General features: G+C 34.6%; 5 protein-coding genes and 1 pseudogene across 5 annotated transcripts; 2 read left to right on the top strand and 4 right to left on the bottom strand.

Moving 5' to 3' along the window:
• Window positions 1-6,811: 6,811 nt before the first annotated feature.
• Window positions 6,812-9,144, bottom strand: LOC114075330 (annotated as a pseudogene).
• A 178-nt stretch (window positions 9,145-9,322) lies between these two features.
• On the bottom strand, window positions 9,323-10,713 carry LOC114075329. The gene is made up of 4 exons (XM_027913811.1): window positions 10,512-10,713; window positions 10,048-10,248; window positions 9,701-9,900; window positions 9,323-9,541 (listed from the first exon to the last, which is right to left on the bottom strand). Exons 1-4 carry the CDS (start codon window positions 10,711-10,713, stop codon window positions 9,323-9,325), a joined length of 822 nt encoding a protein of 273 aa, XP_027769612.1.
• Window positions 10,714-13,181: 2,468 nt separating this feature from the next.
• LOC107007470 (60S ribosomal protein L28-1-like) lies at window positions 13,182-15,806 on the top strand. The gene is made up of 4 exons (XM_015206095.2): window positions 13,182-13,313; window positions 13,400-13,551; window positions 14,452-14,615; window positions 15,457-15,806. The coding sequence occupies exons 2-4, from the start codon at window positions 13,404-13,406 to the stop codon at window positions 15,574-15,576; spliced, it is 432 nt and encodes a 143-aa protein (XP_015061581.1). The 5' UTR covers window positions 13,182-13,313; window positions 13,400-13,403; the 3' UTR covers window positions 15,577-15,806.
• Window positions 15,807-16,271: 465 nt separating this feature from the next.
• On the bottom strand, window positions 16,272-18,705 carry LOC107006435 (40S ribosomal protein S15a-5-like). The gene is made up of 3 exons (XM_027913810.1): window positions 18,627-18,705; window positions 18,058-18,218; window positions 16,272-17,143 (listed from the first exon to the last, which is right to left on the bottom strand). Exons 1-3 carry the CDS (start codon window positions 18,703-18,705, stop codon window positions 17,045-17,047), a joined length of 339 nt encoding a protein of 112 aa, XP_027769611.1. The 3' UTR covers window positions 16,272-17,044.
• Window positions 18,706-27,003: 8,298 nt separating this feature from the next.
• Window positions 27,004-39,901, top strand: LOC107007362 (ubiquitin carboxyl-terminal hydrolase 6). The gene is made up of 18 exons (XM_015205957.2): window positions 27,004-27,161; window positions 28,341-28,486; window positions 28,649-28,684; window positions 28,764-28,871; window positions 29,464-29,564; window positions 30,729-30,855; window positions 31,315-31,374; window positions 31,485-31,552; window positions 31,796-31,846; window positions 33,653-33,761; window positions 34,340-34,428; window positions 34,696-34,765; window positions 35,793-35,873; window positions 35,984-36,079; window positions 36,242-36,290; window positions 37,147-37,266; window positions 37,358-37,432; window positions 39,444-39,901. The coding sequence occupies exons 1-18, from the start codon at window positions 27,152-27,154 to the stop codon at window positions 39,497-39,499; spliced, it is 1,452 nt and encodes a 483-aa protein (XP_015061443.1). The 5' UTR covers window positions 27,004-27,151; the 3' UTR covers window positions 39,500-39,901.
• Window positions 39,902-40,710: 809 nt separating this feature from the next.
• LOC107006434 (pectate lyase 1) lies at window positions 40,711-42,486 on the bottom strand. Its single transcript, XM_027913333.1, has 4 exons — window positions 42,223-42,486; window positions 41,326-41,681; window positions 41,106-41,241; window positions 40,711-40,935 (listed from the first exon to the last, which is right to left on the bottom strand). The coding sequence occupies exons 1-4, from the start codon at window positions 42,469-42,471 to the stop codon at window positions 40,711-40,713; spliced, it is 966 nt and encodes a 321-aa protein (XP_027769134.1). The 5' UTR covers window positions 42,472-42,486.
• Between the last annotated feature and the right edge of the window lie 16,328 nt (window positions 42,487-58,814).

Here is a 58,814-nt window from a genome sequence, read left to right as displayed (position 1 = left end):
ATATAATCTTTATCACATGTTTTTTTTGTTGACTATTTTTATTAAAAAGCCCTAATTTATTTATTTTACAATATAAAAACTAAATGACAATATAGCCACGAAAAAATAATTTTAATTTTTTAAAAATATAATTAATCTTTTTCCATCTACACTTCTTTCATTTTATTTTCCTTATTTTTACACTACAGAATAAAAGAAAAAATAAAATAAGAATAAAAAACTCAACTAATAATAATCAAAGAAGTCAAAAAATAATTTATATGTGAAAAAGATCACATGATTTTTAACATAAATAAATCTATAGGAATTTTTTTTTCAATTTTGTAACAATGTTTATATGTGAGTCACTTTTGTAACGATAGGAATATATGTGAGCTATTTTTTAATGGTAAAAATATATAACGAGATATATCAGCTCAAAATAAAAGTCTAAGAGGTATATAAGCCTTTTTCCTTTTAAAAAATGTGAAAATGCACAAGTACCCCCAACATATGTCCTAAATCTTAGAGACACACTTATAATATACTAAGGTCCTATTTTCACATGACCTTATTTTATAAATAATTTTCTACTCCTTTTCGGCCTACGTGGCACTATCTTGTGGGCCCAGCACGTGTTGACATTTTTTCTAAGCTAGTGCCACGTAGGCCAAAAAGGGATAGAAAATTATTTATAAAATAAGTTCAGGGGTAATAAAATTTTAGTATAGTATAAGTGTGTCTCTGATATTTAAGTTGGAGGTACTTATGCATTTTCCCTTAAAAAATAGTAACTTTTCTTATTTCCCTAGAAAATAGTAACTTTTCTTATTTCCCTAACTATACTGGCAATAACGTAAAATTCCTAGAGAGGCCAGAGCTAACTATACTGGCAAATCCAAGCTTTTCATTTCTAAAATATATTGTTTGCTTCAGCAAAATAATCAATTGAAGCTAAGAGTAAAATGAGAAAATTCCTTAAAGATGATCTCTACTTTGTTAAAGTAAATTAATTCATCTGAACAAAGTTAATAGTAATAAGTACTTAAGGAGAGGGATCATCAGTAATTTATGTGTGTGCAATGAACTTATCGCATTCAGATTGAACTAGATATATGTGAAAGAGTTGGTTTTGGTTCTTGTGGAATCAAACTAAATGGAAGATGAATTAATATGAATATTTGGTAGGAAGATAATTAGTACAAAATACAAGTCAAAGATTGTATCTTGGTAGGTGAAAGTTAGGCAAACCATAAAATGGTTTGCTATCTTAACCTTGACAATTTTGACACATAGTGATGTCATGGATGACATCAATAGGATGAATTTATTCCTATAAATAGGTAGCTCTTAATTCATTTTCAAATCATCCTTTCACTTGCCTTCTCACCTTCTAAGGCATTGTGTTCTCTCTCTTGTAGTATTTCACTTATATTCTTTGTATAGTGAAATAAATATTGGTGCAGTTGTTCTTTGGTGGACGTAGGATCATTTTGATCCGAACCACGTTAAATATTGTTGTTCTTCCTTGTTCTTTAGTTTCACGTTTCCGCTAACAATTGGTATCAGAGCAAGGTTCTGTCTGAGTATGCTCTGTGGTTGCAGCACAGTCTGAACTTCCACATCAGAAAAGGATTACTTTGGTTTTCTGTAGTTCCAAATACATTGTAGTAGAAAAGGAAGAACAAAAAAAAAAAAAATGAGTTCCATGAAGTTTGAAATTGATAGATTTAGTGGGCGCAACAACTTCAATATCTGGAAAATCCAGATGATAGCGTTACTGCGGAGGGAAGGTTCAATCCATGCTATTGACGGAAAGTACCCCGATAAGATATCGGATTCCGACAAAGAAAAGATTGAAGGAGATGCATTGAGTGCAATCCAACTGTCCCTTGCACCTAACGTACTTTGTGAAGTGAGTACAAGTACCGAAGAGACGGCCAAAGAGTTATGGGAAAAGCTGGAAGGGCTTTACCAGGACCAGTCAGTGACAACAAGGATGTTGTTACAACGGCGTCTTCATACATTTAAGATGGATTCAGGTACTTTGTTGCAAGACCATCTAGATGCGTTCAATAAACTTGTGATGGACTTACAAACTGCTGGAATTAAAAAGGACGAGGAGACACTTGCATGTTCTTTACTATTTTCATTGACTTCAAAATATCGTGATATTGAGAATTCAATGATGTATAGCAAACAACCTATTAAACTTGAGCAAGTGCGGCAAGCACTAAACTCTTGTGATGTGCGGATGCATTTTGAAGGAGACAAAAGTGACGAAGCTAGTGGACTCTTTGTAAGAGGTCGTACTAGCCAAAAGGGAAGGAGCAAATCGAAGTACAGATCAAAGTCTCGTGTGAACAAAAAGAATGCGGAGTGTTGGGGCTGTCACAAGAAGGGGCACTTTGAACGAGATTGCCCTATGTCGAAGTCCAAAGAAAAGGCGAGTGCATCCATTGTTGAGAAAGTACATGATAATGATGATGATTATGTACTAACAACATCATGCAATAATGGAGTCTATGACAACAAATGGATCTTAGACTCTGGTTGTACTCTGCATATGACATTCCGAAAAGATTGGTTCAGCAGCTATGAAACAAGCAGAGGAACTGTATTAATGGGCAATAATGCAACTTGTAAAATAGTTGGCATTGGTTCAGTTCATGTTCGCTGCCATGATGGAATCATGAGGACTATTACAGAAGTCCGTCATGTTCCTGATCTAAAGAAGAATTTGATCTCCCTGGGTACTTTAGATAAACAAGGCTATAAGTACATGAGTGAAGGAGGAACTATGAAAGTGACTAAAGGGTCTTTAGTCATGTTGAAGGCCAAGCTGGAGGATGGCCTCTACACACTTGCGGGAAGCACCATTATTGGCTCTGTAAATGCATCTACAGTGCAGTTATCTAATGATGACAAGGCAAAATTATGGCACATGAGACTAGGCCATATGAGCGCACGAGGATTGGAGATGTTGAGCAACCGCAACCTTTTGAATGGTGAGAAGATCAGCACACTTGAATTTTGTGAGCACTGCGTCTTAGGGAAGCAGAAAAAGGTCAGCTTCAGCACTGGCAAGCACAAGACGGGAGGGGTGCTAGACTACATCCATTCAGATTTATGGGGTCCCTCTAAGCTTCCATCAAAGGGAGGAAAGAGGTATCTTCTCACATTCATTGATGATTTTTCACGAAAGGTTTGGGTGCGTTTCCTGAAGACAAAAGGTGATGCTTTTGAAGCATTTAAAGAGTGGAAGATTTTGGTTGAAAATCAAATTGAGAGGAAAATCAAGTATCTTCGCACGGACAATGGCTTGGAGTTTTGCAGTGAAGAGTTCAATGATTTCTGCAAGGTTCATGGGATCGCAAGGCATAAGACGGTCAGGCACACACCACAGCAGAATGGAGTTGCCGAGAGAATGAACAGAACTCTTCTTGAGAAGGCTCGTTGTATGCTCTTACAAGCTAAGATGTCCAAAGTATTTTGGGCTGAAGCAGTTCATACTGCTTCTCATATTGTCAATCGGTCTCCAGCATCAGCGATTGACTTTAAGACTCCGAATGAGGTCTGGTCAGGTGAACCCTCTAACTATTCATACTTGCGAATATTTGGGTGTCCAACTTATTATCATGTTAATGAAGGTAAGCTTGAACCAAGGGCTAAAAAGGCCATATTCGTAGGGTATGTTGATGGAGTAAAAGGGTACAAACTATGGTGTTTGTCTTTACTCAAATTTGTAGTTAGTAGAGATGTTACCTTTGATGAATCCTCTATACTTGATCCTCGTAAAGTTTCTATGGAGTTATCTAGAAACGAGAACAACGAGCAGGTGGAGCTACCGGTGGAGCTTACCAAGAAACGGGATCAAGAGACTCAAAGTGATGAGTCAAAAGATGCAGAAGAACTTGCTTCCAATGAACCATACACAATTGCGAAGGGAAGGGACAAAAGGCGGATACGGAAACCGGAACGTCTTATAGAGCAAGAAAATCTGATTGCACAAGCGTTCGTAGCTGCAGAAGAAGAGATTAAGGATCTCGAGCCCTCTTCGTATATTGAAGCAACTTCTTGCAAAGATGCTGCACAATGGCAGTTGGCCATGATGGAAGAGATGGAGTCTCTTCACAGAAATGAGACATGGGTCTTAGTTAAAAGGCCAAAGGGGATGAGGACAGTTGGATGCAAATGGGTCTACAAAAAGAAAGAAGGTATTCCAGAAGTGGAAGCTGCTAGGTTCAAGGCGAGATTGGTTGCAAAGGGTTTCAGTCAGAAGGAGGGAATTGACTACAATGAGATCTTTTCTCCAGTCGTGAAACATAGCTCAATTCGCGTGCTGCTAGCATTGGTTGCACAATTTGATTTAGAGCTTCAACAGCTTGATGTCAAAACTGCTTTTTTACATGGTGATCTAGAAGAGACAATCTATATGGATCAGCCTGAAGGTTTCCTAGCTGAAGGAAAAGAAGACCATGTATGCCAACTGAAGAAGTCTTTGTATGGTTTGAAGCAATCCCCTAGACAGTGGTACAAGAGGTTTGATGCATTCATGACTACACATGGATTTTCGAGGAGTGCATTTGATAGTTGTGTGTATCACAAGAAGATGTCTGGTAACTCTATGATTTATCTTTTGTTGTATGTTGATGATATGCTTATTGCTGCTAACAACATCACAGAGATAAATATTTTGAAGAAACTGTTGAGCAAGGAATTTGACATGAAGGATCTAGGAGTTGCAAAGAAAATCCTTGGAATGGAAATTTCAAGAGAAAATGGTGTTGTACATCTTTCTCAGAAGAGGTACATCCGAAAAGTTCTTGAAAGATTCAATATGGATATGAGCAAGCCTGTAAGTACACCTTTAGCTTCTCATTTCAAGCTTTCAGAGTTACAAATGCCTCAATCTATGGATGAGGTGGAGCATATGTCAAAGGTTCCTTATGCGAGTGCAGTTGGTAGCATTATGTATGCTATGGTATGCACACGTCCAGATATTGCCCAATCTGTAAGTGTAGTAAGCAAGTACATGGCAAATCCAGGAAAAAGGCATTGGGAAGCTGTCAAGTGGATATTGAGATATCTCAAAGGAGCTCCTGATGTTGGCCTAACCTTTCGGAAAAGTGAAGGTATTTCAATTCTCGGTTATGTTGATTCTGACTATGCAGGGGATCTTGATCGAAGGAGGTCCACAACTGGATACATCTTTACTCTCGTTGGCAGTGCCGTTAGTTGGAAATCGACTTTACAGTCGATTGTCGCTTTGTCTACAACAGAGGCAGAATATATGGCAGCAACGGAGGCAGTGAAAGAAGCTATCTGGTTGAAAGGTTTGGTGGCAGAATTGAGTTCAGCTCAGCTTAAATCAATTCTAAAATGTGATAGTCAAAGTGCTATTCATTTGATTAAAAATCAAAGATTTCATGAGCGCACCAAACACATTGATGTCAGATTTCATTTTATTCGAGATGTCGTAGAAAAGGGAGCTATCAAGGTTGAGAAGGTTATCACAGACGATAACGCTGCAGACATGTTGACCAAAATAGTCCCGCTTGCCAAGTTTGCACACTGCAAGGACTTGGCGGGAGTATGCATCAATTGATGCAACTCTAAGAGAACAACTGCTAGGTGGAGCTGGTATGTTCAACAAAGGTTTGATTCTTCTTGTTTCTTACAATGGGATTGCCCAGTAAGCTTAGAAGTTTTGGCCGGAGTTGTTTATACGCATGCTTGGAACACAAACCAAGGTGGAGATTGAAAGAGTTGGTTTTGGTTCTTGTGGAATCAAACTAAATGGAAGATGAATTAATATGAATATTTGGTAGGAAGATAATTAGTAGGAAATACAAGTCAAAGATTGTATCTTGGTAGGTGAAAGTTAAGCAAACCATAAAATGGTTTGCTATCTTAACCTTGACAATTTTGACACATAGCGATGTCATGGATGACATCAATAGGATGAATTTATTCCTATAAATAGGTAGCTCTTAATTCATTTTCAAATCATCCTTTCACTTGCCTTCTCATCTTCTAAGGCATTGTGTGCTCTCTCTTGTAGTATTTCACTTATATTCTTTGTATAGTGAAATAAATATTGGTGCAGTTGTTCTTTGGTGGACGTAGGATCATTTTGATCCGAACCACGTTAAATATTGTTGTTCTTCCTTGTTCTTTAGTTTCACGTTTCCGCTAACAATATGTATATGCCAATTAGCACAAATAGCTAGTGTTGAGCTAGATTTCATGGGTTTGACAGCAAGTATGAATGTGTAAATCGAAGTTGGAGGTATTAGACAGGACCAAAACAAATGCAAAATAGAAAATGTGTATATGTAATATATACATCAGACTTATTCTGAACACTCTAATTAACTTTATATGCTGAATTCCACAAGACACTTTGGTCTAAGCTTATTATTTCCATTTGAGCATCAAGCTTGTCACTTGGTCGATTAGAGACGTGGATTTCAACAAAAAATACCAAATGGAGGTCATTCCCTCCTCAGATGTCCCAGTACAATTGATGACGTCTTTTAATTTACGAGGCCAGTTGGAAAACACTCTATTGAATGGACATTCCTTACTGCAATTCTGCTTTTGTGTACATGCTTTTAGTATAGAAAACACCTGTGTTTCACCAAAAACATAAGACATATAAAGTATAATGATGCTTATATAATGAGACGAGCAAATCAACATAAAGCAACAGATTACTAATATCAATCCTTTAGAATAGTTAGACTCTAATGTCTACAAGCATGAGAGACGATTATTGAAAGGACTTCTAGGTAAAGCTAGAAATTACCTGGAGTATTTCGCTATTTGTTCATGGAAGTATGGAGATGATCCTGGGACAGTGGAACATTAACTTTTTAATGGTCGATTCAACACGCAGTATGGGTGCAATTAATTTCTCGACATCATCACTAGGAGGCATAAGAATTTCTCTTGGATTTTCATAAATAAAGCTATTCTTTGTCTGCAAGAATTTTGTGATTGGAATAAGCTTAAACAAGTAATATGCATAAAACAAATTAAAGGCATAAAAGGAATGGAAAGTACATACCTTGAGGCAAAGTATCACTAATATCAAACCTTTAGAGTAGTTGAACTTTTGAACAAAGTGATGAACATTTGTGCACCAACTGCTGTCCACTAGCGATCCAAAGTTAGTGCTCGGCGAGAAGAAATTAAGTTGGGCTGTTTCCAGGGAAGAAGGATCCATAGATGAGAAGGGAATTTTATCACCACAAAAATCAAATTCCAATGAATTTGGAGCTTGAATCGTCAGTTTTTCCAGACTGTTCAACCCAAACAAGGTCAATTTCTTAAGTTTTTCACTCTGAATCTCTATATTTTTCAGCTTATAGCATATTGCTAGATTCAATTCTGAAATATTTGGGAACTTATAGGATACATCTCGAAACTGTTGATCTGTGATGCTGGCATCATTGAGCTCGAGTGTTTGTGAAGGATTGTAAACATCCAAAATAGCAATTTCGCAAGGATGATCAATATAATATACTACATATTTAAAGCATTGAAGATTTGAGGCCTAGACCATCACACTATCGAATTTGCAGCATACAGCAAACAAATTCTCCAGATGTACTGGCCACAAACTTGCAATTTGTTTATTCCTCGGCAATTGGCTAGGGATATATTCCTGATGAACAGGGATCTATCGATAATTATTTGCAATTGAGCATCTTAAATATGAACTTCATGCAAACAAAGATCCTCAAGACAATTAAATCTTATGTGATTGGTGCTAATATCAAATTCAAACTTGCACCTGCTTAACGACAATGTTTTCAGCTTTTTAGCATCATAAATAACATCAGGTAAGCTACATGGTCTAGTTAACAAGGAAGCATAAACGTCCAGCACTCTAACGTTAAGTTTAAAAGCCAATTCAACCCAAGTATCCACGTGAGAATCCGCTTCTGGATCATGATATTTAAGCATGAATTGTTCAAGATGTAACTTTTTTTCGACATGGGATCGCAGAGATTGATCAACCAACTTGACATAATTTTTGCGGCTCAACCGTCTTTTGGTACTACAGTTTTGTGATTGATAGAATATCAAATTAGGTCTTGAAGTCCAGCAATAGAAAATACAACTTCTAGCCGCCTCTTCGACGTCGAGGTCAGTGCTGCATAAGATGTGATGAATGATAGGCATAGGCAATTCTCATATTCTGTCTTCTCCATCAACACAAACTCTTTTTGCCATATTGCTTTATTTTTTTTATTTTGTTTTGTTGGTGCCGTCGTATGCCCTATTTAAGGTCTTCAGTTCCATTCCTAATGGAAATCCATCACTAAAAGCCTCCATAATATATGTTGGCCAATTAATTTAATAGCCACTTTTAACACCTATTCTCAAATATTAGTAATTATTTTTAAAAACTATTAACAGTTAGCCACTTTTTTGAAAATTTTAAAAAACGTATAGTTTTTCTATTTGCAGCTTGTCAATGGTGTTTGATAGTTGTTTATATACATTTTTTATAAAATTTTTGCAAGCAAAAGTGTGGATAGAGATGTTAAAATGGTACAGAGAAGATTACAGATCCTAAACTGCACCTCTTAATCCAAACATACTACGTATAAGTGGAATAAATCCAAATACATTACCGATCCTATGAAGAGAAGTAGTACTATAACACCACAAAATATAAGTTGTTCTCCTCAAAGCATGTCTTATTTGTTTCCAATTACAAAATGCAACTCCGAGATGCTTTAAGCTCCTTTTAGGTCTACCAAACTTCCAAAATGCTACAGATCGCAATAGCCATTTAAGTAGTAAGCTTCTATTATGTAACGTCAGATTCTTTCTTCTTAATTATATCTATCAGCTTCATAAAATAAGAGAGAATCGTGTTAAAGATTGATGGTGGTATGGAGCCAATAAGCTAGTTATTTTGCAGGTCTAACAAAGTCATGAAACTTTGCATAAATAATTATACAAGTTGTGATTAATTGAAACAAAAATGGCATGCTAGTGTGGAAGTCGTCCAATTCAGTTATTGTTATTTATCATTTTCTTGAACGGAGAATTCTTCACAACAAACTCCTCACAAATGAATTCTTCAAAATTGTTTTACTGTTTTTATACATACAATTCATCTGCTTCAACTGTCTTTCTTTCCATTTTTCAAATTAACTTATCGCTTTAATTTAAAATCAAGTATAAATGTGTAAATCAAAGTTGAAGGTCTTACACAGAGCCAAAATAATGCAAAACAGAAAATGGATTATATGGAATAGAACATACTTATTCTGAACACTCTAATTAACTCTATATGCTGGATTCCCCGAGACTCTTCGGTCTAAGCTTCTAATTTCCATTTGAACATGAAAATAGTCATTTGGTTGATTAAAGACGTGGATTTCAACCAGGAATACCAAATGGAGTCCATCCCCTCAGTTGTCCCTGTACAACTGATGACTTCTTTTAATATACGATCCTTGTGGAAAAGCTCAGTATTGAATGGACATTCTTTACCGCAATTCTGATTCTGTGCACACCCTTGTAGTACAGAGAACACCTATATTTAAACAAAAACATATAAACTACAATGATGCTTATTGAGACGAGTAAATCATACTAATATCAATCCGTTAGAATAGTTAAACTTTAATGTCTTAAATGTCTACAAGCATGAGAGACGATTATTGAAAGGATTTCCGGTAAAGCAAGAAATTACCTGGAGTACTTTGCTATTTGTACATGGAAGTATAGAAATGATACTGGGACAGTAGGTCATTAAGTTTCTAATGATCGATTCAACACGCAGTATGGGTGCAACGAATATTACGACATCATGATTTGGTGGAATAAGAATTTCTCTTGGATTTTCATAAATAAGGATGCTCTTTGTCTGCAAGAATTTTGTCGTTGGAATAGCTTAAAGCAAATTAAACAAGCAATGCATTAATCAATGACAATAGGCACAAAAAGAATGGAAAGTACCTTGAGGCAAAATATTGCTAATATCAAACATTTAGAATAGTTGAACTTTTGAACTAAAGTGATGAACATTTGTGTACCAACTGCTATCCACTGATCCAAAGTTTGAGCTCGGCGAGGAGAAAACGAGTTGGGCTGTTTCCAGGGAAGAAGGATCCATAGATGAGAATGACATTTTATCACCCACAAAATCAAATTCCAATATATTTGGAGCTTGAATCGTGAATTTTTCCATATTCTTCAACTTTAATAAGGCAAACTTCTTTAGTTCTTCACTCTGAATCTCTATAGTTTTCAGCATATAACATGATCTTAGATCCAATTCTGAAATGTTTGGAAACTTCTAGGATAAATCTCGAAATTGTTGGTTCGTGATGTTGGCACCAGTGAGCTTGAGTGTTTATTAAGTATTGTAACTGTAAAATTAGGTCTTAGGCCTAACTCACACCCCAAAAGCTAGCTCAAAGGGAGGAGGATTGCCCATGCCTTATAAAGAGTTCACCTATCTCATTAATCACGTGGGACTTTTGTCTTTCTTTAACAATAACCATCCAAAACAATATTTTCACGAGGATGAAAATTGTCCTCGTGTTCTGCATATGTAAAGCATCGAAGATTTGGGGCTTGGACTATCACACTATCAAAATTGTTGTATTGTGCAGCCAAATTCTCGAGATATACTAGGCCAGAAACATGTAATTTACTTATGCCCTCGTGATTCTTTAGCCTAGATTCCAAATGTACGGGCATCTTTCGATACGTCTTTGCAATTGTTCATCTGAAATATAGACATCAAACAAACAAAGATCCTGAAGACAATAAAATCTTATGGAAGTAGTGGTAATATCAAATTCAAATTTGCACCTGCTTAACCATAATATTTTCAGCTTTTTTAGCAGCATAAATAACATGAGGTAACGATCTCAAAAGGGGAAGGCAAATCCCCAGCACTATGACGTTAAGTTTAACCGCCAATTCAATTCAAGTATCTAAGTGATAATTCAATTCTTCATCACAATATCTAAGGACTAATAGTTCAAGATGTAAGTTTTGTTCGACATGGGATCGCAGGGATTGATCAACTTACTTTTCCAAGGGCATAAATTTATTCCCTTGTAATTCTTGAAATTGATCGAATAACAAATTAGGTTTTGAAGTCCAACAATAGTACCATCTCTTAGACGAGATACAAGTTTTCGCCACCTCTTTGACGTTGAGGTTAGTGCGGCATAAGATTTTATGAATGATATGCACAATCAATTATGATATTTTATCAACTAGTTTAGCCTCTCTTTCAAACATATTGTTATCTTTTGGTCTAATTTTGTTTTTGGCTTAAAAATGAGCGCTTAAAAACAAGTTATAACTTTTTCTAATACCTCAACGACTAAATTTAAAAGTTAAAAACACCTAAAAATAAGAAACTCAAACACACAGTAAGAAAGATTTAATAATTATTCATGCATTCGAACCTTGTCTACTCAAACGGTATTTTTCTATTTATTAATTATTATCGGTAATAATATTTGAAATTAACACCTGATAATTAAATCTTATTAAATGACGATTAGAACTCCATTAGATTAAGGTCTTCCGTCTATTTTAACATTTTCTATTTTCTATTTTTTTTTAAAAAGTGCAAGCATAGTATATTAGAAAAGGAAAAAATTAAAAGAATAGAGTTTATTTCGAATTATTATCTTTATATTAGGGTGGACACTATTCGGATCAGTATTTTAAAAGGCATGGGCGTGTGGATCTACGGGATGTAGCCTCATGTATATGCAATTTTATAACTTATTACAAGAAAATAAGCAAAAGTGAAACTTTCAATGATTTTACAAATAATATTTTATAAATAACCTATAATATATAGAATAATAATTATGATTTTATTTTGAGATAAATATTAATAATCAATAGTGAAAAAAAAGTATTATAATTACTATTTGAGAAATATCATTACACCAATAATAAAAAGTATGATTTAAAGAAAAAAATAAAAACACCTGAGACTTACTTTTTACGCCCAGAACTTATGTTTTTTTGCTTGGGATTTACGCCCCAAATTCTAGGACTTGCGCCTTATGGATGTACATCTTTAATTTGCACTTCGAGACTCGTCCCAAAAACGTTTTTGAAAACACTAATTCGTATTAAATCGATAAATCAAATCAAATTGGATAGAATTTTATTTTTAATTTGATCTTTTTAGTTTTTTAGTTTGATTTGGGACTAATGATTTACTTTGTTTAGTTTTTGTTTGATTTCGAAGTAAAAAAATTGAAACAAAAAAATAGAAGAATTAAGTTGGAGTTCTTTTATTTATTTTTAGTTATTGTCTTTCATTAGGATTAAGTTTATATTTTATGTTTCAACATTATAATTGATATGCTTATAAGAATTGTATTTCAATATTACTTATGATTTATAACATAATCATGTTATTAATTAATGACATAATCGAAAAAATCCAAACCCAAAAAAATAGCAAAAAAACAAATCAAAACCAAATCTATTTTTGTTTGAATTAGATTATAATTTTTCAAAAATCAAAAATCAAAAAATTCAAATCGAATAATATAAAATCATATGCACACTCATACTTTATACCATGTATCAACATTCAACATCACTAAAAGTTAAAATTTCTAAATTATCTCTTATTTTTATTATTTTAACTTATAAACAAATACTTACACTTTGTTTGGATCATTGTTACTCATTGTTTCATAATGTATTGTATTGTATTGTATTTTACTCTATTGTACTGTATTGTATGGTAGATACAATGTTTGGCTAGATTGTATTGTTTGTTGTTGTTTAGTAACATTTTAATTGTTTGGTTCGATTGTATCGTACTATATTGTAATTTATAAATTTACTTAATTATTCTTAATTATTCTAGGGTAGGAGGTTTGACTAGATTTAAATAATTAAGCTAAAGGGTAAAATAGTATTTTGAAATATTATGTAAAGATATAATTGGAAAAAGAAATTAAGTAACAATGGGAACACACCAAATTGGTTGTTCCATAAAATAGGGGTTTCTATTGTTACGTAACAACGAAATTTAACAATACAGTATAATACATTTTAAATAACAATCAAAATAAACGATAGTAACAATACAATACAATATAATGGATAACAATGATCCAAATATAGTGTTAAGATTTTTTAATCTTAACCATCCACTCTATGCGAGGGTAATTTGGGTAATTGAGTTTCTTCTCGTCCTACTAGGGTTTTAGGTGTCAATATATAAGCAAAATTTTCTTTCACATTCATCTTCTTCATCTCTTTGAATTTCTTCTTCAGACCGTCAAAAGGCAAAACCCTAGAAACTGGTGAGTTCCAATTTTCTCTTTATCTGCACCCTTGTGATATTGTGCTGTGATATTCTGCTTACTTGTTATTTTTTTGCAATTGATAGAACAATGACAACAGTTCCAGGGCAATTAGTGTGGGAAATCGTGAAGAAGAACAATGCATTTTTGGTAAAGGAGTTCGGTAATGGTTCCGCAGGCGTTGTGTTTAGCAAAGAGCCTAACAATCTTTGCAATCTTCACTCTTACAAGCACTCTGGTTAGTTTTTTTATGGAGTTTTTAGATCTGGATTTTGTTTTCGTTCGATCATACCACTTCAAATTGTTCATTGTTCCTATTTTATGTTATGTGATCTTTTGAAGCTTGCAAAATGTTTTATGTTATTCCATTTATGAGATTGTTCTAATCAAAAGTTCTAACTTGAAAAATTTAAGTGTTTTTTCTTAGTATTTGGTGACTAATCAATAAAATATCATCACAACAGCCGTTGTTGGTTAGCGGTGTCAATGGGTTGGGGTGGTTGGGGGCATTGGGTTGTTGGTTTTGCTGTGTCAATTGGTTGGGGCTAAGTTGCATTGACTTTCACTTTTGATGATACACTAATTTTGGCAAATTTGACATGCACCCCTGGACATTTTTGAAGAGTACGAGCAACATAGGGGTTCGGTTGTTGGTTAGAGGTGTCAAGGGGTTGGGTGGTCGGGGGCATTGGAGATGTGGGAGGATGTGGAGAATATTACTTGGAATTTACTCATTTTAAAACTCTTTGTTTTCCAAACAAATTGACCAACCAGAAGTAAGAAATTTGAAAAATATTTTCCTCCCTACCAAACACGCCCTTAGTTACTCAAATTTTGAGCTTTGATGTGATACCATCAATCTTATTTCCGTTATAGCTAATATAATGCACGAGTCAGTTCAACATATTCCATCTTCAGCCAAATGCAATAAAATGATCCAATAATTGCAAAATGTGTAACCTAACCAGTTTGGAGTTGAGCATAGTTGATTGATATATCGCTTTGAATCCCTAGTTGTACGCACTAAAATGTTTGTTGCTTTATATTCTCTAATATCTTTCAGGGAAACACTTTTAGAATGTTGGTTTACCAAGCCTCAAGTTACCGTGTAATTGAGCTGTTTTTGTAATGACTGTAGGCCTAGCAAACAAGAAAACTGTAACTATCCAGGCTGGAGGCAAAGATCAATCTGTGTTGCTTGCTACAACAAAGACCAAGAAACAGAATAAGCCTTCAACTTTGCTGAACAAATCTGCAATGAAGAAGGAGTTCCGTCGCATGGCCAAGGCAGTAACAAACCAGGTAGGCATTTGACTTCTTTTTTACCACTCTACTGGAGCAAATATACTGTTCTCTTCGTGTGCTAATTTGGAAAATGAAATTGCTTGGGTTCTTCGTAACCTGACCTAAACACGTTATGATCTTAGTGTGCGAATTATACTGGGTGAGGAAATTGTTAGTAATCAGTAGTGAAATTTACAACCCAGAGAGCTAGAGAGAATTGTTTTCTAGCTCATTATGTTGGCTATTGTTTGTTTTCTCCCTCAATGGTTATAGTGCTCTTGATGTTTGTCCACATTAATGAATTCCTCAATAACACTACACAGTAACATCTCTAAGCTTTATATTACAAGCTCAATGTTAATTGTCTTTCTAAGATGGTCAATTTCTATTTATGTGTATGGGCCTAATTCATTTTAAGTATTTTTCTAATCTAAAGATGGATTGAAATTTGATTCTACAAGGGTTGGTTATTAGGTTGAAAACTATTGCTTTTATATCGTAAGCTAAGCAAAATGTTAGTGTGATTACTGATAATGATTAGGTCAACCAATCCAAAACTAATAGCCCTCAAGAATCCAGAAGAATTAATAAATTCTGAGGAACTTCGAACTATTTTTTTCCTAATTGCGAATGTTTCATTTGTATCTGCATCTGCCTCATATTTTTCCTAACAAGGAATTCCTCACTGTTTTATATCGTTGCACCGTCTCCCTATGCATACTTTTATTTTAAGCTTATTGTATTGCCTGAGCTTATTAGGCTTTTACTTTAGTAATTTTTCAATAATCAACACCTTACGATAGAAACCTTGTAATGCTCTTTCTGACGTGACATTCTTGGTTCAATTATTGGTCTTCAGGTTGCAGACAACTATTACAGGCCAGATCTGAAGAAGGCAGCCCTTGCAAGGTTGAGTGCCGTGAACAGAAGCCTCAGGGTCGCCAAGTCTGGCGTGAAGAAGAGGAACAGGCAGGCTTAGAGTTGCATTGTGTTTGCAATGACATTGTTGTTCCCTTGTCATTAAGTAACAAAGTTTTGATTTTCGATTTTATATTTGAATTCTTTTTTCAAAAAGCTATTGGTAAGGGGCCTTGCCCCGTGCTTTTTCGGATTGAAGACTTTATGATCATTTAGAAAGGATCTGTTTAATTTGTGGAAGGTGTGGTATATTGGATAGTCTTATGAGTGGTCACTTCCTTCTGCCTTTTATTGCTGCATTCCTTTTTAATGGATGATTCTAATTGACTTGTTGCTGAAATGGTAGGGGATTGTGGTATGGAAACATGTAAAATAAACGATATTTAGTGGAGTACAGCATTTAAGTTTGGAAAAAAAAACTCTTGATTGGATTGCAACTTGGAAAGGTATTGAATTGTATATAGATTGGATTGCAACTTGGAATATGAGACTGAAGGAGGAGATAAGGTTCCCTAAGAAGAAATAGAAAACCAATTTAGCAAAGGGAACTAAAAAACTCGCTACTTCACGAGCTAATGTGCTATGACATGTTGCTCTAAATGGTTGATATCATAGTATGTGATACACTATCTCAATCAGCTAGAGTTGGACTTTGCTTTGTGCCAAGATCGATCTGCGTTGTAGTTTGAATGCATTGCTGCTGCTACTGTAATTCGAGTATTGACTATTGTATACTCAGGCTGACAGACAACACAGTGCCTAAAGGCCAATGAAATTGAATTCTGCTTCTCAAAACAAGCACATTTTTCCTGAATAGATACTCTTTTTGTGTTTTGTTAAATCTGGTTAAGCACCAGTTGTCCTACAACTTTTGGCACTGTTCGCTCTTATGCATATCAAATTCCATAGCTACGTCATCGTAAAATACATAAAACCAAAATTTTAGAGCTTTAGACGCCCGTCTTGTGTTGTAGTTGCAGCAACAACATCAGTAATCAACATGATGACTAAAGCCTTTTACCCCTTAATCTGCTAAGATAAAACATAGTCCAAAGCAGTTATTAAGAAAGAGAAAAATAGAAACTAGTATTGCTGAGAGCCAAAGTTATTCGGGGGATAGAAAGACCTGATATCCCTGGTTGTGTTGTAGGTGTCCATAGCTATAAAATTAATGGCAACAATATATGTAAATCAAATCCAACATGTGACAATACTGAAACTATATGATATTAGAGAATCAAAATAGAAAAAAAATCATTTCTGGAAAGTTGAGAACAGAAATCTTTGACCCAACCTATAGTGGAAAATTTGAGATAAAACACTACAATAAAAAATGCCAAACAGATTAATATAGGGAAAACTAACATGATATCTAGTTTTCTATCCTTATATGCCATATAGAGGACAGAGAACTTCCATCTAAGGCCTTGAAAAAGAAGTGTGCTAGGAGCTAGTCACGGTGTAAAAAACAAAGGACTTGCAAGAGTATCTTTATAGTCTTGAACCTTGAACTTTGACTGAAACTTGGTTCAATAAAAGTAGCCAATAACTTGACCACCCACATTTTGCCTCATTGCTTCTTCGTGATCCAGAACTCCATTTGGCGTTGTAATAACAACATAGCCCCACCGCATAAAAAAAAAAAAAGATAATGGAAATGAGTTCTCTAAGTTTTAAATAGGAAAGGGAGGAATATTGGACCTAAGTTGGATGTTAAAGCATATATATTCAATGCATATAAAAAAAACCCATGCTTTCCATTGCTTCATCGCGTCAAGCAACAAAGTGCTAGATTTTAATAACACTAGCAAACAGGGAAACTAGGAGAACAGACACTAGAATAAAGACCGATATATAGGTCCATAGGGATATACAATCAAAGGAATTGTAAGAACTGCCAAAAGAATATAGTTGGCTTGTACTTTGGTCCAAAGCCATTTTTAAGGCATCTGTTTCAGGAAAATATGCAGAGCGAAGTGGAAGACCCACAAAAAGGTCTAAGACTTTAATTTTCAGAAATCTCAAAATGTAAAAAAAAGAAGCCAAAATAGATTTTAAAAAGAACCATCATTCCCATATAATTTTTCCCAATGTATCACAAATCAGTCCATATTGGTACATGTAATCCTGAAAGCACTAGAATAAATTTAAACTGGGAAAAAGATCAGAAGCATGGAGGTTAGGGGAAGACGTGCAAGTTATAGAAAGAAAACGTGTTTGAAAAGAGTTAGAACAAAGGGGTGATGGGGTCCAAATACAAATTCAGTCAGAAAAAAGATACAAGATCAAGAGGTTATCATATTAGCATTGATGAACAATCCAAATTCAAACCAAGAAAAGATACAGAATGTCAATGCGAAGTACATCATAACAAAGACAGAGATCTCAGAACTAAGAATTCATTAAACAAGATCATAACAAAGACAGAGATCTCATAACTAAGAACTCATTAAACAAGACGTCAGTTAATGTTCCATGTTTCTATATCTGATAAAAAATCATGTCGAATGAGAAAAAAAAGAATTAGAGGGAGTACAAAAACCTGACGAGTTGGTAATGTACGTGTCTTGTAGTTCTCCATGCTTGCAGCCTTGATGTCTTGTCTGTAGGTGAGAGCACGGCAATCGTTAATTCTTCCAAGCAATTGAACAGTTATATTACCAACTCTATGAGGATCATGCACTTCAAAGTCTTTGATATAACCTGAAAAAACAGTTAAAATTTAAGCAGCATGCAAAGCTTCATAACTTCATCAACTAGAAAGCATATTTTTTAATCACACATGAGAAGTACCTTATGGTCCAACGCATGACAACCAAAATATAGTTTCAGACTTTCAAGGTTGAGTGCCAGTAAGAATCCACAAGCAGATTAATGCAAAACAAACCAAGTTATCCCTCACGTAGTCAAAAAATCTAAACAGGAATTATTTGGAGGCTTAATAACCAGAAGAACTAGAGACTTAATAAACAGAAGAACTAGGAAAGTAAGGGTTCCTAAATAACAACAAACAAAATTCTCTCTCCAACGGTCAATCTCACCAGTAACGGCTAACTTCGACGGAGCTCAGGGATGAACTTCAATTTTAATCGCTCTGCTCCAACGGCAAACAGACCGCCAGATCCACCAGACTAACTTCCTCCCTCTTGCTACAAACTCCCAAACCTTTAACAACATCAATAAGACCCATTTTAACCAGAACCAAATTCCCACTACTGGTAATATGCTCTATAAAGGTGCTTTGGGAGGTAGAGCTCAGGGATATGAGAAAAACAAGATTGAACTCCAACCAAGGAAGCATGAGATCCTCAAAGGGAAACCAGTGATCACTTTCACTAAGGAAGAACACAATATGCTTGCGGAGACATGGAGGTGGACGCTGATAGGGAAGTTTAAACGAAGCAGACCCCAAATCCGGGCTGACTATGCCAAAATTTTCCCGCCAAAAAGGCATGTTAAAATTGGGGCAAAGGATAGTAAACATGTCTTCATAGATGTGGGAAACGAAGAAGACTACAGCACCATAGTTTCTTACAATTTCATCCAGCTGGGAGAAGATAACAATATGGCAATTCAAAGGTGGACCACTGATTTTAACCCTAATGCTTCATCTACTCTTGCTCCAGTGTGGATTAATCTTCCTGACCTCCCGTGGCATTATTACGGAAGGGCCGCCTTGTGTCGTATAGTTGAACCGATTGGTAACCCCATTATAATGGACAGCTACCCAGTCCAAGACTCGACCAACCACGGCCAAACTCTGTGTGGAAATCGATCTTTTGAAACCTCTGCTCACCAATATTCAAGTGGTCATATAGAATTCTTAAGGACAAGTCGATACCTTTAACCAAAAGATTGAATATGAAACGCTGGCCATCTTTTGTCAATTTTGCAGATTTCAAGGAGAAAACCAAATTAACAGCTAAGCCGACTCCGAGAAACTCCAATGCCAAATGGAAATCAAAAAGGAGTGTCAAACAACCAAAGGGAAATGCAAGATATGCAGGAGGAAGGCACAACATCAAGGAGCAACCGGCAGGGGCCTGCACAACAGGAGAAGGACCAGAGGGTGATTAACATTGCTGTAAACATGGAGGATATAGAAAATACAGAACTGAAGCATGGAAGAATGTGGAAAAAAGAACAATAAATGGAAAATCAATGGCAAGAGACATGTATCATCAATGTTCATAGGCGAGAATGTGGAAAAAAGAAGATAATACAGGGGTCAACATATGTGATAAACAGAATATCAACGCCTTCAACCAACTAACTGACTTAGACATGGAGGTGAATAGGGACATAAAGGAAGGGGGAACTGGAGAAGGACAAAACCAAAAAAAAGTTGTAGACCACATCTTCTGAAGCTGAGAATACTAGATGGGACAAAGCTCAAGACAATAAGACAAAAGAATGACAAAGCGAGAAGACTGTAAGACATAACCTCAGAATTAGATACTCCATAAAGGATAACCAGACCTCTCAAGAGAATGTGGTGAAACATGCTCAAGAAAATGTTGAATGCTCAACATCCAATGAGGGCAATCCCATAATAATCTCCTTGGCAAAAAGCAAAGGTTTGGAAGCAAAATAACCATACCTACTGGAGTGATTTTGGAAGGAGAACGACAGCATAACAAAGTTGACAAGAACGTAGCCTGGATCCCTATCAACCTACCTAGGGAGATCAACAACATGGATGATGATAATATAAGAGAAGAGGTGTTAGAAACAGATCCATCAAAGGAACAACGCAACAAAAATAGACCTCAGAATCAGATCATGACCCTAGGGTACAAGCCCAAACAACCACAAGAGATGACTAAGAAATACCATGTAGATGATATGGAAACCTCTATTTCTGATGATGAACTTACAAGAGGAAGCACCGGTAGGAAGCAAGCCGACGTGAACCAAGTGCAACATAAATAGGAGGTCGGAGCCAAAAGGGCAAGAAATTTGTCGAAGTTCCTAAAGGGCAACAAAATTGATTTTAGAACAAAAGGCATCATTTTAACGCTTAAAATAACGCTTTCTAAATCAAGTTGAATTCAGAGAGGTCTGCTTTCCCATGCGCCTTACAAGGCGTAGCCGCCTTTCGTCTTGTAAGTGTGTGTGTAAGGCGCACAGAATTCGCGCCTTCCTTTAAATTAAACAAAATATTGCTTGTTTTTTTATTAAATTTAATCTTATGGGAGAAGGCGCCTGGGTCATGCGCCTTACAAGGTTGTCATGCCTTGCGCCTCTCTTATAATTTATTTGTTTTTTTTTTCAAATTTTATTTCATTCCGATTTTTGAAGTAAGATTTTATAATAAGAGAATTTTATAAAATTTATATAACATCCCAAATTTAATATATAAAATGTTATCTAAACATTATAAAATTCTCTTATTATTTATTATTTTCAGTCCCAATTTTCATGTAGTGTTGAATCAAATCAACACTCCAAATTTTCACGTGGGAGGTGTGCATAAGTTTCAAATAAAAAATTTAAAAAGTTTGTTTTTATTTTTTCATAACTTTTCATTTTAAAGTAGGGTATACCAAATTATCAATATTTTGAATCAAATTCTATGATTCTAATTCTTATTTATATTTAAAGTTATAAGCTTATTACATATAGAATTATGTTACTAATTTATATAATATTTGTCTTAATAAATGATACTTTATCAAATTTGAATTAATAAAATCTTATTTAAAAAATCGGAATGAAATAAAATTTGAAAAAAAAAGCAAATAAATTAAATAAGAGAGGCATAGTGCATGTCAGCCTTGTAAGGCGCATGACCCTGGCACCTTCTCCCATAAGATTAAATGTAATTAAAAACGAGCAAATTTTTTTTTAATTTAAAGGAAGGCGCGAATTCCGTGCGCCTTACACACACACTTACAAGACGAAAGGTGGTTGCGCCTTGTAAGGCACATGGAAAAGCGTGCCTTGTTGAATTCAACCTGATTTGGACGACGTTATTTTGAGCGTTAAAATGTTGTCTTTTTGGTTATAAAATACATTTTGTTGCCCTTTATGAAGTTTTGACAAATTTTCTTGCCCTTTTGGCTCCGAACTCAATAAAATATCCCGATACAAGTATACAACAATCTATCCCCAGGGAATCAAGACCAAATTAGAAGAAGTCAACTCTTCAGTAACTCGACTCAGCTACCCTCTATGGAGGAGCAAAACAACCCCAATCCTACTGTTTCCAATGGTTAAGATCATTTCCTGGAATATCAGAGGTATATGGTCAAAAGGATCTATCGAGAGACTCCAAACTCTAAAAAACCAATATAATGATCCTCTTATTTGCCTCCAAGAACCAAATGTAGACAATAGTAAGATTGACAAGTTTAAAAGGAAATGGGCATGAACGAAGCTTTCTACAATTGTTTTAACAAAATTTGGCTCATGTGGACCAACGACATTAACATTACCATTCTCCAAGATAAGGAACAACATGTCCATATTAAAGTGGATCATAACAGTTGCTCATCTTTTGATCTCTCTGTTGTTTATGCAAAATGCTCGGAGGTTCTAAGGAGAGAATTCTGGGCTGATCTTATAACTATGGCAGCCAATATCCATGATCCGTGGGGAGTCATTGGCGATACTAACGTTATTTCTACCAAAGAGGAAAAAATTGGAGGTAGACCTCACAGGTTGGAGGAAAGCATGGATTTTATTGATTGTTTGAATGAATGTGAGCTGCAGGATGTTGGTTTCACATGTTCGAAGGTTACGTGGGGCGATCATAGGGACCCTCTCCACACCATTTGGAAGAGACTCAATAGGTTGCCTATAATGATAGTTGGTTTGACATTCTTATTTACACATCTGTTATCACCTCTCTAGAACCTGCTCGAATCATGCTCCTCTGCTTGTAGATATAATGCAAGATCACTCTCAAGGTATTACGTATTTCAAGTTTGAAGAACTTTTGGGCCGACCACCCTAATTATCTTCAGACTGTTCAGAACAATTGGAATATTACCATCAAGGGCAACCCTCTTACATTCTTCAACGAAAAATCAAGATCACCACTAAAACTCTTAGTGGATAGTCGAGAGAGACGTTTGGGGACATCTATGAAGAACCTAAAAGGTTGGAAAACCTTATCAGAGACTTGGAGGAGAAATGTATTACTGATAATTCTCTTGAGAACAAATGTGAACTCTCCAAGCATAAAGTTATTTTTACTAGATATCTTAAAATTCAAGATTCCATTCTAAGACAAAAGGCAAGAGTTACATGGTTCAATGAAGGAGATGCTAACACAACCTATTTACATGTTACCATTAAAGATAAAAGAAGGAAGTTGAATATTAGAAGAATCCAAGATGATAATAATAACTGGCTGAAGACACTGATGTTATAGGAAATGGAGCAGTGAACTTATATCAGAATCTGTTTGCTCAAGATTCTACCAATACTAATTTCAGTGCCCTAGACTGTGTAGATAGTTGCATCACGGAGGAAGATAACCTTATAATTAATGCCATCCCAGAGCGGAAGAAAGTGACGGATATCGTTAACTCTATGGATCCCAACATCTCGCTTGGTCTGATGGATTGAGTGGAATGTTCTACTGTAAGGTTGGAGTATTATTTCATTCGATGTTCATAATGCTATTATAAAAAATTAAAGGAGCCATGTTCACCAAGTTCTATACGCACACCTGCATTTTTATGGTTCCCAAGATTGATCACGCCCAAAGCTTTTCAGATCTTAGACCTATTACCCGTTGTAATGTGTTCTCTAAAATTACTTCCAAAATTCTTAACAATAGACTTTGTAGTATCCTTCTTAAGATCATCTCCAAGAAACAAAGTGGGTTCAAAAAAGCGAGATCTATCTTGAAAAACATCTTGCTGGCTTAAGAAATCATTAGTGATATCAACAAACCTAACAGGGGCGGCAATGTGGTGATGAAACACGACATGACAAAAGTGTATGATAGAGTGTCTTGGGAATATTTGAAGATGATCCTCATAAAACTAGGGTTTGGAGAAAGTGGGCCAACCTGGTCTATAATTACATATCTCACAATTGGTCAATTGTGACTCTGTTCTAGTTAATGGGAACATGGATTCTTTCCGTCAGAGAGAAGTTTAAGACAAGAAGATCCACTCACCATCTTTGTTTTTTCCTTAGTGCAGAATTTCTTTTAAAATTGATGAATGATCTGTACAATTCTGCTGGGTACACCTCTTTTTAAATGAATACTCGTTGTCCTAATGTCAATCATCTTTCCTTTGCAGACAATACTAGTCTTCTCTGCAATGGAAGCATAAAAAGCATTTGAAGGGTCCTCAACACCCTAGCCATCTATGAAAAGGTTACTAGGCAGCTCATTAACAAATATAAAAGTTGCATCTCGATAAGCCCCAATACCAAGCAAGTCGTTATCAACAGAATGAGCAAAATCACAAGGATGAGATACAAAAAATTCCCCATTAAATACTTAGGTGTTTTCTAACCACATGGAAGAAAAAATAGAGATTATTTTGACATTGTGAACATCATTGGTGAAATCAGGGTTGGCATACTAAACTAATTTAAATGGGAGGTTGAGCAATCCTCATTAGACATGTGCTCCTGGCACTTCCTATCCATCACTTGGCGGCTGTTAACCCCCCAAAAGGTACATTGGATCTTATAAAAAAATCTGTGGCTAGATTTTTCTAGTCAAAGCAGGAAAATTCTGGAAAGTACCACTGTGCACCATGAAAAAGTCTCTATTATCCTTATATTAAAAGAGGAGATAGCTTTAGAAGCATCGCCGATACTAGCAAAGCTTTTAGAGCTAAACAGTGGTGGAATATCACAACTTCTAAACTCCCTTTGGATCTCTTTTATGTTAGCCGTATACTGTCATAATTCTCACCCTTCGAAATACTTAATGGAGAAATGGACATTCCCAGAATTGGAAAGCTATTTGCGACATCAAAGACGAGATGGAGTCTTATATAGAGTGGAAGATTGACAAAGGAGATGTCTCAGTTTGGTATGATAAGTGGTGTTCATGGGGCCTATCTACAAGCTCATGCCACTGGATTTGACCTCTGCAGACATAAATCTTAGAGAAGTCCTCAACAGATGAACTTGGAATTGGGATATCCTCACCTCCCAGCCTACTAATGAGATCAAGGACAAACTCTACTAAATAGGTATTACGTTGTATGAAAATAAGGACAGGGTCATCTGGAAACTTTCCAACTCGGGGCAGTTCTCCTCTGCATCTACTTGGGATAACTTGAGGCAAAAAGAAGAAGTCAACAACTTCTATGGCAAACTTTGGAGGAAAGAAATTCCTTTTAAAATGGCTTTTCTAGTGTGGAGAGTCATTAACAATAAGCTCTCAACTGATGATAGAGTGGCATGGATGGGCATTGCCATTGAACCCAATTGCTAATGTTACACCACTCACATGCAAGAACTAATTTAGAAGATGTGCAACACATCTTTTGTCAAGGTGACCTTGCTAAGAGTATCTACAGACACTTTGCGGGCCCGCTGGGCATAGGAATCAATGACAATAATCTCAAAATGATTCTTCTTAGTTGGTGGAATCACAAATCCATCAATCTTATCCTGACTTCATTGTTAAAAATCTTCCTCAATTATTTGCTGGGAAATTTGGAAATCAAGATGTTATAAGTTTGAAGGAACTAGACCCTCTAGATGCAGAACCAACTCTAATATTGTTAACTTCATTTTGCAATTGTGCTTAAAAAGAAGTGAAGTCGTTCAGAATACTTGTGCACTTACAGAGCAAAAGAGCAATTGAGAAATTCACTTCGCAAGTGCTACCAGCAAACTGAAGGAACACATCGAAGAACCTGATCCTTTTACAGAGTTTATGTGTTAGTAGTTTTTTCTTTGTAAATGAGTCTTGATGTAATCTTATTTCAGTGAGTTATAAACTGAACTAGGAGTGTTTTCTTCAGGTTGTAATAACTTGAAGAGTTGGGAACACATACCTTGGGAGGTTTGTGTTGAAGGTTAGGAATTAGAGTTAGTTCCTAGGATTACAAGAGTTGTAGTCCAAATCCATAACTTGAAGTTAAGTTAGGTTGCAAAGTTTGTAATTTATCTTTTGTGGAGGCGCGTAGTTGATTTAGTGAAGTAGGAATTAAATCCTGTAAGGGTACAGGTCGTGGTTTTTACACCTTTTGAGCCGGGTGTTTCCACGTAAAAATATTGTGTTTTTACTTATTGTATTTACTGCTTTGTTGGATTACGTTAGGCAACCTGTTTCACACTTAACTGAAAAGTTAAAACCAGTAAATTATTAGGTCGTGTAGAATATCAAATTTCTTCATCCCTTTGAGGATCGATCAATTAGTGGATCCATATTAGCAGAATATATTCTATGCCTTTTAAGGATAGAATATCCTATCCAATTGAAATCGTAAGTAGAATATCATCAGCTCAAACGATATTTGTCGGTTGAAAGAAACTCCCTTATAATTAAATCTACTATCATGACTTCACAAATATAATATCTTAACTTTATCTTCAAATCGTGATTGTAGAGATCGTTTCATCTTCGAATTTGGAAAGTAAATTCACGTGTCTAATATATTGATTTTTAATATGCATTCATTTATGTTACTTTGCTTTTATGGTTATGCTTATCTACCTACATAATTTTATCAATGTAATGACCATATACGTTTCTTTGGCTGCATTCTTTTATTATGTAACTTAAGGCGTTTGTCCTCGTACTCGTGGTTGTAGCTAAATAGAGTGAGACATTTCAGTTAGCAAGGGGAGTCCTCCTCATTCAAGGACTTCATGAATTTTTCAATAATTAGATCAATTGATAGTTTTGTTATTATTTTAAGATAGTTAGGAGTTAGATTCGGATTTAAATTTTAATGTACATTTTATATTTCAAATTTGTTTTCAAATTGAAACGTCTTAACAAGTGTTTAACTATAAATATTTTTTTTTCTTTTTGGAATTGAATTTCAATGAATATTTTCTTGAGCTTTATTTCAAAAATTATGTTTGGCCATAGAAAATAGAAAATTATAAAACTTTGAAATTCAACTTCGAGTCGAATTATAATTCTTTTTTGTTTTTGAAATTTAAAAATATCATAAAGTTATTTTTATTTTTTCACTCTAAATCATTTACAAAGGGACAAAGCTAACTCGAATCATTATCAATAACTAAACACGATTTAAATTTCAAATATTTTTTTTTTTGGGAACATATGATTTTAGTTTCAAATACTTTTTCTTTACTTTGCAATGACTTCTTTTTAAATATTTGTAATTTATAATCGATATGACCGTTAGCTCATTATCTTAACAAAAGTAAATATTATTTTTTTTAAAAATACTTAAGTCATATTTTACGATGATATGATATTTATCTTAACAAAAATAAATAAGGCATAAAGTACTTTTACATTTTTACCTACATTTTTACCTCTTCTAGTTTTTATTAGATAACATCTCCAAATATCGGAGGGCTTCCCCTATACGAGTACGAGTATAAAATAAACTCTTCGGTGGCGTTTGCCTGCCCTTCTCTACAAGCAAACATCACACAGGGCAAATTCTAAACAGAGCGAGAAACCTCCGTCGAGTCCCGATCCTGCCAACGGCGAAGCTCCGACAACCATGGTGACAGGTCAGAACTTTCTCCATAACTTCTTCATATCAGTTTACTCTACTTTGAATTTGAATTGTTATGCCACATTGATGGGAAAATTCACGCTTAGATATCGATTTTCCAACGCAGAGATTTGTTATTCATGCTTTGGTTAGAAGTATTGGTGAAAAAAATTATAATTTTTAGTTTAACGGATCCTAATTTGTCTTTAAAACTCAAATTATTTAGTATTTGTAATGAAATGGACCTGAATATTGTGTACTATGCGGAGGTATTATGTAGCGAGATTCCACATAGTTTGAGATTGAGGTGTAGTTGATTGATTGATAATCTCGAGTAATAAAAGCATGTGGAGATAGTGGTGGAGCTTATACATGCCCTGATTGATTTTCATATTGGTTTCTTCTAGGGTTAGAATGTGAAGGTGGCTTCTTTTTTCTATTTCAGAACATGCTAGAACTTTTTCAAGTTGGCGTGTGTTTTGAGTTTTCTTTTCTTTGGCAAAAAAGTTTTCATTTTTTTTTTGAACTATATTCTAAGTAAAGGCTTGAGAGTGTTTTCCAAATATTTTCTGAAAAAAGTATCTCTATTTTTACTCACAATGCAAAAAGAAAAAAAAATACAGTTATCCAAACATTGGAGCACTCTGATGGTGTTAAGTTCACACATCTTTTTTTTTCTAGGAGCAGATTTTTTATATTTTGGATAAGTTAATTGATGTATGTTTGAGAAATCCCTCTGGTGTTTCAGTTAGTTATCATCATTGTAATAGTTTAATGTTTGTCCATTTTTGTTTAATTCATGGTGGTTCGTTCAGACAGCACCACTACGGTATGCTGTTGATTTGGGATTTTTTTGAAGGATTATTGGAGAAATACAAAAGTATAATGGACTCAAACTTCACTACCATACAGAGTAGCATTACTCATGCATAGTGTATAGACAAATGATCAATATCTAAAAATAGAAACTGTACTTCTGATGTGCAGTATTTGTCACATTAGCCTACCAGATTGTAAACTCCTAACTATAACTAATTTAAGACACATCCATATTTCAAAAACTAACTGTACCTTCACTCTGTGGAGGAACCTGTTTTCCCCCATTCAGAACCCCTTTTCTTGTTCTCTTTTTGATTGTGTACTTGGACTATAAAGGCTCTAATTTTCTCCTCGTAAATCTGGTGATTGGTTGCAGTAAGTGTAAAGTGGCAAAAAGAAGTCTATCCTGCTGTGGAAATTGACACTAGCCAACCTCCATATGTTTTCAAATGTCAGCTGTATGATCTAACAGGGGTACCACCTGAAAGGCAAAAGATAATGGTCAAAGGTGGTTTACTGAAGGTATTTAATTCTAGTGCTGCCCTTGGTTTGCTATACCCTATTCACTTTGCAGATGAAGCACAGAAGTCATTTGTGTTTTGAGGAATGCTGAAATTCTCTGCATGTAATGCTTTGCTTGTTTATTTTGTTGGTAACTCTTGGATGATTTTCATGGTTATTTAGGATGACGCTGATTGGTCTAGAGTAGGAGTAAAAGAGGTACATGACTTCTCATTGCATCTCTTTCTATTTTCTATGCAATGATGTGTCAGTTATTAAGAAGCATGTGTATTTCTAGGGGCAAAGGCTGATGATGATGGGAACTGCTGATGAAATTGTGAAGGCCCCTGAGAAGGGTCCTATTTTTGTTGAAGATATGCCTGAAGAAGAGCAAGTGGTTAATGTAGTAAGTTTTCTTTACACAACTCTTGTTGCATCAAAAAGACAGTTTCAGGGTTGCATAGATCTTTATGTTTATTGTTTGCATAGTCTGTCTTGTGGCATATTTATACCAGCAGATACATGCTATTTGATTCGTAAGTAGAACTTTACAGAACTTGTTTTGTTCATTTTACTTCCCAAATGCAGTAGTATTTTCTTTCATCCACTTCTTTAAGCTGTGCACTCATTGCCATTTTCAGAGGGGCTTAGTAACTCTATATGTAAATATTTTACTAGTTTCCTGTTTAAGTTATATGTGTGGGGCAAAGATAATGGGTGTTTAAGCACCTACCTTTTTGCATGTAGATCCTCCATTGAAAAGCAGTTGCTTTTTCCAACTTCTCTACGTGCAATTAAACCTTGCTAAAATATGTAATTCTCTGTTCTTGTTCCGCGAGCACAAGTAATTTGGTGGATTTGTAGTGCTGATCATATTTGTGTTTCTTCATTTGCACATTTTGTATGAGAATTGCTGTTTTTCATAATGCCAAGGCTTTAATTTATCCTTTTAATCCTTGGCTGAGTGATGAGTATTGCTATAATTTCGTTTGCTCCAGGGTCATTCAGCTGGATTATTTAATCTTGGAAACACATGCTACATGAACTCCACAGTGCAGTGCTTGCATTCAGTTCCGGAACTGAAGTCTTCTCTGACTGAGTAAGCCTTTCCTTCTTGCACCCATCCTTTTTTTTTTCCTTTTGATAATGGTGGTGCCCAGTCCAGATTGTGTGCACCTGTACTTGCTACCTCCGACTAGTACATGTACGGGTAGCTTCGTCTACCAAGGCTTGGGCAAATGATAAGAAATCATTGAGTGTTTTAGTCTCACTAGGATTTGAGCCTTGATCTTTAGGGTCTGCATCCACTTCATCAACCACTAGAGGACACCCTTGGGTGCAATTCCCCCTTTATTGGGGAGTCTTTTGGCTTAGGCTCGAGTTCTCTAAACTTGATGAGGTTCAATATTGTCTTCTTTAGTTTTGGATTGGGAAACAACTTACGTCTAGTTTGATTCATTTGCACTTTCTTTGTTTAGGTAATTTGATCTATTTGTATCTCATCCCTGATTCCTAATTTTGCAAATAGTTATAAATACTCAATATTTTACTGTTCATGAATTATGTCAGTCAAAGCAATAAATCCAATTTTTTTGATGTAGTTCACGTTGTATGGCATCACACCTAAAGAGTAAGTATTTACAAAAGAAAATGAGGAAACACCACTAGTTGGTTGAGAAAAAATTGGAGAAATAATGCCCCTATCTAACCGTAGCTCAAGAAATAACGCCTATCCAGCCTCCCCTATTTAAATGTGGACTGGCTTTGTGGTACATGCTCCTTTGAATAAAATCAATCCCAGTTTAATGTGATTTGAATCAATTTAAAATTTCAAAGCAGTTGACTGACCGAATATGAAGAGATAATATGATTAAAATCTACCATCCCTGCTTGTATATTGTTCATAATTTGGACAACGAGAAATTTTAGATGTTTGATGACTGCTCACTCAGCTCAGGAAATTAAATTTAACAGAAATGAGGCAGAATAATCTGTTTTAGAATTCATATATTTCCCCCAAGGACCTTTTGGGGCCATTCCTGTACACTGTATATATTACTGCAATCCCTTAGTGTTAATTAGTTCTTGACTATAATTTATCATTCCAAGAGGATAGTAAGATCATATTGGCTCCTACTTGGTACAGAGTATCATACTTTCAAAAACACTCCAATAGAGATTGATATCTCACATGCTTTTTATACATGATTAATTGGATTTCTCGTGAGCCTGAGATTTTGAGTTTATTTGTTCTTCTTGCTAGGTATAATCAACTGGGTAAAAGCAATGATTTGGATCACTCATCTCATCTCTTGACAGTTGCAACAAGAGATCTATTTAATGACCTTGATAAAAATGTGAAGCCAGTGGCACCAATGCAGTTCTGGATGGTACTTACATTAATTTCTTTTATCAATTTTCTTAATTTCTTCTTTGATTATGACTTGGTAAACTTGCAAGATGTGTTTGGACTTCTGGACAAACTTCTATACTTCAGGAGGTTGTGCATGCAGAGTAGGCACTATTTGCCAATAAATCCCGGTTAACAGACTTAGTTCTTTTACCTGCTTTGGGGTTGAACACTTGAACTTGATCTATTTTGTCATGACTTTTGTGTGCAAATGTAAAATATCTTGGTTGGATGTGACTAGAGTTGCTTAAAGTGTGGGGTGGTGGTCTGTTATCTACTTGATCAGTGCTTTGTCCAATTGGCGTCACTCATTCTTGCCCTGGGTTACTTTAATTTATATGAGAGTTATAGGGGCCTAATGTTCATCTATTCGCCGTTTTAGTGTTTTCTCCATGTTAGCTGCTCTTCTACTAGCATTTGATTATGTTTATGTCCGCAGGTTTTGCGGAAGAAATATCCTCAATTTGGCCAGCAGAGCAATGGAGCTTTCATGCAACAGGTTCCAAATTACCTAAGCTTAGCATAATGCTTCCTTATTATTTAAAACAAAGCTTACCACCATTGCAGTGCTATATAGTGGTCCTACTGACACTTCCTGAATAATCACAGGATGCCGAAGAATGTTGGACCCAACTACTTTACACCCTTTCCCAGTCTCTTAAATCACCGAATTCGAGGTACTACATCTCCTCTCTGGATATTTCTTGCAGATGAAATTCCAATTTTAATAGTTTGTTGAAAAAAAAAATACCATTTTTAATAATTTCCATGTTTTGTTTTGCTAGTTTGTTTTCCTTCCTTCAGGTTGGGACATATGGCCCTTCCTTTTTTTTTTTAAAAAAGCATGAAGGAAAACCATCCTATGTGTACATTGTTCTTTATATCATGATTGTGATTGCACTTCATCTTGATACTTGCAGTGAAGGTCAGGATATTGTGAAGACTCTCTTCGGTATTGACTTTGATAACAGGTATTTCTGCATTCAAATGATGTTTACCTTCTATTTAATGGGAATGAGTTCAGGCATTAGTTTTTGATGTTTAAGTTGCTTCTAGTTATTTTCTTACCTTTTTTGTGCATGGAATTAGTTATGCACCTAAATATAAGAAGAGACGGGTGAACTTACTGCTTACTGCTGTATGTGTATTGAGATTAGAAAGAATGCAGCTAGTGGTCCTAGGATGTTTTTTGTTCTGATTATCTTCTTGAGCAATCCAGATGAGAATAAACATCCTCAACTTTTACTCGGGCATATTGTGCGTCATGTAGTTGACAACAAGAGATGAATTGCATGACAATGAGAGATGAATGGTGAGGCTCTTAGGTTGAAATGGTTGTGGAGGTACTCACAAACGCCTCAATCCTACTTGGTAGCATCATCAAAGATCAGTATGGTGAGGAGAACAAATGGACTACTAAGGAGGTGTCTTTTCCTTATGGAGTTGGCCTGTGGAAGTCTATAAGGATACTTTGGCCTTTTATGAGGAATCACACAATCATAATATTGTACAATGGGTGCAACACTTCCTTTTGGGAGGACATATGGTTGGTTTCCCCAACATTCATGGGCTAACAGTTCATCAACAGAAGCATATTGATGAGTTATGGATCCCTCAAGGTGGAACTTCCGATTAGGAGGAATCTAAATGACTGGGAAATACACTTACTAAGTTCTTTGGCAAGCTGGAAGAGTTCAAAGGCACACAGGAAGGAGTAGATAAATTATGGTGGAAAGAAGATAGCAGGGGCATGTATTAGGTGGACTTTGCCCACAAGTTCTTGAACCAAGTTAATCAACAGATGCATCATTGACCATGGAAGCATATATAGAAAGTGAAATACCTTACAAAGTTGTATATTGCACTTGGCCACTGGCAAAGGAAGCTGTTTTGACTCGAGAAAATCCCAAGAGGAGGAAGATCTCTCTCTGCTCTAGATGCTATTTATGTGTGAAGAGGCTGACAGTCGATTTTTTTCCCATTGTAAGATAACAGTCCAGCTGTGGCAGATATTTGTTTATCTTAGAGGAGTTGCTTGGGTAATGCCATGCAAGATTACTCATTTGCTCTATAGCTGGGAGGAGGCTGGAATAGGATCTTTGGACAAAGACAGATGGAGGATTGTCCCTGATGCACATTGCGTCTGTTGGAGAATATGGAAAGATCTAGGTGTTTTGAAGACAGAAGCAATGAAAACACATAGATCAAACTGAATTGTGTGATATTCTTTTGCTTCTGGTGCACTCATATGTACAAGACACTAATTCTATCATATCGATATTCTAGTCTCTTGTCAGAATTTTGGATCAGGTTTTCTTGTTTTTTCTATGCTTGTAAATATGCTTCTCAGTATAACCTCTGTACTGTTTTAGTTTAATATATACAAATGTTACTTTTTCAAAAAAAAAGTTGTGAATAATTGAAGGTCTGGCTGGTCTATATCATTCTTGGTGTATTTCAGTAAGCTATACTTTTCTGCTGTAGCCTAGGTCTATGGGCTAATATGCCTTGGCAGGCCCTAACTGAGTGCAGTAAAGTTGGGAAAGATCCAATGGCCATCCCAGAGTTATCACATGTTCTAAATCATCTAACTGATATCCCGTTATTTTTCCAGTTAGTGCGGAAGCTGTTTAGGTTTCATATCTAACTTGTGTGTCTTTACTCTACTATTTTGATGGGACTTTGGTGTGTGCTCCATATGTGATATTAATTGTGCTAGATACAGAAGAAAATGGCTTGCGTCTGTCTCTTATTCTTATGACACTGATATTGACCAGGATCCATTGTGCTGAAAGTGGTGAAGAAAGCACAGAAACAGAAACTGTCTATTCCCTTAAATGCCACATTTCGCAGGAAGTTAACCATTTGCACGAGGGTTTGAAACGTGTAAGTTTGGTTCTTTCCTTCTTTGTATGCTCTAATTTCTAACTCCAGTCTTGTTTGTTCCCTAGTGTTTTGTATTACTGCTAAGTTCTGTTTCAGCTTCTTCCTTTTGCCAATGTGGTATTCATTCAACTTGAAGGAGAACACAGTCCCTAAGTGAAAGATGCCGTATCTAATTCATAGAAATTTATTTGGTAGCTGCATTAAGGATAACTAATGCTTAGTCCTAAAATGGTTGGTTGGATGGAGAAAGTCTCATAGGATGCCTCACGGGGCCCACATATACTGCAGGGGTGGAGTGGGGTCTTTGCCTTTAGATTTTTCATGGCCTCTTATCCATTGTGGGGCCTACTTGTTGAGGTTCATGCAATTGTTTGACGTCAGATATGGGCTGAGCCATTTGGGCAGAGCAAAATTCAGTACCATGCCACCTCAGAATGTTCTAGGGTGGGAAAAGATGTTTTGGAGATCTTGTTTAAGTTGGTGCTTCCAATCTTCGATGATGTTTATAGTGGAGATCTGGTATTTATCTGTCTGAAATGATTTTATTGCACTCATATGCTCATTGCTTTACTGAACAGGGTCTGAAATCGGAACTGGAGAAGGCATCTCCTTCACTTGGACGCAGTGCAGTTTATGTGAAAGACTCCCGAATCAATGGCTTGCCAAGGTATGAACTGGCTTTGATTAAATTCCATTGCATGAGAGACTTGTGTATGATCCGTTATCTGAATCCATGTTCCTCCCATAACAAAAGTGTCTTTTGATGTGTTGAAGTAATTCTCATTTCTAGCATCATTTTCTTTCACATTCTACTTTCTTGGGGGCCTTTTTGTGCTCACACTTTTCTGGATATTTTCTATACTGTTCAGCTCTGATTATTGAGTGTATATACCGCAGTTGTATCATATTTTTACTATTTTCTTTTGATGAATAGATACTTGACCATTCAGTTCGTCCGTTTTTTCTGGAAAAGGGAATCAAATCAGAAGGCAAAGATTCTACGGGTATGTTGACTTGCTCCTCTTCCGTTTCCCATTATTCAGAATGTTGTCTCCTCCTTGAAAATAATCAACAAGTAGGTGGAAGAGGGGGATAAGATCATTTTACCATGTATAAACTGGGGAAAGAAGTTCCATGTTTTACTTTTTATGTGAGGGTGACCCACTCTGTCACATTTAAGTTCTTTCAAGTCTTGTCTCCTATCTGGATTGTCAATTCCGAACTGTATATTTTAACTTTAGACTTGTTTGTGGTGGTGTAGGCATGATAGTGACCTTCCAATAGAAAATTGATTGAAACCTCTCTTAAGTTCATGTTATGATGTTGGAGCAGGTGTAACTTGGAAATAATTACACAGGGGAGTTTTTATGCTTCAATGACTACATTTCAGCAACTAGAAATAATAAACAGCTAAGAAACTTCTTCAAGTAATATGCTTTCAGGAAAATGATAGTGCTTGTGGTTAAGAGTTCATTGAATATGGGACATGTCTATAAAAAAATAAAGGAAAAGACATACACATTCGATAAGTATGAGATTACAACCATTTTTAGCCAATATTGGCTAGGTTGGGTTCTGACTAACTTTTTTTTTGGGAGAAAGGTAATAAAGGATGTATAATTAAGGTTCGTATTAGTTCCACCCATTCATAAACCTTGACCATTCATACATCTTTGTGCACAAGTATAGAATGATCGCTTCCATTTCCACCCATGGCTTGTAATTATGTGACAACGAGGAGTTGTAAATCGTAAATCATACATGATTGATTTTAGATATATCAGGATTTTGGAACTCAAATGATGATGTAGGAAGCACTTCGAAAAAGAATGATAATCTAGGAAACTAAAATTAATGTACACTTCAAACAATAGTCATGTCTCTTATTAAAACTCGACAGTTCTTGCTTTCTGTAGTAATATAAGTTAGCTTATATTTCAAAATCTTATGTTATAGTTTCTATATGTATTGGGTCGCTCATTGCTCTAAGATATAAGAAATGGTAATCTTAAAATATGTTTATGCCATCAGAAAGTGGATTACCCATTGTCGTTGGATGTATATGATCTTTGTTCGGATAACCTTCGCAAGAAACTGGAAGGCCCCCGCCAGGTATTTCTTTTGCCCGTTTTTGATATTTGTCTTTAAGAAATAAGGATAGATCCTCTTGGCCCTCTTTCTTTCTCTTGCAGTGTTGTAACACAGTCTAAATTTCCTGCTAGGTTTTGAGGGATGCAGAAGGTAAGAAGGCTGGTTTAAAAACAAGTGCAAAAACTCCAGTTACAACTGACAACGACACTAAAATGACCGATGCTGAGGTATGAAATTGATCCTTCTACTGTAGGAGTAACTCAAGGGGATAAAGGCGGACCTTTGGGGCCCACTTATGGTGGATTTTACAAGGTGGTTGAAATGGGATACTTTTAGAATGTCTGAAAGTAGCCTTTGACTTGCTTCGTTTTTCTTTATTGTTTATACAGGAATCATCTAGTGGAAGTGGAGAAGCATCTAAATCTACATCCCAAGAAGGTAGAAGAAACACTTCCTTTCCCTAATAATTGATGACATAATAAACGTATGGTTGTAATTTGTAAACAAGGCTGGCGTTACAATTGTAGTATTTGGGGGAAAAATCATTGTTATGATCTCTTCCAACTCATTTAGCCTTTTTTTGCTTTGAAGAAAACTCTATTCGTTAATTGTGGGGTATAATTTTGCAGTAATATTAGAGTTTCCATTAGTTCTTTGGGGTTCTTATGACAATGATGGTCAGCCTTGGGTATTCAAACTTCTTTTTGCAAGGTCAATATTAATATTTTTGATCCGACCAAGCAACTTCCCATTAATAGTTTTGGGTTCCAATAAAGATTATTAACTGGATCAGATTTATCCCTTTTTACATTACTATATGTCCCTTGATGCCTCAGGACGTTTTCACAAGTTCCTTTGGAAGGCGACACCTTTGAATTTATAGAACAATGGAAGTCTTTTAGGTTTAGCTTTGTTGGTATACTTATACTATATTGGTGTTTTCTTGGAGTCTTTTAGTTTGTTTATGCATTTGTTTGTATGTAGAAAATTTTTAAGAAGTTCTAGCACTAGATAACCCTGTAACTTTCTTAAAAGACAAATTTTTGAGGGTTGAAATGAAATAGGCCCAAATGGAGCATCAGAAATATCGAGGACTTATGCGAGTGACTCACTAGTTCCAGATTTGGCTGCAGTAGTTGTGAATGGTCACTTTTTTATCAACAGTTTGTTTCTAATATAGAAGGAAAGCTAGTCTAATAGCTCAATTTGGGATTTCAGTTATGAATGAGGAGTTGCAGTTATTTTCTTAATTTTTTTTTTCAAATGAGGCTCCAATTAATGAACTCCATTTCAGGTGTTCTGCCTGAGAAGGAACACCAGTTGACTGGAATATATGATTTGGTGGCGGTGCTGACTCACAAGGGAAGAAGTGCCGACTCAGGGCATTATGTTGCCTGGGTCAAGCAAGAGAACGGTCAGTTTAACTGGGAAGATATTTTGTTTTAGTAACTGTTGCTTTTGGACTACCATCTGATACAATATATTGAAAATCTCATTGAAAACAGGAAAGTGGGTTCAATTCGATGATGACAATCCAATCCCGCAGCGAGAAGAGGACATCACTAAACTTTCAGGGGGTGGTAAGTCAATCATTTGTGTATTATATTATGCTTGGCAAGCCTATCTCTTCTTGAAGATGCAAACCAGACGGTATATGACTTAATTACTTGAGTGAATCATTTTTTAAAAAAATTACTTATTTTAGCTATGCTCTGATTATTACCATTTATATCAATATAAAATAATATTATATATTATTATAAGATTTTTTTCTCGTTCGCTCTTTCTCTTTTTTCTCTGCCAACTTTTTTCTTTTTGTTGCTCTCTCTCTCTTACTTTCTTTTTATTGTTTTTTTTTCTCTGTCAACTTTTTTCTTTTTGTTGCTCTTCTCCCTTACTTTCTTTTTATTGGTTTTTTTTCTGTTTTGCTTTCTTTTTGCTGTGCACTCCCTCGTTACTTTTTTTCCTTTAGTTTCTCTCTTTACTTTCTTTCGTAGAGTAGTCAATAATTCGTAGAATGAATAAAATTTGTATCAATAATTAATTAATTAAACAAATAATTTAATCGTAACAAATGAAGACACATAATAAATTGAAAAATGAATTAAACTTGAATTTAAAATGTATCACATACATATTAAAGTTGAATTAAAAATGTATTACACACAATGGTCTAGAGTAAATTAAACTTATATTAATAATGAATTAAACAAGTAATCAAATAGTAATAAGTAAATCAAAAAATTACAAAATCAATTAAATTGCTTTAAAATTGTATTACACAATATTAAAGTTAAATTAGAAGAGAATTTAAAATGAATGAAAAACGTAAGTAACAAAAGACAAGACAACAATCTATAAACTCATATTATCCATGAGTAAAACTTATATCATATGTATCTTATAGATTATCTTTGCTTTTATCACTAAGATAATCAATTAATTTAACAAGTAATCTAATTGTAACAAATGAAGAAACATAATAAATTGTCAAATGAATTAAACTTGAATAAAAAAAATGTCACACATATCAAAGCTGAATGAGAAGCAAATTAAACATGAATGCAAAATGTAGCAAACGAAAGAGCATTATGTGATTTGTAAATTGAATAAAACTTGTATCAATAATGAATTAAAGACGTAATTCAATCATAACAAATCAACCAATAAAATGCAAAATGAATTAACTTGTATTAAAAGTCCATACACAAATATTAAATTAAAGTTGAATTAAGCATAGATGAAAATTGTAATCAATGAAACACAAAACAATGATCTGTAGAGTGAATTAAACTTATATCAATAATGAATTAAACAAGTAATCTAACAATAACAAATAATAAACTACAAAATGAATTAAATTTGCATTAAAAGTGTATTACACAATATTAAAGTTGAATTAGAAGAGAAAAATAATAATAAATGAAAAACGTAACTAACGAAAGACAAGATAATAATCTATAGATTGAACTAAACTTGTATTGTTTATGAATAAATTATAAACTTAACCAAAATCAATTATAAACTTAACTAAATCCTCTTAAAATTGGGATATAAACTCCAAACGACATTTCACTTATTTGTAGGAACAACCTATCCAAATTAATCACAAATCATAAAATTGAATCTTTATAATGACAATCGATGATTAACTCTTGTTTCTATAATTTTAAAATTTTGAAATTCCTATTTGAGAACATCATATTGTACAATTTTCTGTTTTTTCTATTCCTTTTCATGTCGTATTTTTGAATAAAAATAGTGAAATATAGGAAAAAGTAATTTAAAATAATTATTTAAATGAAAATTTTAAAAAAAATAAAAAAAGAGAGGAAGAAGAGAGATTGACACAGAAAAAAAAGAGGAAGAGAAAAAGCGCAGAGAAAGAGCGAATAAAGATTAACAGTACAATTTTTAATTCTTAAAAATTGTTATATTTAGTTAGAAAAATTATGTTGACATAAATGGTAAATATTTTTTTAATATGGTACATTTATGTGATTTACTCACGGTATATTTAGTTGCTTGTGCAGCCCGAATGTATTGATCATTTTGTGAGTTTGTTGATAAAAAAGCCTTATTTGGTTTCAGGTGATTGGCATATGGCTTATATTTGCATGTACAAGGCCCGTGTTGTTCCTATGTGATTTGAAGTCTTTGATTGGGTTGGTTTCACATATTGGACACTGATGTATTCGAGCTGGTCACATTATACATGATTATTCGGTACTTTTACATCGACTGTACTTTATTACATTTTGCGCTGAGTTGGGCGAGCTTTTCAGGCTTACTGAATGGTGAATTCAGGCAATATAGACTATTACATCCGACTGCATTCTTGGATAAAAGTGCGTTTGTTCTTGATTATCCATTTGTTGGTAATTGGTGCTTTCCTGATATTGCAGCAAAAGTGATTTTCAACTAAATGCAAAACAAATCGTGCTTGTTCTCCGTCTATTTATATGTATGTTAATTTGAATTTATATGGATAATTTGTTTTTTACAAGTTGATAAACTTGTGTTTTATAGAAAAATCTTTTCTTTAGTGAGTTTTCGGAAGTTTTCTTTCTGGTGAATGAGTTGCTACTTCTCTCAATTTATAATCCTAGCGTACTGTTCTTTGCTTGTAGTGATCTTTTTCTTCCCAAGAATATAAATGTGTCAGATTTGTGAAACTTGGATGTTTCCACTATGATTTATGATGTAGAGATCTCCTTAAAAAGGAAATCGAAGAGTAGAAGTGTGTTTGGTATGAAGAACATTTTCATGGAAAACAAGTTTATTGTCGTTCAAGAAATACATTTGTAATCTAACAAAATACTATGGGGGTGTGGTAGGACGGTCAAGGGGTTGGAGTTTTAAGGGTGTCGGTGGGTGGGAAAGGATACAATAAATATAGAATGATTAGTGGATGAGAGAGGATATAACAAAAACATAGAACGGTCACTTGTAGAACTTGTTTTCCTTACTTTCATTGAGAACTATTTCCCTCATTTTAGATAACTTGTTCATTAAACATGAGTATTTAAGAAAAATAGATTTCAGAAAATGTTTTCCTCCTTACCAAGCACACTTAGGCCTGTGGTAATTTTCATGTATTATGGTAAGTTTTAGTACTAGGAAATAACTACAAACTATATCACTGTTTGGCACAAGTACATCAAGGTAAATAAAGTTGATCCTTGTTCATTCTTACAACAATATAATTCAACAACATACTCAGTAAAATTTTACTCGTTAGATTCTTAGACTAGGTATTATATATATGGAGTCCATTTTCCAGTAAAAAAAAAAACTATAAATGTATTGATCAATATTTATCTTTAATTCACCATCCAAGTTGAGGTATGTGTAGTGCTCAACAGGTAGAAGAACATTTTAAAGCACCTGCATTCCTTGTCAAGTCCTTGACCTTGTGTCCATCTTCCACCGGAAAAGCTTGCTCTGGTGAATAGTTTGGCTTCACCGACCCACGACCTGAACCCGATCCATTGAAACATGCTCCGTTAGCAAATACATCTTCAACTGACTGGAAATTCCCAGCCACTTCACCAACTACACCACTCTCTTTTTTCCATGTGACCTGCATCATCGTATCATATTTTTCATCAATCAATCAACTAATACAACTCGGTTCTAAACTAGTTGGAGTCAGTTATATGAATCTGTATATATGTTCGATTCATTCTATTTAACTCTATATGTAAATATTGATATAAATGAATGGTTAATTTTCATGTTAAAATTCTTGACCTCTTTCTTTCCATCTTTTGGTGCATAGAAATAATTAGCTTGGCTCTTAATGCTTGGGTTCATACTTCCCCCTATTGCATAGTTACCCCATCCCTTGTATACATTGTTAACCACATGTGCATATCCATGACGAACCCTGCAAAATTTAATTTTATAGGTTACAGTTTTGAGCAGTGAAATAATTTTGTGACTAAATCAATTATATAAATTTGTAAGATACCTTGGCATTCTTTGGGTGCAATTAGGACCAAAATAGTTGAATGCAACTGTAACCTTCATGTTTTTGTCTCTAAGGTATCCATCATCATGACCTAACAACATAACCTTATTTTGTGTCCTAAACCAATTATTAGATATAGTAATATTTGTAGAACCACGAGTCACATCAATCAGACCATCTTCACTTTCATAGAGGGTGTTATGATCAATCCAAATCTTCGAAGAAGTCACCATTCTAATCGCATCCCCATCCACTGCACCTACATTTACGATTTTTTTATCAGGTCCCATGACTGTTGACGCAGTTTGTGCCTTGCAATGGTGGATTCTTAGACCATGAATGATCACATTTGTCACCTAAAAAATTCATGTCAATTAGTGGTGATCAGAGGTGGATCCTGAATTTTTTTTCACTAGTAATGACGTTGCAATAAGTAAATGTATAAAAGGACAAATGTACCCTTAAACTATCGTGATAGTGTGCATATATCCTCCGTTATACTTTTGGAACATTGATGCCCCTGCTGTCTAAAAACTAAAGCATACATGCCCTTCACTCTAAACAAGGACATGTGGCACATCCTATCCATTGATCCAATATTTAATAAACATCGGATCTATGCATAAGATTATGATCCATTATTATAACACGTCTATATGCTCTAGTTTTTAGATGGCAGGGGCAATGTCCCAAAAGTATGACGGACGGTATTTGCATACTATTTACAATAGTTCGGGGTATATTTGTCCTTTTTCCTTTTTTTTTTAATTAGTGTATCTTAACGTGTTGTAGCAGACAATATCAAATATGTATATATTTCATATTACTTACTTACGATCACCTATTTTTATCTTTTAGATGACCTTATAGTGCAAAAATCGTATTAATGTTACGTACCCTTTGAAGCATTAGACAAGCGCCACCAGCAATGTTAACCCTAGCTCCCCGGCCATCAATGGTAGTAAAGCTGCTGACTAAAAGAGGTTTTTGGAGTCTAATTTTCATATTTTGTTCAAAAGTTACCCAAATCTTTCCCTTAATATGCGTCATTGCATATCTTAGGGTTCCAGGTTTAGGATTTAAGGGATCGTCACTATTATCAGTAACTTTGTATATTACTACGTCGTTTCCAATATTATTAGTCATTTTCCCAGAATAACCAACAGAACATTTAGCCAATTGTTGTCTTTGACTCCTCCAATTTGGATTTGTTCTCCAACATTTATCAATCACGTTTAATCCATGCACAAAACTTGTACTTGAAGTAATTGTTATAATGAGTGTAGTAAATAACATGAAATATGAAGGCTTGTGATAAGTTTTCATCATTTTTTCTTGTGTTTTGGCAGTACATATGGGAGATTGGAGGTATTTTATAGTAAATCTAATTTGTTAGTTAGACACTTAATTGGATGAGGAGGTTTTGCTAAAAATAAAAAAAGTAAATGAATGGAAGAGGAATATAGTTTACTATATTTATACATTAGCGTAAATATAGTAGGGTTTCTATATTTACTTATTATTATGTTAATATATACACTACCGATCCTCTTAGTAAATATGTCCGCACTTCACACGGTACATTACTTTTATCAAAACAAATGCGATGAGTTTTCTTAAATTTGCACGCGGCAACTTCTCAGTAAGGCTGCTTATCATGTGAATAATTTCGCTTAACGATTTGAATTATTGAATATCAATTTTTAATTTTACTAATCTGCTAGCCAACCAATAAGATATCGATTGGTCCGATAAAAGATTAACACTTATTGGATAGTTATCAGACAGTGTATCGGCTAACCTCCACCTTTTTTTCTCCATGAACGCACTTTGCAATTAAATTATAAAGGTCTTCTATATTACAGAAATATAGATTAATAGTAATGTAATAGTTAATTAAAAAAAAGTAAATAGCTTTTCCTTTTTTGGCTTTACGACCTTAGGACTAACAACATATAATTATATTGTTAGTCCAATATATTAAATGAGACTAATATACTTAAGTTAAACATGTAAGTATGTTAACTCTTAACGATTAACAATTTATCTCATAAGGAAATTAAAATAATCCTCCTCCATATCAATAAGCTGTTAATTAAAAAATTCTAATCTATTCATCAATTACTTATTCGATAACCCAATAACAATAAATTAGTAAGTTTATTTTGCGGTTGACTTTATCGATTATGGTTCGATTTTGAATATCCCTAGTTTCCAGGAGTAGGATCTGCTGCAAGTTCTTCATCAATAGATAAAAATTGAATATTTACACATCCCCAGTATTAAAGTTTCAACTTTCATCCTCATTAAACACAACATTTCCACTTATAATCAATTTTCCACAAATAAGATTAATTATATAGCTGATATGCTTTGCATTGAAGACTATATCAAACAAAAATATGTTTTCAGATTTTTCATCAAGCTTAAATATGGAGGAAATAACATCAACATTTTTCAATTGTAACCGGAAATCTACTTAACTTTTTCAACTGAATTTGCAAATGGAAGAAATAACATCGACGTTAACTGATTTCATAGTTCGCTCACTTTCAGGCAAAACTGTTTTGATCTATCCTTCGGGACATGCCCTTTTGGTACAACGAATTCAAATTATGCCCTTTAGGCGCTGGACTCATCGGCACTTGACTAAGGATTGATGAAGGAAGAAAGAGGATGTTTTGAGAAAGTCACATCTCATTGAGGAAAAAACCACCGAGCCTAAATGACCATACCTTTGCACTCAACCCCCATTACAAGCCTCAGAAAGACTTTTTTGATCTTGAGTGACCTGAGCCGAAAGTCAATTGAAAAATAAGGGCAAACCTATGGGTGAGGACATGCATTGTATTCCTCTTTGTGAGTGTGAGCGTTGCATCAGAATCCTGATCCTGAGTTGATAAATCTACGTGTGTGGAAATGGAATCATTTTTGTGTGTGGACATGTAGATACTTTTGTTGAGCTTGAACTTCCATTAGTAGCAAGTATTGTGAGCTCGAGAATCTTTGGTAATGGTGTGTCACAACTTGAATCTTTGAGCATACGATCGAGCTATGCATGAGTAATTTGAGTCTTGTTGTGCATATTCATGATTGAGTCTTGTGCAGCACTATTTAAGATATCCTACTTGAACGACTAAACTTGAGTTTTACTTGAGGACAAACAAAAGTTTAAGTTGTGGGTGTTGATGAGTCCTCAACTTGGACTCATCTAGGGCCTTACTTTAGTGCTAATAGTGTCCTCAATTGTTTAATTTATCTCGATATCTTCTAAAAAGTCCTAAGTTTCAAGTATTTGAGGATTTGGTAGGAGAATGGACACTTAGGCGCAAAACGGAGAAAAAGAGCTAAAGATTCAAAGGTGTGCATCGCCAAATGCATTTGGCGATCTGCCGTATAGCGAAGCTCCGCCTTCTGCTACAACAAGTGAGCCCTGAAGAAGTGGATCGAAAGGCAAAAAAAAGGAGCAATCGGCGCTTCGCCGATCGGTTCCACAAAGCAGATGATTTTCGCCCATCAATCCAGAACACATAGACAATAAAGTCAAGGTGCAAGCAACGATGAATTGAACGAAGAGCGATTCGCTGAATCACCTCTAACTGCGCCGAAAGGATTCGCCAGCACAATTCTGAAGTCTATAAATACTGAACTCTTTTATTATTTAGAAATAGAAATTTAGAGAGTGACACAATACACTTGATATTTTGTTCTTAAGTTTTCTCTCAAGTTTGGAGAGGGTTTTTGTGGAAGCTTGAAGAAAGAAGCTCTTCGTCCAATTTTGGAAGTGAGTCTTCTCCATTTACCTTTCTTTGTTACTTTTAAGGTTTAATCTCTTATACCCACTTGATTCCTTTATCATTTTGCGGCTAAAAACCCCTCTTCTTGGGGTGTGATTTAGCAATTATGAGTTGATTAATTTGTTGGGTCTTGCTTGCTTGTAGCTTAGATTGCATTTTAATGGTAATTTCACATAGTGGTTGTGGTTTAATCTAATGGGTTTGTAGTTGCTAATACAAAACCACCCATGTGTTTTTGGCTTGCTTGAGAGAGAGTGGTCGTGAAACTAAGATCACTAGGTTGATCTCCTAAAGAGTGGGTCGACATGAGGTTCAATCTGAGAGGGTGAGCCCTAGTCCCATATCCAAGCACTCCCGTCGAAAGAGCAAGTGTGGATAAGGCATAAGCTGGATAGTTTAGACGAGTGGCTTTCCGAGATGAACCCATTTGATATGGGGTAAGTTTCCAGAGAGGGAACTTGCTTTCACCTAAAACTTAGCCTAGTCACCATTGTCTTGCAGAATTAGCTACCGAAAACATTTACCCAACCACTTTTATCTTCACAAATAGCGATCACACCCCAAGAACTCTCTCATGTACTTGATTTTCCTTTTAAATTTTTGCTATTTCACTACTTATGACAAGCAAATTTTGATATTTGACACTTTGATGTCACAAACTGAATTTAATTTGTTTTTATATTCGAAAATGTCTTAAGCTATCACTATAAAGAATGGAATTCTAAGTAACTACTATTTTCACTACCACTCCCTTGGGACACAGCCCCAACCCGTGGTTGACTTACTAAACTAGCTTAAATTCGTAGACAATTCAGACTGTATGCTAGTGTCGTTGATCAGGAGTATAAAGAAAAGATACAAAGAATCAACATGGTATGTTTTTTTATTATGGTTATGAATTGACATTAGTTTATTGTGTATTTTACATATATCTCAAAGTTATTTGTATCTTTGCATAAAAACAGAGTTGAAAACCATGTTTTAAATAACTTTTCTTTATATTGCACATGCTTTTAAACCGTTTTATAATGAAATGAGTTCAGTTAATTATTCATGAGTGGAGAAGAGCCAAGATAAGTATTTCTTTCATAATCTCTTTCAAGCCTATGTTGTTTAACATTCCAACTCGCGTACTCGTACATTCAATGTATTGATGCCAGTTGGCCTGCATCGTATTATGATGCAGACGCAGGTAACTAGGTTTGACATTCCAACACGTCGTTGATCCAGTTAGGCACCTTAGAGTCAGTTGGTGAGCCTCCTTGCATTTCCGGAGGATCCATTTTATTGCTTTCAGTTTTAATTTAAGTTCATTAGGATGTTGTGGGGCTTGTCCCAACATCCATCTCAGTTATTAGAGGTTTCATAGATAGTCAGTCAGATGTTAGTCCATTCGTTATTATTTTGTTATTGGCTTATGTTCAAATTTGAGTTTCCACTTTGGCTCATTAAATGTATATTTTAAAAACATTATGAGTTTAGTTTGAGGCAGTTAAGTTGTTTAGCATTTGAAATCTTTTTTTAATGCTTTAAGTCTTCGACTGAGTAAGTAAGCCAGGCCAAGGGTCCGCTTGGGGCCTTCAATGGTCTTTGAGTGCCGCCAAGTCCAGGGTATAGGCTCGTAGCGTGACAAGAGAACTTAAATTTCTTTAATTTGGTAGGTCACGGGACACCTAATTCATAATGTGATTGGAGATATGATCGTTTGAAGTTGACCTAGGTAGAATCTTATGTCAAAACTTAATCGACTAGGAAGCTTTCAACTCAACTTTGTGATAGATGATTCTTGTGACATTAATTCATACCAAGTCCATTCTAATACTAAAGAATTGACCTTTACACATATATATGAACAATTTGTATTGCACTGATCATAGTTTGTACTAACCGCGGCCTGAAGGATGTGTGTTAAAATCAAAATTATCAAAAAAATATATAGCCAGAAGGGTATGGAGTCGGTATTTGGAATATATTGAGTATGAGAAATGAAATAAAATAGCTGAATATGATAAGTCTGTAAAACATGCCTGGTGTATTGAACAAGTAAACGTAACATGAAAACTGATGATCTAATATGAAATACATAGTACAAGTTCATGCAATATCTAAAATAACATAATCAATTGTGGAAGGTATACTATAACCAACATAAACCATGTAAGCTACTACATAGATTTCAGGGTTCTGCTCCCACACTAAAAAGAGAGTATCCTACTTTTCAAGATAAGAATCATGATATATGAGCTAAGGTGGATCCACTATCGATTGTCTAATAGAGACAAATCTTATAGGGACACATAGTTGTATTCAACCCTAGTCGGACTCAGTGCTAAATATATTTCAAAAAATATACATAATTAAGGAAATAATAATCTGATAATACTGAATCATACTAATAATTTGATAGAATACGAGAATTAAGCTAAGAAAATCTCGATGGCTTCTACGGATGCCTTCCATGGACCGTATAACCATTTATGGACCATGAAAAGGGTCCATAGAAGTCAAGGGAAAAATACAATTTTTCTGAGGTTCGATCTTGAAACAAAAGAAAAGTGATGACATAGCTTGACTTTGATATTTTCTCACTTGATGTTAGACAAATAAGTGTGAGACCTTTCTTTGATACCAATTCAAAGTGCAAGAGGGGGTGGGGTTAGATTGCTTTTTTCCTTTTCTTAGTCAACTTGATGTTCCTGACAGTTGACTGTCTTAACCCAAAGCAACAGATATAAAAAATTGTTATGAAAGTGTAAAAAGTAAATATATATGACAACAAATATTTTTATATTGATTGGTATCCTGAATGAATCTTAGTCCGCTCCCCTTAGGTTTCAACGGTGTTCTCTTCTGGCCTTGAGTAACTTGATTTGTACAAAGATTGTAAGTATAGCTCCTATGTGGATCTGGCTCTTCTCCATTTCTCTTCTCTCCATTTTTCCCAAGTTCCTATTTTGATTAGTGACACATGATATTGGTTAAAATAAATGGTTAAGATTTAATTTCCAAAGTAAATTTCTAACCATGATTTAATTAATAAATACATTATATTAAGTATTAAAAATTATTATAATATAACTATCTAGCAGCATATTATCTTTTTTATAAATATAGGAAAAAAAATTCTCTTCCTAAATTTCTTTTATACCTAAGATTTTTTTAAATTTTCTTTTAAATAATCTTTTTATCTAATTAACTAAATAGAAGTATAGAAACTATAATTAACTACCGTATGTACTGGTGTCACCATATTTGTAATCTTATTATGAAATTGAAATTAGTTTGTTAAAATGGTTTGATTATCGCTAGGTAATTTATTAATCACGGATCAATATGCTTTTAGCAAAAGATTACAATAAAAATATTATATAAACGAAAAAAAAAAGATCCTACGATTAAAAAAAAAGGAAGAAAACTTTTTTTTCTATATTTATGGACAAGATAATATGTTGCTAGGATTGTGAGATTATAATAATTTTAATACATTATATATAATGTATTTATTAACTTAATCATGGTTAGAGGTTAAATTTGAAAAATTAAATCTTAACCATTTATTTTAACCTATGACACGTGTCATTAATCCAAACAGGAACTTAGGGAAAATGGAGAGAAGAGAAATAAAGAGGAGCCGGATCTCTCTTATGTGTACACACTATTTTTCTTTGTTATTTGGACCTTGATACAAGACCTTATCGACAATAGTTTTCTCTCCTCATTTTTTAGTACACAGTAAAACTTGAAAATAAAGCAATGCTTAATTAAAGCAAAGAAGGGAAGGTAAGATGATTCAGACGACTTGTATGTTTTCCTTCTTCATTCAACGTCCTTTATGTTGAAGGTCACTTTGAGAAGAGATGACAATCCAAGAGTTTTTTTCGTTGGAAAATGAATGAATGATCCTATTTCCAAGAATAATGTTTATGCTAATGAATTTTTTCGATTTGATTTGTTGTTTATAGAAAAATTCCAGCTTTACTTCCTTGATTAATTGTGGTGTATTAGGAAACTTAGGTTTGTCTTCATATGTTGAAATTTGTTGAATCATTGAGTATAAGAAATAACATAGATGTTGTTGAATGTCCAATTTTCAACACTTTTGAGTGTACAACTGACAAAAATAAATAATTTGAAGCAATGATGTTATTGCTTGATAGAGTCCCACATAGATGTATATTCTCATCCATTCACAAGTTTTTCATACTGTCAAAGACTATTTTGATTTTTTTTATGACTGTGCGAGACACGGGAAAATTTATCAGTAACTAACATTCAATTTGTTTGACCTACTTTCTTTTTTAGTTCCTTTAATTAAAAAAATGGAAGTTTTCCTTTTTAATTAACAAATCTTTAATTTCAACTTTTCATATAGCATGTTTAAGATGACAAGATTAAATGGTGTTTTTGTACATTTGACATATTTTTCATTTAAAACCACAAGATTCGAAAATCGTTTTTGTTTTCTTAACCTTTGTGCCAAATCAAATAAGCCAAACAAATTGAACGAAGGTAGTAGAAGATTCCACCATAACTAATCTCGATATTACTAATACTTGCATGACTCTAACATATTACCAAACTACCCCTAGAAGTCTAAGACATATTGATTTTACGAAAAGGGTAAAACTTAAATTGAACGAAAATGCCCCAGTTTATGATTGCGTCAAAAATTTCTTTGTCGTCAATAGTTTGACCCATCAAGTAATGAGATGGGCATTTTTTGGTCAAACTGTTGACAACAAAGATATTTTTAGACAAGAATATATTTGTAATGACCAACCAGGTCATTACAAAATTTGAGGAGTATATCAAACAATTTCCCTTTATTTTTTAAATACATTCTTTTCCTAATAACTATTTGTTTTATTGGAACATGTGTATCCTATATCAATTCAAAAAAAATTAAGAAATACAAATATTTTTTATTTTATTAGAATTTATTTATTGTTATCGAAATGAAATTAGTAATGGGGTTATGATCTATATTATTAGCTAAAATGTACATGTTATTCTATTTTAATTGATAAATGAGATTAAAAAGAAAAAAAATGTTATTTTCTACTTATTTTTTAGATAAAGTGATTTTAAAAGAAATAAACAAGAATGAGATGCTTTAAAAATAATATTTTTATCATAAATAAAATATGTTCAAAAAGAAAAAAAACAATACATTTATTACAAAAAGGGCATTTTGACACATAAAGTAACATTGGGGGCATTTCTTAACCAAATTAGGGTAGGGGCATTATTAAACCAAATTATTGACCATAAGAACATCTTTAAACCAAAGTATTAACTTATGACTAACTAAATTTATTAATTATATCTCATTTATTAGACCAAATTATCGACCCTAAGAACATCTACTTATAATATTAGTTAAAATGATTTTAAAAGAAAATAAACAAGAATAACATTCTTTATAATTAAAATTTTTACTAGAAATAAAATATTTTCAAAAAGAAAAGAAATAATACATAGGAGGGGATAATGTAATACTCCGAAAGTTTAAAGCCTAATCTAGAGCCTAACATGAGAATTTACGAGTTGTAACACTGTTTATAAGTCAATTATAATGTATTTGAGTCATTTAGGAAGTTTTAGAATCAAAACGTCAAGGAACGCCCATGACGTCCGAAAACTAGTTCAAGAGGGGCTTAGCGTGTCTTAGCCTATTTGACTAAGTTTTAAGAGTTGGAAAATGATGAAATTGGTGGTAAGGTGTCTAATACGTATTAGAGTTATTTTATAGTCGAAACATCCGGGTACGACTCCCCAAGGACCAACCAAGGACCCTTGAGGAGCACCCTTGCAACTTTGCAAAAAGCCGCCAAAAGGCAGTGTCCATAGATGAGTTGCAGCAATGATCCGTTGGTGAATTGAAGGGGTGTCGATGAAAACTTAGCCAAAATTTTGAAGCGGTTGTTTTGGAACCTCTCTGACTAAAACGACGGACCAACAGGACGGTTGGTCCCTTGGCCGTTGATTGACAAACGGGGCATGGACGTGGTCTCGTCTGTCAAAGAGACTATTTTGCTGCACATTTTAAGGTAAGTCAAATTAAGTAATTAGGTGGTTAGTTAATTAGTTAGGGGTTAAGGGAGGTCTAATAAATTTAGTTAATGACCTATATAAAGACCCTAATCTAATTAAACTAACCTAACCCTCATAATTCCCAAAACCCAATTGCTCTTTCTTCTCTCTTATTTCTCTCTCCAAAAGAAACCCCGTTGAAGACCAAGCAAAATATGGGTTCTAGGTACTCTAAGTATAAAGTTTCTCCATCAAAATTCATCAATTATTAGGGTATGGGATTTCTTGCACCTTTGAGATCTCTTTCCCCAAAGGGCTCCTCCAAATTGATTTCAAAGGTATGAAATTCAAGTGGGTTTCTTCCAATCCGAAATTGATCTTGTGAATTATTTTGTTTATGAATTATTTTGGTTATTATTAGTATATTAACATGTATTATGGTTACATTATACTAATTATTGATGATGTGACCTAGTTTGTGGAAGATGATCTTTTCCCCTTAACCCTATGTTGTGATCTTGAATTGAATTGTATAAGTATTGCCTCAACTGGCTTGGTTAGTGTGTAAATTACTACACTATGTTTTTATTATGTTATTATGAGTATATTGTGATATATCGTAATCCAATGATGCTAGTTCTTGAGTAATTGACCTAGTTTGTGAAGTGGATTATGAACTTGATCTAAGTCTCTAATTCTAGGCTATGAACTAGTGTTGAATTGTTGTGTAGTGAATCTATTGACTTTATTATTATGTTGGTTACTATTGTGTGATGATATTGTACTATTGTTAGGTTCAATTGGATGGTTGATGGTAAGACCTTGATGATGTCATTGTGAAGGAGATTGAGGAAGTCTTGTGATCTATATTCTTTACTTCAATTCTGACTACTTGTGATTAAGTGATGATGTTGTATTGAAGTATACCTTATATTAAGATTGATAGGGTTGGTATGATGTTGAATTGGAATGTCTTGAACAATGGATTGTGAGTTTTGGGCTAAGATGTAAATGTTATAATGACGGTGATAACTTACCAATGTGCCTTATTATGATGTGACTATGTAAATGTGCTAAACTCACTTGTATGAATTGTAATGAAAGGACAATACTCATTCAATTCGTATTGAGATATGATAATGTTGTTTATATAAGGGATAGACCCCATGACCTACATTAAGCTATGATGATTAAAAAAAGGCATTAAAGACATTTCAAAAGGGACTCTAGCTTCGCAGCGAGTGAACTAGAGTGAGGATGTGACAACCCCCTCGGAATCCACATACTCAGGTATTGTCTCTGCCATGGGCGGCCATTCGCTGTTTTAATCCCCTCTTATTGGCTCGCAGCCTCAAGGGAGAATCGAACCCGTGACCTATGGCTCCTTTACATCCCTCCCAAAGGAGATCGCCTCTTACCAATTGAGCTGCAGATCAATTGGTAAGAGGCGATCTCCTTGGGAGGGATGTAAAGGAGCCATAGGTCACGGGTTCGATTCTCCCTTGAGGCTGCGAGCCAATAAGAGGGGATTAAAAGAGCGAATGGCCGCCCATGGCAGAGACAATACCTGAGTATGTGGATTCCGAGGGGGTTGTCACAGAGGAGTGTCCCTTCCCACATAGGGAAGGTAGGATCACTAATGTACACATGAGATTGGAGACTACAATACATTTAGCATAAAGAGGGTCCCAACTATATCTCCTTGTTCTTGAACTATGTTTCCCCCATAGGAATACTAGCTAGTGGATCCACCTAGATGCTATGTTCATGTTTTGGTACTACCATTGCAAGTAGTTCACCTTCCTTCGGTGTAGGGTTCCATGACACCGGATTCCACATTTGCTCATATGGTCTATTTCGGTTAAGTTAAGATGTTCCCAAAAGGTAAAATGAACTAAAGAAATGAACTCTAACTAGGATGACCTAAAAGGTTTAGCTTAATCTAGGTAAGGGTATGGGACTCTACATAAACATTGCACTAGTTAGCCTTGAGGGAAGTCTTAGGAGGATATTCTTATGTATGTATATGCTTATAGGTATAAATGATACTATATGATGATTGGTTTCACTTTTGAACATGTTTTTGGTCTCTATTGCTAATGTATGATTCTATGTACTCTTAATGATATGCTATGTGAAGTTGGACATTGGTCATGGTTTTTGTTGGATTTACTTTATTGAGTAAGTTTATGGGGTTTTGCTTAGTCATTACACTAGTGGACTTAATGAGGGTCATGAGTAATGGTCTTGCCTTGGTTATGATGTTATGAACTCTCATCCATGCTTGGTTATATTAAGACTTGATGATAGAGTTGTCTTGACGAGGTGATCGATTATGTTGATATGCATGTTGGCTTGAGTAGACTTAGTATTGTTGGTCTTGATGTACATGGTCTTTACTTAATGAATATGCCTTATTGGTTGGTATGGGTACTTGAAGGTGCATAAGGCTTTTCAAAGTAAATTTCATACTTTAATTAAATGTCCCTTTTTAACATGATTTTATGTTGTGTGTGCATATGGTCTCATACTTAGTACATATGTGCTAACCCCATTTTCTCCCTTTTTACCCAACATTTTAGTTCGCGGTCATTGAAGGCTTGTGAAGACATTTGAAGAAAGACTTGGATTCTCACTCTCCAAGTTGGGTAGGTCCTCACTACTTCGAGGACAATGCCATTTTCTAGCTTCAAATGTTGATTAGTTTTAAAGACAATATGTTCATTTCCTTCCATTTGAGTATTAAAGATTGTATAGCCTATATGTGTCTTTTATGGTATTGATATATTAGCTATGCCCAATTTTTATTATCGTGTTTGTTTGGTTATGAGATGAGACATCCGATTTTAAGACTATGTTATATCTTATATATATGTGTGTGCAATTAAAGTAGAAGACTAAGTAATTCTCTTATACGAAGGTTCTATGTATACTCGATATGAATATATATTATGTGTATGCAAGAGGTCTATGTAAACCTCATGATAGATATAAGAAAAGTTTAAATTTTTCCGCATTTTAACCTATGAATGTAATGATGTAAAGCTAAGAGGCTAGTCTTAGTCCTCGATGAGGCGACGACACCAATTACGTCTAGGGGGTGCTCCCCGGATGTGACAACTTTCATTCATTCATTTTACTTTTGGAAACATTCGGCATAACTTACTATAGACCATGTGATCTAAACATGGAATCTGGTGTCATGAAACACTATATCGGATGAAGGTGCTCTACTTGCCAAGGTAGAACTATAACATCAACATAGCATCTAGGTGGATCCACTAGCTAGTATTCCTATGGGGTTACATATTTAAGGATCTAGGAGATTTGCTATAAACTCATTTATGCACATTTTCATCGTAGTCTCCATCTCATGAGAACAATAGTGAACCTACCTTCTCTCTTGGGAAGTGACACCTCTGACATCTAGTTTGTTCGGTGCTAAGGTAAAGTCCCTTTTTGAAGTCTCTTTAAGTCCTTCTTAATAATCAATTCTTAATATAGGTCATAAGAGACTTACCCCTTGTATAATCATGTCATTAGCTGATTAGGTCTAGGATGTTGAATGCCTTGAATCGGACCCGTTACAAACAGAAAGGACGGGGGTCTTTTGGGCCCAAGCCTGTTAGGGCGTAGCTTAGCACTATATGTAGACGCTATGACAAACCCTATTCTGTAATTCTGTTCTTGCCTCTCCATAATAAAACTGCTCCCCCTCTTCCCCGTGGACGTAGCCAATTTATTGGTGAACCACGTAAATCTGTTGTCTTGTTTTTACGTTTATATTTTCTCGTATTATCTCGAATTCCGCATAACATAGGATAAGAATATTCTTTCATCACTAAACCATCATTATGTGAGAAATACATCATATCATAAGCACACTAAGAACAAGCACAACAGAATTTTTTGCAATCCTCCGTAACCTTAGTTCATCGAGATCTCACATTCAACATAATCATACCCTAATCATACATGCATAGATTCATCATTTACTCTTCAATTGAATAAAAACATCAAGTATAGATCAACATCAACATAATATAGTAATCGTGATCTTAGATGTCTTACCTATGGCTTCCAAGAATCTCCTTGAACATCTCACCCTCAATTCCACAACATTTATCCAATAATCCAATAATCAAAATCATTTAATAGTAAACTAATTAATAACATCTCCAATTACAACAACCCTAATCAACTATCAATCTTCTTCATAGCTAGAATTAGGAAAAAAGGGTCATTCATGGATTTTTAAGAGAAACTATGTCAAAGTTTAAAGAACTAAAAAAATTTACCAACAAACAATCATAATCTATCAATATAAACGAACACAATCTCATAAGAAATTAATTTGAAGGATAACCCACGAAATTGGGTGAAAACCATAATTTTGAAGAACATAAATTCAAATCTTTGAAGAGCCTCTTGGGGACAGGGTTCCAAAGAGTTAATAGCTTCCATACCTCAACAATCCTTAAATGATGATGGTGGAGAACTTGAGTCTTGAAACCCTAGTGAAGCTTGAACCTTGGTCTTTATTTGGGTCTTTGGGATAGTGAGAGAAAGAGAGAAGTGGGAGTGAATTGGGTTTGGGAAATAATAATGTATTGAGTTAGTCTAATGAAGTATAATCTTTTATAATCCCCAACTAAATTAATTTACCATACCTTAATACCTGATTAATTTATTAACTAATTATCCTAACCTTTGCCGAAATTAGACAGTGAAGTGGAGGACAAAACGAAGACTCCACGTCAACGTTCCACCGACCAAACCATGGACCGTACTGGTAGTTCGTGGTTTTGGTCAGAGACCTGGTTTTTGAGCCATATTGTGATTTGGATAAGTCTCCACCCATGAGCACCGTCGATGGGCCATTCACTCATCGATGGCTCGTCGTCTGCTCCGTCGTTTGCCTATTGTCAATTGACAACTTTTAGGGTCAAATGTTAGGGTCCTCTCAAGGACCCTTAGGGTGGTCCTTGAGGAGTCGTAACTAGACATGTCGACCTAAACACACTCTAATACGTACTTCAATCCTTTTCACCTAATTTGACTTAAATTCGACTCTTTAAACCCCTTGAAACACAAAAAGGCACACTAGTTCAATTTCACTAGTCTCCGGACGTCGTGGTCATTTCTTGACGTTTTGATTCTAATACTTCCTAATTAGGTTGAATACATTATTATAAGCTTATAAACACTGTTTTAAGGCTTAGAATAGCATTAGCAGGAGCAGCAGGAAGCGAACGAAAGTGAGCTTGTTCTCGAATCAGCGCACTAGGAATCGAAGATTGAAGATGATTTCCGACAAGCGCACATTCATAGGCTGTTAGCTCATCAAGTGAGTCTTTAGACTAAGTCATGGACTTTCCAGAGTGTTATAAGACTTTCACTTCGTTTTATGAAACTTTGATATTATTGGAAGATGTTTTTAAAATCTGCACAATTTTCTATTACTTCATGTTATGATAATGCTAATGACTTGTATAAGACCTTTCAAGGTCTTGTACACCATGTTACATCTAGAGTGTACCCTTGGGTAGTGATAGAGGCGTTAGAAAAATGACCAATGGAAAAAGAGAAACGGATAGGAGGGAAAAAGAGTTGAAAATAAATACAACATAAATAAAGTAATAAAATAATATTTATAATATAATAGATGATAAAAAATATATTAAATATTAGAGTTACCTCACGCTCTATTGGTGAGTAAAGTACACTCATATGGGGTCATAAGGGGGAATAAATTCAATTGGCACAACAATAAAGGGTATTACATAAAGTTAAAACATTTTTTTGAAACTGAGGGTTGAATTATGCATTCTCTACTAATATATATTAGGCGGAATGACCTGAGAGGCCCTTGTACTTGACTCAATTTGTATGTTGGATTCATGTACTTACGACTTTGTCCATTGAACCCTTAAACTTATTCAAACAGAATATTTTTGACTCATTTCTTACCTGATAGGTGTGCATGTAGCACAGTCATTTTACACATGAAATATCACCTCATTTTTTAATGACACATCATTATTATTATTATTAATTTTCTAATGAGACATCATAAATAAAATATTTAAAAATAAATAATATTTTAAAAATATAAAAAAAGATTCTCTCTGACTATACTCATTTCACCCCCTTCCCACTCCATCTTCTTTGTTCCCACCTTCTACCATTTTCAACCCAAAAATAAAAACTACCATTTTCATCTTTCATCCTAGCTCATACTCAAAATTTTCCTCAATAACAAAATGTGAAAGATTATAATTAGTTGTTCCACATGCTTTAGGATTCTATTAATTTTAATTTGATAAAAAGAGATATCAAGAAAACTTCAAATTGAAAAAATATGTTTATACGTATATTAAAGTAATAGATCTTAATGAATTAAGTTTATAAAATGGTGAATGGTATATCTTGTTGCAAAAGCTTTTAAAATTTTTTATTTAATGATTTTATAGTGATAATGTTTACGTCAAAGAAGAAGAGAAAATGAGTAGGGGAGGGGGAGGGTGGGGGGATGAGGGTTGAGGTTTGAGAAGAAGAAGAGGAGAAAAGGAGTAGGGCTGAAGAGTAAGAGAGAAGAGGTGGGGGTGGGGCGAGGTGGAGTTAAGAAGAAGGTTTTCAATATAATATTGTTTTAATTTTTTTATTATTTTTATTTTATCTTATAATTTTGACCATTTTAAAATAATAATATTGTATGACTTGCTTCAAAGACGTGTGGGATCATGAATTTATCCAACTCGGTGATTTTAGTGTCACATAAGTTTCGTCTATGGTCAAAAGGGCTTAAAATAGAGTTTCATTGAGCTTAAGGGTTTAGTTGATAAACTGTAAGTAAAATAATTCAAATTACTAATTGAGTCCAGTAAAAGGGTCTTCCAGGTCATTTTCCCTATATATTATGATACACAGCATGTCCGGACCATTGACATTAAAACACATTTTGATTGTATATTTTAATGGTATTTAATGTCTATCTAGATTTAAAGAAATATTATTTGTAGACTCTTCCTTGTGGTGGATAAAAGAAGTGAAAAAGAAAGGATTTAACCATCTATATTTCATTTATCAAATGATGTTTACTAGATAAACAGTTCCATATATATTATAAAACGTGTTTCTATGTATTACATTTTTGTGAGAGTGAAAAAGAATTGTTTGTTTTGTGTAGGTTGGGCTTCAAATAGTATAATATCACTGATCTGCTCACCAATTTGGAATGTTGGCAGTTGCTTCGTTTACCATCTTCACGAGAGTTACCTGCAACCTTATCACTAGTTATAAGCCTCGAAAAAACAAAATCTAACATTTAAAAAGATATCTTATATAATTTAATAATTGGTGTTTCGGAGATCCAACATAATAGAAGGGCAATGCTAAAAAAAAGTATATAATACTCATTAAGTTGAACAGGTAACATACACAATAGGTGAAACCATACAAGAAATTAAACTTTACATGTGTCAAGTGAATAGTAGTGGTGGAGTGAGGATATGCAAAAGCAAAATAAAAATAATGAAGTATCCCTAAAAGTGATGAGACAATATGGGAGTGAGGATATGCAAAAGCAAAATAAAAATAATGGAGTAGACCTAAAAGTGATGAGAGAATGTGACACCCAGCCTGAGGTTTTTTTTTTTT

Source organism: Solanum pennellii, chromosome 12 (assembly GCF_001406875.1).
Source record: "Solanum pennellii chromosome 12, SPENNV200".
NCBI classification, from domain to species: Eukaryota; Viridiplantae; Streptophyta; class Magnoliopsida; order Solanales; family Solanaceae; genus Solanum; species Solanum pennellii.
Note: the sequence above shows the minus strand (reverse complement) of the source record. Positions and strands in the feature narration are given on the sequence as shown.

What these genes read in the sequence shown, in the direction of transcription:
- LOC114075329 (XM_027913811.1), bottom strand. Translation starts at nt 10,713, where the DNA reads ATGCCCGTACATTTGGAATCTAGGCTAAAGAATCACGAGGGCATAAGT. An exon ending in TGAAAATATTGTTTTGGATG is followed by an intron (nt 10,249 to 10,511) that starts GTTATTGTTAAA and finishes TGAAAACTATAG; the next exon opens with AGATTCAGAGTGAAGAACTA. An exon ending in CTTTGGATCAGTGGATAGCA is followed by an intron (nt 9,901 to 10,047) that starts GTTGGTACACAA and finishes ATTTGCTTTAAG; the next exon opens with CTATTCCAACGACAAAATTC.
- LOC107007470 (XM_015206095.2), top strand. Translation starts at nt 13,404, where the DNA reads ATGACAACAGTTCCAGGGCAATTAGTGTGGGAAATCGTGAAGAAGAAC. An exon ending in TCACTCTTACAAGCACTCTG is followed by an intron (nt 13,552 to 14,451) that starts GTTAGTTTTTTT and finishes TAATGACTGTAG; the next exon opens with GCCTAGCAAACAAGAAAACT. An exon ending in CCAAGGCAGTAACAAACCAG is followed by an intron (nt 14,616 to 15,456) that starts GTAGGCATTTGA and finishes ATTGGTCTTCAG; the next exon opens with GTTGCAGACAACTATTACAG.
- LOC107006435 (XM_027913810.1), bottom strand. Translation starts at nt 18,705, where the DNA reads ATGGGTCTTATTGATGTTGTTAAAGGTTTGGGAGTTTGTAGCAAGAGG. An exon ending in TCTGGTGGATCTGGCGGTCT is followed by an intron (nt 18,219 to 18,626) that starts GTTTGCCGTTGG and finishes CTGTTTTTTCAG; the next exon opens with GTTATATCAAAGACTTTGAA. An exon ending in GTACATTACCAACTCGTCAG is followed by an intron (nt 17,144 to 18,057) that starts GTTTTTGTACTC and finishes TTTTTTATGCGG; the next exon opens with TGGGGCTATGTTGTTATTAC.
- LOC107007362 (XM_015205957.2), top strand. An exon ending in AAGAGCAAGTGGTTAATGTA is followed by an intron (nt 28,872 to 29,463) that starts GTAAGTTTTCTT and finishes CGTTTGCTCCAG; the next exon opens with GGTCATTCAGCTGGATTATT. An exon ending in AACTGGAAGGCCCCCGCCAG is followed by an intron (nt 35,874 to 35,983) that starts GTATTTCTTTTG and finishes ATTTCCTGCTAG; the next exon opens with GTTTTGAGGGATGCAGAAGG.
- LOC107006434 (XM_027913333.1), bottom strand. Translation starts at nt 42,471, where the DNA reads ATGACTAATAATATTGGAAACGACGTAGTAATATACAAAGTTACTGAT. An exon ending in TGCACCCAAAGAATGCCAAG is followed by an intron (nt 41,242 to 41,325) that starts GTATCTTACAAA and finishes TAAATTTTGCAG; the next exon opens with GGTTCGTCATGGATATGCAC. An exon ending in CAAAAGATGGAAAGAAAGAG is followed by an intron (nt 40,936 to 41,105) that starts GTCAAGAATTTT and finishes ACGATGATGCAG; the next exon opens with GTCACATGGAAAAAAGAGAG.